The sequence below is a fragment of the Mixophyes fleayi genome, chromosome 5 (assembly GCF_038048845.1).
Source record: "Mixophyes fleayi isolate aMixFle1 chromosome 5, aMixFle1.hap1, whole genome shotgun sequence".
Taxonomy (NCBI): domain Eukaryota; kingdom Metazoa; phylum Chordata; class Amphibia; order Anura; family Limnodynastidae; genus Mixophyes; species Mixophyes fleayi.
Window position 1 is genome coordinate 125,029,172 of NC_134406.1, and position 72,089 is coordinate 125,101,260.

The 72,089-nt window shown below is 43.1% G+C and overlaps 1 long non-coding RNA gene across 4 annotated transcripts; it reads left to right on the forward strand.

The window, feature by feature from the left end:
- The first annotated feature begins 2,963 nt into the window (after positions 1 to 2,963).
- On the forward strand, positions 2,964 to 56,233 carry LOC142158638 (uncharacterized). Of its 4 annotated transcripts, none has more exons than XR_012692827.1 (6): positions 2,964 to 3,897; positions 5,163 to 5,289; positions 6,197 to 6,274; positions 22,311 to 22,461; positions 41,367 to 41,438; positions 54,212 to 56,233. It is a non-coding gene; the product is annotated as an uncharacterized LOC142158638 (long non-coding RNA). The 4 variants fall into 4 exon arrangements; XR_012692825.1 differs by having other exon boundaries at positions 22,326 to 22,461; XR_012692826.1 differs by having other exon boundaries at positions 5,163 to 5,280; positions 22,326 to 22,461.
- Positions 56,234 to 72,089: the final 15,856 nt, after the last annotated feature.

Here is a 72,089-nt window from a genome sequence, read left to right on the forward strand (position 1 = left end):
TTTATTAAATATTATCGCTTTCTCCTAGATAGATACATAGATCTAATCTTAGGTTTCAATTTTAATTATAAAATACTACATATGTAGCATTACTCCACCATTGACCAAATACAAACACGTCTATAACACCATACCTAAGCAGCCACTCTTTGCCTACAAAGAGGTGGTGGTTTTGATAAAACTTGTCTCTACACCATATAACCCACCAGCTATCAGCCCCAGTGAAGTACTGCATTTGGGAGGATACAACAGAGCAGGTCAATGCTGTGGCTCTTATTCGGAGATCTGTGACTGAAGTAAAAACAATGGTAAATGAGCGCAAATCTTTTTCAATTATGTCGTGCTCTGAATACATTAGCAAAATTGCCACTTACTTTCAATTTTGTCAAACACACAAATGTTGTGCAAAGCACGGTCATAACAAACCCAAAACTTTTATAAAATATTATAATCTATATTTTTGCAGTATTGCAACCTTTCTTATGTTTAAAAAATTGTTTATGGGTGTGTAACAGTTTGTAATTATTGTTTGACCTTTAGCCCCCAAAAATGTACATTTATATCTTTATGTATGTCTGCCAGTATACATTGCAGCTGTCAGGATCTGCCTGCAGCCTCTGCATTGCATGCTGCTTTGCATTGGCAGCTCCTGCCTTCAGGACTATAGAACTCTATATTTGTGTTCATCAGAGGTGCTGCTATTGTGCCTTTTCTCCTTTGTTATTGCTAGGGGTTAATCTGTGTCACTTATTATCTCCTGCACCTGGGTGTTCCCTATTTATACCTGCCTCTCTGTCTCTCATGTGCTGGTCATTGTTGTTATATTGCCTTTGGTTTGTCTCCTGGTTCTCCTGTGCTCTTGGACCCCACATCACTACTCCGGATCCCTCCTCATCTAACCATTCCTCTTGCATCTGCAGTATCCCTTGCAACCAGTATACAGTCATCTCAGATAGTCCTGTACAGTTTCAGCATTATTTGGTTCGTACTATTTATCTGCAGGTCAATAAACACCTATATTCTTTATCACATCCTGGCCTCCATAGCTGTTACTTACTTTGAAGCGTGACAGACTTTAATAGAAGGCTTAAGGTTAAATTATGAGACCACTGCAGAAATGCCAGGGAGACAGGTGGCGGTCCCATGGAGTCCTTAGACCTCAGCCCTCTGGAGTGTTGGCCTGCATTTATGAACAACTGGCCACTCTAAGTAAATTTTATCTCATAATACATTCACTAACTATTCAAATGACTATAATGTTGTGATTAAATAAATCTTAACACCCCCACCAACCATGTATATACTCCATAGTTGCCTACTCTCCCGGAACGTCCGGGAGACTCACGAGAGCATCTCCCTGATGCTGGCCGGCTGTGTAAACTAAACAGAGGGGGCGTGGCTTAGTGATGTCACAGATGCGGCATCGTGGCCCTGCCCTGTTTTTATTGGCCCAGAGTAGTGATGTCCGTTTTGGGGATGGGGCTAATGACGCAATTCTTCGAGCCCCGCTTCCACACACCCACCTGCACCCCGGACCTCCCGGGAAACATCTTGCCCATGTTGGCAAGTATGATATACTCTCTTGTTTTCTAAATTAATCTCCACTAGCCTGTTTCCAAATGAGCTTGACAATTTTTCAACACAAATCCCACCATGTGCACTATATGTATTCATTCATCACTGCATCTATTATGTGATTTTACTCTGGCCAGAGTTGTTTAGCTATATGCTATCTATGTTATTATTATACATCTTTTATCCTTATTTATATTTGGATCTATAACTACATTTAGTGGTGGTTTGTCAGGGATTTGCAAAAAAATCTGAATAATAAAGCGAATAATGTTAGTTTAAAAGAAAAAAAAAATTTAATTGCAAAACAAAACCGCAAAGCCTCACAGTATGCAAGTAATTATATACATTTTTTAAAAAAATTATTGCAATGAAATTTTGTGAAAATACTTTCAAAGGGTCAGAAAGACAATTTCAAATATCCGCACATGCTAACATATGCAATGCTTTACAGAATAAAGTGAAATAATTTTGTTTTGCTGCAGCTGAGATGTACATGTGAAAATTGCACCTACCCTATTCTAGTACACAGATAGCATTTACCGGTAATTGTTTTTTTCTGGAAATTAAATGGCACAATGGCATCCCTCTGTCATGATCTTATATAGTGTTGTTTAAAGAAAGGAGTGTTATTAGGTGTGCAGTTGAATCTTCAATCATCCCATTAGATTGTTAGGGGCGTATTCAATTGTTCCTCCGGCCGCTGGAAAAACAAGCGCGTTAAAACTATTACCATTTATACGGTAATATTGTGCGCAAAAAACATTAATATGGTAGTTTACTCGCTGAATTTCATCTCGCAGCTCAATATTCAGAGTATTCAGAGTACGGGAAAATGTTATTATTCTACATAAATTCTAGGAGGTAAACAAGTTACAGATTTGTAGTCTTAAACACCATAACACTCCTGGAAAACACAGGCCTAGATCAGGGAGGGGGGGGGAGATGGGGGCAGAACAGGCGAGATAGTATACACGAATACGGCCTTCAGGTGGCTCTTCTAGAGTGGGATATGTTTATAGCTCCTTTTGCAGTATGTTTATAGCTGTTTTCCTTGTTTATAGCTCTAGTGCCGTGTATACTGGGGCGAATATATGGGTATGCAGAGTAGTAACTCTTGGGGGTGGGCCGGGCAGTGGGATTACGGTGCCCGGTTCCAAATAGCTTGGGAAAAAAAGCTATGCAGTAAATCTGCTAATTGGTATTTAAGCTTGCTTTCTTTAAAATAATGTAGTGTGTGGCTGGAGGGTGAGGGGGTGGAGCAAGCTTTGGTTAAATATATTTTAATATAAATAAAATATTAAATATATTAAATATAAAGAGACATATCCCTGACGAAGTCCGCCCGGACGAAACGCGTTGGTTTGAACTACCATACACAGAAGTGCTTGCCTCCCGTCGAAGCTCCACCAAGCATCAAGACCCCAGGAGAAAGCAACTCCAAGCAGAAACCTCACAAGCGGAGAACCAACTCCTGCAGTGGAACGCACAGGCGCCTGTGCGTTCCAGAAGAAAACCGGAAGTGAGACGTCTGGAGCGCTCCTGCGTTCCAAGAACACAGGAAGGAAGCCGCTGGGCCGCAACCACCCCGACCCCCCGTCCAGCGCCACGATCCGGCATCCAGAGAAGCAGCCAACCCGCTCACCCAAGGTAAACTGTAAACCTAACTGCTCTTTTTAGAGCTTTGCAGCAAAACGCTATTGCATTTAACCCATCCTCATAGCACCCACAACATCACTCTTTATTGTTACCTTTAAACTCCCCACATATCTCTCCCCATATCTACCTATACTAAACTACACACACCGCATCTCCCTTTCAGAAGGGAACACTATTAAATTTATATTTAACCAAAGCTTGCTCCACCCCCTCACCCTCCAGCCACAGACTACATTATTTTAAAGAAAGCAAGCTTAAATACCAATTAGCAGATTTACTGCATAGCTTTTTTTCCCAAGCTATTTGGAACCGGGCACTGTAATCCCACTGCCCGGCCCACCCCCAAGAGTTACTACTCTGCATACCCATATATTCGCCCCAGTATACACGGCACTAGAGCTATAAACAAGGAAAACAGCTATAAACATACTGCAAAAGGAGCTATAAACATATCCCACTCTAGAAGAGCCACCTGAAGGCCGTATTCGTGTATACTATCTCGCCTGTTCTGCCCCCATCCCCCCCCCCTCTCTATCCATCTCCCCACAGGTCGCGCCACGGAAAAAACAAAGAAACAACCAACAAAAACCGGAACTGGAACACCCGGAACATCCGTCAAGGCAGCACCAACCCTCATAACAACGAAACAAAGCGCAGACGCCCCAGGTAAGCCCTTTCATAAGGGTCCCTACCACCCACTCCACAGGCCTAGATCAGACTCACGGCACAGTCTTAATAATAAACCTTACAAAATTGCATATGAGACTTTTTTCTTGCAGCCCAGACAATCTTAGACTTTCATCATTTGGCCCAATTGGGGTTTTGAGTTTGACATGCTTGGCCTAGATGATCATATTTCTATGGACAGTAGAATAAACTGTATGCACTAAACAGTTGTTATTCTTTTTTTAATGCAGTATTTTGCACATGAAAAGCACTTTCCTGTTCCCAAGACATATTGAAGTAATAATCCTAAATCTATATGTAACTCACTTAATCACAGTCACATAAGTTTAATGTTTTGTTTTAAGGAAGGATATATCTATTTCTATGTAATGTTTATATTTATTTTATCAATAACATTCGTTCACAAAATTTGCATAGTAACTCTTATTTAGCTGTATGTTAACAATTTTTTATTTATTAAGGAATTGAAAATAATATTGTCTGTTGGGCCGACTTAAAATGGAATACCATGAATATATTCCATTTAAATAAATTTTTCACTATTATTTTGTCATTAAAGAAATTAAAATGGAAAATTATATTGCACAAGTGACAGATGGGAATTTATGTAAGGATGTATGTCTTTTTTATATCATCAATGTCTTCTCACCTTAGCAAAGTTATTATAACCACACCAACTGACCTTTTACGGTTCACCTATAACAGTAGAAATTCCTCAGAGAAATTCTGTAAAATTTGGTCATTTAGGATTAAATCTAGATATGCCGTGTACCCCAAGAAGATAGGCACTAGATGCATGTTGCACTAACTGTGGCCTATTGAAACATTTTTGTAAGATGAAAATATACTTAATTATTGATTACATGACATCATGCCCATGTACACATTACTTTAATACCATCTATAATCTTTTTTACTTTTTTTTAGTTTGTCCTCATTTCTTGTGTATTATTTTCTATTGTTATGTGAAAATTTTAATAACAAGGCTCAATGCAAGGAAAACCTGCTTGGTTCAGCTGGAAAAAAACATTTGAAAAAAGTATCTATTATACATGAGAGTAACCTTGTTTTGCTCAGTAATGATAAAATATGTTTTAAAAGAAGTATAATGCTTCTTTAAGGTACAAACAACAAATATTATATATATATATATATATATATATATATTATATATACATACATACACTCACTGTTTGAAGTCATCCCTATAGCAGCTCTAACCATATTGTACTTTGCTTTTCAAGTGATCACAGTGATGAAGATGACCTACCCCCAGCACTGGCTGCTGTAGCTGCTGAATCTGCTGCTGAACAGAGAGCTGCTCTTCTGCTGGTTTCCAATGGAAATTCTCAGGCTTCCTCAGTTGAGAAGGTTTTTTGATGCTTCTGGGCTACATTTGTTGGTTTTCTATCTGACAGACATCATAAGCGTACATATTCAACAGCATCATTCATTCTGCATGACCATCTGTCATTGGGGTGGCTTAAAGTAAAGATTGAGAAGAGTCTCTTAGACCTCTCCATGTTCACTGGTTATTGTGAGATCTGAGATAATGAATGTTGAAAAAAATCTTTAAATAACAAATACTTTGTCATCAATTAACATGATTTACTTTATGCCATTTTTAGAAATTAATTGGGAAAAAATTGACAATTGCAAACTGTAAGTGATATGGCTACTTATGCTTCTACATTAGTATTTTACAAAGCATTTAGGTAATACAAAGGGTCATCTTATACCATATACATGTACAGGTAATTGCTTTTTGTTTTGGACTAAATAAAGAAATTAGACAAGGCACATTATATAATTGGGAATTTGTCATGTTTGGGGTAGGAAAAATAGATTTATAATCTTGCAGAATTAATCCAGTGAAACATTTACATGTTCACATGCTGGATAGAAATGGCAACACATTTGCCGTTTCATGTAGAATAACATGTAGAATAAAATATAAAATTTAATATTACATAAATATTGCATTAATTAATATAAACAAAATCTAAATAATAACTCATTCATATTATAAAATACCTTTATTTAAACTATATATTAAAGATTAAATTACACATATAGATCAGCACTTTTAAACAGTGCAACAAAGGACTATATTTTGAGCAGCATTATATGTCATTATTACCTAAAAAAAATCTGAATTTTAATCCATTTGTGTACTATCTTCAGTATACATGCTTATGTATGAATCAGTCTATACTTTTGTTCATGTATCGAATATATAAAGAACACAATCGGCAATTCATCAAAATATTTTTTGCAGAGTCTCAGTAAAGCAAACAGCAAATTCACATTAGAACCAGGTGATCTTCTGATTGATTTTACAGAAGCCACACCAATGGTAAGTTTTTCTTTTAAACATATGCTTGCATGTATTCTGTTTTTCAGAATGTGGTATTGAAATGTTGATCTAGAGATGTAGCAAGCATTGACATGACAACCACTGCATCACAATGTTACCAAATCTCTCCATTCCAGAGTTACACTTTTGCATTGTGATACTATAATTTAACTGTCTAAATCAACATTACTGTTTTGCATGTAGTATCAGCAGTGGCCATCTAGGGGACCTTTAAAACTCTTTAAAAGTCCTTAATTCATAAAATCCAATTTTCTGTTTGAAAAAAATATATGAAACTGATATTGTGCCCCACCCCAAATTAAATAATCAACATCCTCCTCCCTGCATGATGCGCAGTTTTGTTTAAGATTGACACCTGATGGATACCGACAACTACTGTTACCCTCATATAACTGTTGCCTTAATGTGTATGATAGGCTACTGGATTTCCTTAGTTAAGCATATAATGAATGTGTATACAAAACTGCTACTATGGCTATATTCTCAGCTAGGAACAGCAAAAATAATAATTTTGTGTGATCCATTCAGTTGATCCCACAGCACTAGTTCTCCTAACCAAAATGGCCTACTGGTCAGCTTATGCATTCCCTAGGAACTACTGACATCCAGGGCCGGACTGAGACTAAAAATCAGCCCTGGCATTTAAAGTACACAGGCCCACTTCTGTTCCACATAATAATAATAATTAATAAATAATTACAGTGCTTTTTGCATAGATCATTGTATCATAATCAGAGAATCTATGAAAACATGCTGTTGTCAAACAGAAGTATGCTTGAGAAACAGCCTGCTTACGCCTCCTGTGGCTATGCAGTTTACATGGAACTACAAGTCCCAGTATGCCCCACAATAGGCTGGCAGGTATACTGAGACGTCTAGTTCCACAGCAGCTGTAGGAACTAGACTGCTGTTTGTTACTATAGTCCTCTGTGGATCAACTGTTACTATAGTCCTCTGTGGATCAACTGTTTGCTGTCTATGGTATCTGCCCTGCGCTGCCCTTCTCCTGGTATCACTGCCGTGTCCTGTGAGATACAAATGTATTACGCGCAACCTGACTCTCTATTTGCAGCATAGTATATAGCATTTGGCGCCCCAGTATCAAACAATGGTATGCACAGGGCCGGCGAGAGAAATTTGGGGAGTTACAGTGAACTTTTGGGGCCCCTCTCCATAGATTAGTAGGAAAGAAACTGTGTGCCGCCGAAATAGGCGTGACCACATTGTGTTGTGGGTGTGGCCAACATGGGGCATTGATGCATACATTATAATAAATCATTACATTTATCATGACCTCCCAACCACATCACGCCCCCACCAGGCACATTATGACACCCCTAGCTCACTGTACTTATCTATGTGTCTGGTGCTACTGACAGGGTGGAAACTTCCTGTAGAGTGAGCAGGGAAACTCTTAGTCTAATGAGATTACCAAATCTTGTGAGACTTAGAGTTCTTTGGCTTGCTCTGATGGCTCTGTTTTGTCCAGGGACTGGGAGCAACTATCAGCTTCCTTCTGCTAACCAGAGCTAATTTAAGGCTTAGGAGGCCAGGGTATTTAAAACAGGGGCCCCTATTATTATAACATGGTTATCATTTTAGACAAATTTTAGACAAATATACAGACAATTCTGTGTGCACTGCTGTTAGGTGAACACAGCTCTGCCTTTACAAGCAGTATAATGTGAAGCAGGACATACCTCCCAACTGTCCTTGCAGTCAAATCTTTTCTCACTAAGCGAGACAGTCACCCAAATTTGGGGTTACCCCACCAGATTCAGGACAGTTGGCAGACTGTCCTGCTTACTCCTACCGGTCTTGTCACTTTCACCACCTGTGGCTGCAGGTGTCTTTAGTTGCTGCTTGTCTGGATCCTGGAATGTTGAGGCCACTATTTGGAAAAAAATGGGTACATGAAATTTAGAAAACTCCAACCAGCCCTGGTGATTAATCAATACAACCCACGTTTTATAATTAGGCCTCCCTCCAGCCCCAACAATAAAATACTAGTATTCACATTTAATAAATAGATCTATCTCCCTCCAACCAGCCCTGACATTAAATAGCATACACATTTAATAAATAAACCTATTTCCCTCCCTCCAAACAGCCCCAGCAATAAATTAAATAGCATTTACGTTTAATAGATATACCTATTTCCCACGACCATCACTGCTTTTAAATAATTCATATTCACATTTAATAAATAGATGTTATATTTTTCCCATACAGCCCCACTTTCAATTACTAGCTCCCAAACCATCCCAGCATTAAATTAAAGGTCCAATCACCCCATTTTAAATTGATAGGCCCCACTATTAAATTAAATTGACCCACAGCACCCACAAATAAAATAGCTCCAATTAAATAATTAGCCCCCACCTAAACTCCACCATTAAATTAATAGCCTACCTCCCACATTATATTAACACTCTCCCCCTTCCCACACGCCTGACTGCATGCCCCCAATTGATATTAAGCCACCATAGTGCCCCCAAATCATATTCTGCTATACAGTAGTGCCCCATGTTCAAATTATGCCATACAGTAGAGCCCCAGATTCATATTATGCCACAATAGTGCCCCCAAATCATATAATGCCACAATAGTGTCCCCAAATCATTTTATGCCACAATAGTGTCCCCAAATCATATTATGCCGCAGAGTTAACATATTAACACCACTAAATTATATTTGTACTTACCTTCTCATCTTCTTTTCTCTTCTTTTTTCTGTCATCTGCCTGACTCCTGTCGACTCCTCTACTCTGACAATGTCAGAGTAGAGGAGCTGTCAGGAGTCAGATTTGAAAGTGCGGTGCTGCGAGTGGCACATGTAGTCAGAAGGCTGGTTCCAGAGGGAGGAGCCAGCCACCAGGAAGTCTGTCAGTGTCAGCCACTAATAGGCTAGGGCCGGCCCCATCTAACCATTGACCCTTCTGGAATTTGTAAGAAGTGCCAGATGGCCAGCCTGGCCCTGCTAACGTCAATAAGGTACAAGCACAATATGTCTGCATCCACTGTGTGTACCTACAATTCACCTGAATTGAAGTGTCCACTGTAAATACTTTGTATATTTTCTTCTCTTCATGCATTTTATTTAACAGACCTATATGTATCATTCAGTCATAAAAACATGAAATGGAGCTAATAAGGAGGTGCAGTAGTGTAGTTACTCATTTAAAGTTGCAATATCACCTAACCTGTAGAGCATTGAAGTTCACCATTTTGAAATAACTAAGGAGAAGGAATAAACCACAGAGCCCCCGTAAAAATAGATGCATGCATGAGCCTCTAGTGCTCATAGGATGGGAATAGGTTTATTAGTCATAGGTGATAATACACCTTTAAGACTCTTAAAAAAGATGATTTATTTTAAATACCTCAATATGCTATATGATGCACTTGTTTGTACTTCTTCCATCTGCATCTGCAATCCTTATATTCACAAAACATGAGCAATCTTAGCAAACAATCCAGTCAGAAACATCCATGTTAGGTTTGCCTTTAAAGGTAGCTAACATAAATGTCTTGCCATTAAGTACCTGTCACACACCTTCATGGACTTGGCTTGCAGACTAGTTTCCAGTTACTGATGTTTACACTGCCAAACTAATACTTGCAGACTGCATAGAAAAAGCACTCTTATGTGCTTGGACATAGCATCATTATCTTCGCCTACCACGTCTCAGCTGCTATATCAACCCAGTATACTGAGCACCATGTAGACAGGTTATTCTGTGCCTCTCATATTGATGAGAGACTTCTGATGAGTGTACTTCTGTTGCTGATGTCTTCCTGGCTTGCGTTTGACCAGGAGTATCAGTGTTCTCCTGTATTCACTTATTAGAAGCATATGTCCTTAAAACTGTGTATGTTGAGCACAGTTCCCTTGCATCCAGTGAACAATAAAATGTGGACCTGTGTACTAACCAAAGTTCTTGGCTGTTTTCTGACTATATGGTGTACCAGACTATTGTCTTTGACCTTGACAAAAACTATCTCTGTTTCCTTGGTATTACATGGCACTACATTCAGCATACTACAGTATAATTTCTTGAGAGGTGATGGTGATTTGGTGCCACTTGTCCAAGACAATTTCTGTGTGGACTATAATTACAACTACCAACCAACTCCACTTGACCAGTTTCAGGATATTCCTGAGTTGGTGCATTTCACTAATCATTGACTTTAACACTTGTGAAGCCACCAGCCAATGGGATGCATTACTTTGAATTCCAACTGCACAGCATGCTTGCAACAATCATTACACAATAATCTGGTCACACATCATGGATGCTTCACCGGCATAACCAACTTTGGTACAAGCTATTCAAACCTTATAAGCGCAATTTACTATTATACATGTTTGTTTGATGAATTACAAACCACTATATCCATGGCTCACCCCATGTCCCCATGGAAAATATACCTATTCTTAATTGTATGGAATCAATATCCAGGGTGAAGGTACCCGAAAAATTTTGGGGATACCCTACAGTTTCAGGCTTTTTTGGCCCAACGTTGTTCTTTCAGATGTGCACTTGTACCTATAGTACCAATTTTTTTAAGTTGAATTTGATCCTGACTTTACAGATGCATTCATCTGGGTCACTCCATTTCTGTAAAACAGGATCCTATGCTAAACTATGTCACTCTTTATGCACACTTTTAGTAACATTTTGAAGATCCAAAATATGCTACCACTGCAGTGTTAATTCTTTTCAACCTGTGCCAAGGATAGCGTTCTGTTCTTGAGCAGCCTTTTGAATTTCACCAATGGATGGAAGATACAAAGATCATCAACATTTATTTATATAGCGCCAGCAGATTTCATAGCGCTTTACAATTGAGAACAAACAGTAATAAAACAATACTGGGTAATACATACATACAGAGAGGTAAGAGGGCCCTGCTCGCAAGCTTACAATCTACGGGAAAATGGTTTGATACACAAGGGAAAGTGCTACATCATATTGAATATTTGTCCAGCTAGAATGCACAGGTTACAAAGTATTTAGTGGGCTGTATGCTCAGTCAAACAACTAAGCTGGTCAGAGGGTTGTTGTCTTGTATTAGCTGTGTAGAGGGTGATAATAGGATAACCTAGGGAGATTAGGAGGGTGGTAGAGGAATATTATAAGCTTCTCTGAAGAGGTGGGTTTTCAGTGAACGCTTGAAAGTTTGAAGACTAGAGGAAAGTCTTGTGGTGCGAAGGAGTGAATTCCATAAAGTGGGTGCACCCCAAAAAAAGTCCTGTAAGCGAGAATGGGAAGAAGTGATGAGAGTGGAAGAGAGACGCAGATCTTGTGCAGAACGGAGGTGTCGAGTTGGGAGATATATTGAGACAAGGGAAGAGATTATGTCTGTGCAATTTTATTGATGACCTTGTATGTTAGTAGAAGAATTTTATATTGAATTTGTTGAAAAACAGGCAACCAATGTAGAGACTTACAGAATGACTCAGCAGACGTAAAACGATTTGCAAGGAAAATCAATCTAGCTGCTGCAAGCAAAATGGATTGTAGGGGCTTGTGTCTGATTTTGGGAACACCAGCGGGAGATGATGAGTGCATGAATTAAACTTTTTGCAGTGTCTTGTGTGAGATATGTACGTATTCTTGAAATGTTTTTTAGATGTATGCAGCATGATGTAAATATAGAGTTGATGTGGGGGAAAAAGGATAATTGCGAATCAAGGATTACACCTAGACAGAGAGCTTGCGGAGTGGGAGTTATGGTCATATTGTCAACAGAAATAGAAATATCAGAAAGAAAGCTTCTATTGCTAGGTGGGAATATTATTAATACTGTTTTCGAAAGATTGAGTTTGAGTTGGCAAGAGGACATCCAAGTTGAAATGGCAGAAAGGCAGTCAGTAATGTGAGACAACACAGATGGTGAGCAATCAGGAGAGGATAGATAAATTTGTATATCATCCTCATAGAGATGATACTGAAATCCAAAGGAGCTTATTATCAGCATCATCATCATTTATTTATATAGCGCCAACATATTCAGTAGCGCTTTACAATTGGGGGCAAACATAGTAGACTAATAAACAAACTGGGTAAAACAGACAAAGAGGTGAGAAGGCCCTGCTCGCAAGGTTACAATCTATGGGACAATGGGAGTTTGACACACGAGGTTAAGTCTATATTTTACATTTCGGCCCAGCCAGACTGCAAAGGTAAAAATGACTCATAAGCTAAATGATCCTGTCACACAACAATGTTGGTCAAGGGGTAGTTGTCTTGTGTGAAATTGTGTAACGGGTGGTAATAGGGTAATGTAGTGAGGTTAAGAGGGTGGTTGAGGAATATTATAAGCTTGTTTGAAGAGGTGGTTTTTCAGAGAACGTTTGAAAGTTTGTAGACCAGAGGAGAGTCTTATTGTGTGAGGGAGCTAATTCCATAGAGGAATTCTGTTTTTTAGATGTATGTAGCATGATTTAGATACAGAGTCAATGTGGGGAACAAAGGATAGGTGTGAGTCAAGGATTACACCTAGACAGCGAGTTTGTGGGGTGGGATTTATGGTCATGTTATTGACAGAGATAGAAATGTCAGGTATGCTCTTGTTGGTGGGTGGGAATATTATTAACTCTGTTTTAGAAAGATTAAGTTTGAGTTGGCGAGAGGACATCCAAGATGAAATGGCAGAAAGACAGTCAGTTACAGCGGACAACACAGATGTCGAGAGATCAGGAGAGGATAGATAAATTTGGGTATCATCCACATAGAGATGATACTGAAATCCAAAGGAACTTATTAGATTTCCAAGAGAAGTGGTATAGACAGAGTACAGCATAGGACCTACCACTGAGCATTGCGGTACTCCAACTGATATAGGAAGCGGAGCAGAGGTGGCCCCAGAGAAATTTACAGTGAAATAGCGATTAGAACGGTAGGATGAGAACCAGGATAGAACAGTGTCTTGAAGACCTAGGGATTGCAGCATTTGTATGAGAAGAGATTGGTCAACGGTGTCAAATGCAGCTGAGAGATCCAGGAGAGTTAGGAGAGAGTAATGGTGTTTAGTTTTAGCAGTGATCAGATCATTGACAACCTTAGTTAATGCAGTCTCTGTGGAGTGTTGAGAACGAAAGCCAGACTGAAGAGGATCCAACAGGTGGTTTGGGAAAAGGAAGCATGTGAGGTGAGCGTAGGCAAGTCTCTCTAGAAGCTTGGAGGGGCACAGGAGCTGAAAGATGGCACAGTAATTTCAGAGAGAGTTTGGGCCAGATTCATGTTTTTTTAGAATAGGAGTAATCACTGCGGGTTTGTATAGTGATGGAAAGATGCCAGTAGAGAGCGAGAGATTACAGATTTTAGTTAGAGGTGAAATGAGCACAGGAGACAGGAATCTACCAATTTGCGAGGGAATGGGATCAAGAGGACAGGAGGTAGAGTAGGAAGAGAGTAGAAATTTCCTCTTCCTTTGTGGGGTCAAATGAAGAGAGGGTGTCAGAGGGTAGTTGGAAGGAATTGAGCTGATTGCTTGTCAAGGAAGAGGATACCATTTCTAGACTGATCTTACCAATCTTGTCCTTGAAGTAGGAAGCAAGATCCTGGGCACTGATAGTAGACGGAGGGTTTGGGGTGGGTGGATTGGGAAGAGATTTAAATGTGTAAAAAAGGTGTATGGGGTTAGAAGCCTGAGCATAGATAAGAGATTGGAAGTATGTTTTGCAGTGTCAAGAGCATTTCGATAGGAGCGGTAGATAGAAGCATATGTGAAGAAGTCATTAGAGGTGTGAGAATTACGCCAGTGGCGTTCTGCTTTACAGAAAAGTTTTTGAAGATTTCACGTTGCTGTAGTGTGCCACGGCTGACATCGAAGTCGGCGTGTAGTATGTAGTGTCGCTAGAGCAAGTTGATCAATGGCTGTTGCTAAGGTTTGGTGAAAATGAGGTACTGCCATCTCAGGGGAGGAGAATGTAAAGATAGGGGAGAGAAGGTGTTGGAGAGAGGTGGAAAATTGTTGAAGATCAATAGAATTATGATTTCTAAAGATAATGCCATGAAAAGAGACCAAGAAAAGCAATTTGTTAAACATTGTGATCAAAGAGTAAAAGCAAAAAAGTTAGGGGATTTTAAAGAATTACCTATTTGCAGTGTTCCGTATTCCATATATATACAGCCTAGTCCAGAATTGTTGCTGAAGAAAGCTGATTCACTTCCACCACACCGGGAATACGATTGCGCAATTGAATTGGTACCCGGTTCTAAGTTGCGCAAAGGGCGTTTATATTCTCTATCCCTTCCTGAAACACAGGCCATGTAATTATACGTAAAAGAAAACCTGGAGAAAGGGTTCATCCGCCCTTCTAAGTCTCCGGTAGGCGCAGGTTGTTTTTTCGTTGCTAAAAAAGATGGCAGCCTGAGGCCTTGCATCGATTTCCGTGGACTAAATAGCATCACGATTAAGAACATGTATCCGTTACCCTTGATCTCTGTTCTGTTCGATCAATTAAAAACAGCTACTGTATTCTCTAAGATTGACCTCCGAGGGGCCTATAATCTTATCCGAATCAAGAAAGGGGATGAGTGGAAGACTGCCTTTAATACCCACTCGGGACATTACGAATATCTCGTAATGCCATTCGGTTTGTGCAACGCTCCGGCAGTCTTTCAGGACCTGATTAACGATGTATTACGTGAGTTCTTGGGAAAAAAGTTGTTGTTTACTTGGATGACATCTTAATCTATTCCGAATCCTTATCCCAGCATCGTCAACACGTCCGCCAGGTTTTATTTAGATTACGAGAGCATCATCTGTACGCAAAACGGGAGAAATGCGAATTTGAGGTGTCCACAGTGGCATTCCTGGGTTATATCATCAGGATTCGCTATGGATCCCGCCAAGGTGCAGGCAATTCAAGATTGGGTTCTACCTACTAACTTGAAGGCGATCCAAAGATTCCTTGGCTTCGCCAATTATTACCGAAGGTTTATTGGCTCAATCTCCTCGTTAGTGGCTCCTATCACTGCCCTCACTCGAAAAGGAAATAACCCAGCGGAGTGGTCCGCAGAAGCACTGGCAAGTTTCTCAGCTCTCAAAGCTGCCTTCATTTCCGCTCCAGTCCTTAGACACCCTGATCCAGGACTTCCGTTTATTGTGGAGGTGGACGCTTCGGATGTCGGTGCTGGTGCCATTCTCTCTCAGAAAGACCCACGGAGTAAAAAGTTGCATCCTTGTGCATTTTGCTCGAGAGAGTTTTTGCCTGCGGAATGTAATTATGACATTGGAAACCGTGAATTATTGGCCATTAAGTTGGCATTGGAGGAATTGCGACATTGGTTGGAGGGAGCTGCACATACCATTACCATCTTCACAGACCATAAAAACCTCCAATATATTCAGACCGCAAAAACTCTGAATCCCAGGCAGGCTCGCTGGGCCCTATTCTTCACCAGATTTAGGTTCATCAGCACATTTCATCCAGGTTCCAAAAATTCTAAAGCCGATTCATTGTCCCGAAGTTTTTTGGCCCATCATCCTCAGTCACCTGACCCGTTGCATATTGTTCCTTCAACCACGATTCATCTCGGACTCACCCAGGATTTAGGAGCCACTATCCGTCATTTCCAGAGAATCGCTCCGGTGCAGACACCTGCCAACAAATTTTTTGTTCCGGTGCACCATAGGAAATCGGTTCTCATAGAAGGTCACAATAACCGCTCTGCTGGTCATCTAGGAATTCGTAGGACTATCGAAATTCTTTCTCGCTGGCTTTGGTGGCCTACCTTATCAGATGACGTCTACGTCTCTAGACTTATGTCCGTGCCTGTCCTGAATGTGCCAGAAATAAATCTGCTAGAAATCGTCCTTCTGGTCTACTGTTACCCTTACCTGCTCCAACCAGGCCTTGGACTCATCTTTCGATGGATTTTATTGTTGACCTGCCAGTATCTACAGGTCATAACACCATTTGGGTAGTGGTGGACCGATTCAGTAAGATGGCACATTTTATTTCCTTACCCAAATTACCGGATGCCAGGACCTTGGCCACCTTGTTTCTCACACATATCTTTCGTCTCCATGGGCTTCCCGAAGACATTTTATCGGACCGAGGATCCCAGTTTATTGCACACTTTTGGAGATCTTTTTGTAAATCTGTTGGGATCACTATCAGTCTGTCCTCGGCATATCACCCCGAGTCGAATGGTCAGACAAAAAGAACCAATCAGGCCTTGTAACAGTTCTAAATTGTCTAAATTCCATGATAACTGGTCCTCTCTCTTACCCTGGGCGGAATTTGCGTATAATAATTCTTGCCATTCCACTATACACACATCCCCGTTCTTCTGCAACTTCGGGTTCCATCCGAAATCCAACTCGTTCTCTACTGCTGTTTCCTGTGGGGATTCCGGAACACCTGCTTTTACTGCCAGGATGAGGGGTGTCTGGAAAAAGGTGCACTCTGCATTAGGTCTAGCCTCCCAAAAATCCAAGGTTTTCGCGGACCGCCATCGTGCGCCATGTTCATTGAAAGTGGGGGATCGGGTTTGGTTGTCCACACGCAACATCAGGTTACGGCAACCTTGCAGGAAGCTGGGGCCCCGATACATTGGACCATTTTCAATCGAGAGAAAGATAAATCCAGTGGCGTTCAGGCTGAGACTACCACCTTCCTTAAAAATACCTTCAACATTCCATTGTTCTCTTCTAAAGAAAGCTGCGGCTCCCAGCAAATTCAGTCAGCCTTCCTCTAACAGGCCCCGGCCTTTGATTGTGAACGGAGACCAGGAATACATCGTCGAAAGGATCCTCGATTCTAGGATGGTTCAAGGCCAAGTCCAATTCCTAGTCCACTGGAAGGGTTACGGCCCAGAAGAGAGATGTTGGATGCCACAAAGGCGTCTCCATGCTGAAAGGCTCATTAAAGAGTTTTTTAATAAGTTTCCCACGAAACCTGGATGTCGGGGTTCCTTGACCCCTCCTCAAGGGGGGGGTACTGTTAGCACCTATTTCCTGCAGGCGTCCCGGTCGTCGCTATGGCAACCGGGACGTCACTTCCTGCTTTGACCCAACCGTTGCCAGGGCAACGGTCGGACGCTATTTACAGGGTCGCTGCGTCCCGGCAGCTGGGAACAGCCGGGCGCATGCGCAGAAGCGCCCACAAGCCTGTGGGCTGATTAATATGGCAGGATTGAGCCTGCCCATGTGATGTTAGAGCTAGGCTCTGATTGGCCACTACTGGTATTTAAGGCAGTGAGGTTTGCAACCTCACTGCCGGTTATAGCGTTCTGTCCTCCGTTCTGATGCCTGCTTGTGCTATCCGTTTTGGTTCCTGCTACCTTGGATTTGACTACCCGTGTTTTAACCCCTGCTTGTTATTGGACCTATGACCCTTCTCTTCTGACCTTGACCTTTTGCCTGGAATTCGGATTTTGCTTCTCTGCCTGTGAGTTTGACCCTTCGCTTGCCCTTGGATATTGCATCTGTGCCTGTGACCTTTTGACCTAGGACTCTTTTTATACTTCAATCCACCAATCACTCCACTCTTGGGAACTCCTTTAAGTCAGTATACGTTACTCGACCCTCGGTCGGCCCGCAGCCCAGTCTGTCCCCACCACTAGGGGCTCCAGCGAACACCTGGCCTTCTGAGTAGTTCCCGAGTTTCACTGTACTGACTTGGGAGTTCCTAACAGGGACTATACAAGACAACAGTAACATCATCGGTTTAGACAACGACCTTCAGAGGACTCTCCAGACCCAACAGTACCCCTTCTATCGAGCCGCCTTCAATCCTTCGAACAAAAGGATCTATTGCAAACACATACAGGGGAGGGCTTAGGGGACAACCCAGCCTCACCCCAGAGTTGACCACAAAAGACGGACCCACCCAACCATTCATGAGAGGGAAGCTTATAAATGGTATGAAGCCAATTCACCACCCGGACAGGAAGACCATATCTCAGAAGTAGAGCCCAAAGGGACTCATGGTTTACCCTATCAAAGGCCTTTGACTGGTGGCCTTTGATAGGGTAGATCATAAAATCAAGACAAAATGGAGCAAACTGGAATAATTGTTTCATGCAAACTCTTCAAACACCATATACAAATCCATATTATAGCAGTGCTATTGTTGAAAGCTTGTGTAAACAAAGGTACTTTTTCCACTTCTCCACATGACACCGCTCAATGGCCTCCTGAACTCACAGGACAGCACTGAAAGTACTTCGGCCATTCACAGTGCACTGGTGAGAGAGAGAAAGCAACTGGCCGGAAACCTGCATCAGTCTATTAAAGAGCACCTTTGCCAAAATCTTTCTATCGGTATTAAGAAGAGCGATGGGATGCCAATTCTCAATACGCGACTGATCCTAACCCTTAAACAGAAAAATAAGGGCAGAAACCCTCATGGAGGGAGGTAATAAACCCAGGCTTTCATTGAAGAACTCCACGAGGCGCGGGGCCAGGATGTCACCGAAGATCTTAAAAAAACTCAGATGTTAAACCATCTGGGCCCGTGGACTTCTTGATAGACAAACCATCTATCGCCAACCTGACCTCGTCCACCGATACCTCACTACCCAAGGACACAAGCAAGCTGCTTAGATCCTCAAGGCCAGGAGTTTCCCTTACGAGCTGGTCCATCTTTTCTCTGTCTAGTGACTTCTCCAACAAGAGATCAGAGTAGAAGTACCGCACAATACCAAGGATGCCCTCCTTATCCTCCCTGAGCACACCCCCACCATCGTGCAATCCCCTCACCTCCTTATTATCTACCGAGTTTTTACAGCTCTGAAAAGGGTCGGGCGAGTGGTATTTCCCATAGTCCCTCTGCAGAATCAAGGAAGCATACCATTCATATTGTATTTCTCTCAACTGAGCCTTCACGCAGGAGATCTCCCCAACGTCTCCCTGGCCAGATATCAGGAACCCAAGTTTCTTTCTCAGCGCCAGGTGGGTACTTTCTTTTGACAAGTTATTTCTAGCTACCAGGCCACGGAAAAAGTCCTGAGTCCTCTTTTTAAGCACCTCCCACCACTCAGACCTACTCCAACCAGCCTCCAAAAGTGTTTCCTGGGATTCAAAGAAGTCCCTAAAGGACTGTCTTACCACCTCCTCATTTAGGAGCTTAGATTTCAGGCACCAGAGACCCCTACCTTTCAGAAGAGTTTCTGAGGCACACAGAGAGGTAAATGTGATTGGAGAACTCTACTGGCTTTAGCTCTGGAGCCAAGGTTTTCGAGCTCTCCTTAATGAAAAACCTATATCCTAGACCTACAGCTACCTCTGAAGTAGGTGAATCCCGTGAGGTCCGGAAAATGGCGAACATGCACATCCACCAGACCAGCCTGTCTAACCATACTAGCTAAAAAAAAAAAGGAGTAATAGCCCAGAGAAGTCCTTGAACCTCCCCTGTCTTTGGGCCTAATGACAGTATTAAAGTCACCACCAAAGACTATCTGCCGGGCTGAATAAAGGTATGGCTTTATCGCACTGAAAAGACACTTCCTCTCCCGCTTTGTTTGGGGACCGTAGACATTAATCAATCTCAGGTCATGCCCTCTCAGGTTGACATCTAAGACCATACATCTACCTACTTCTATTTCTATAACTCGTTGGACAGTTATCATGCGGTAAAAAGCACTGCCATCCCACCGTACAGCTCGGCAGCAAGAGACCAGTAGGAGGGCCCACGCCTCCACTCTCTTTTGGCTTTATGTAGATCCGCTAGATGACCTAATCTGGTCTCCTGCAAAAATAAAAAGTCAGCCTCAACCGTGCTGAAAAAAAATCAAAGGCCATGTAACAAGCGTGTTCGGACAGCATAGACGCCACATTAATGGTGGCGAATCTTATGGCCTGGAAAGCCATTCTTCAGAGTTAGAAAGTAGGAACCAGCTCACTTTTTCTTCACCTGTTTCCCCGATTCCTCATCGGTAAAGCACCAGGATCAAGGATTGGGGTAGGAACTGAACTGCTCACCCCAGATGCATCTACTGAAGACATTGGCCCAGAGGTAACCAGGGAGGAGGGAGCAGGAGAGGGAGGAGGAGGGGCTAAATCCTCAACAGAGGGAGCCACCAAATAAGCTGTAGGTGTTTTAAGAAAATCTTCCCACGAGGGTCTGAGGACTTGGCCTTAGACTTGTCCTTCGGTTTGCGATACACTACCGCCTCACTCAGAGGCACACTCAAGTACCCTGATAACATTATACAAAGAGTCACAGGTATTTATTATTATTATTATCATTTATTTGTTGGGCACCACAGGGTTTTCGCAGCGCCTTACATAATAGGAACAGTAGACCATACAGGGTAAAACATCACAGAACAATAAACACTAAATACCAATGCTTCGGAAACTCCGGGCAGACATATGGAGTGAGGGCGGAACAGAAGAGTCGGTATGAAGACAGGAGGGGAGAGGGGCCCTGCTCATGCGAGCTTACATCCTAAGGGAGGGTTGACAAAACAGGCACGAAGGGAGGCAGTGATGCAAGGGAGAAAAAGGGACCAGGGGAGAGGAGGGAGAACAAGCAGAGTGGATGAGGGGTTAAGTGGATAGTTGGTAGGCTTTCAGGAACAGGTGTGTTCTGTGAAGGAGCACAGATTGGGAGCGAGACGGATAGAGCGAGGGAGGTCATTCCAGTGCAGGGGGGCAGCTCGGGAGAAGTCTTGGACTCGTGAGTGGGAAGAGGTAATAAGAGTGGAGGAGAGGCGACGGTCGTTTGCCGAGCGCAGGGAGTGAGCGGGAGTATGAATGGTAAGTAGGTTAGAGGATGTAGGGAGCAGTAGACTAGGAGAGAGCTTTGTAAGTGGTAGTAAGGAGTTTAAAGAGGATTCTGTAAGGGAAAGGGAGCCAGTGTAAGGCCTGGTAGAGAGGGGAGGCAGAGTAGGAGCGACGTGAGAGAAAGATAAGTCTGGCAGCTGCATTGAGTACAGATCGGAGCGGGGCGAGATGGGAGAGAGGGAGGCCAGTGAGGAGGAGGTTTCAGTAGTCCAGGCGGGAGATGATGAGTGCATGGATGATGGTTTTGGTGGCGTCTAGTGAGAGGAAGGGTCGGATGCGGGCGATGTTGCGCAGTTGGAAGCGACAGGCTTGAGCAAGGGATTGGATGTGGGGGGCAAAAGAGAGAGAGGAGTCAAGAGTGACACCCAGGCAACAGAGTTGGGTGACAGATGAGATGTCCTAGGTGTTGTTAACAACGATAGAGAGGTTGTGGTGAGAGGGGAGTCTGGAAGGAGGAAAGACTATGAGTTCCGTTTTGGAGATGTTAATTTTGAGAAAGCGTGAGGACATCCAGGAGGAGATGGCAGAGAGGCAGTCAGATACATGAGAGAGAAGGGTGGACGAGAGATCAGGAGAGGAGATGTAGAGTTGAATGTCGTCAGCATAAAGGCGTCAGCATAAATGTCGTCAGCATAAAGCATTTACAGGTGCTTGTATCGGTAGATTCGCCGGCAAGCACTCAGAAGCCTCCACATTCTCCTGTAACTGCATCTCAAGGACAACCTCATTCTCCCCCCTGTTATTATTCACAAGATGGTCCCCCAGGTTCACATGGGGATCAGGCAAAACAATATCCACTGCTGGGTTAACTGCATTTTCAGCCAAGCTGTCCAGGGGAAGAGGAGGAGGAGAGTCCCCAGGCTTCAGGGCCTAGCCCAGGGTCTCTGGTTCTCACGACGACACACAGATATGTCCTGTCTCTGCAGCAGCTAAATCCAGAATGAGGCTGGAAATATTTTTTTATTTAAATCTTACAACCTTGTATAAACAATCTGAACCAAGTGCGGCACCCAAAGCTTAAAACATAAATATATATTAGGGGGAAATGCCCCTTAAAAGTCCAGCTTAATGTCTATAATAAATAATCAATAAAACATAACATAAAAACAGAAAGGGTGCCTACACCAAATGAACAGCAGCTTATCAAATAAAGATTGCAGGGTAGCCTTTTCATCTTTTAGGGTGCTTGTCAGCTCCTCAAATTCCAGACTTATAACTGCCCGGTACCTGTTGTACGCTCTATTTCTTCTCTTTTTCTTTAATAGGATTTGCTTTTACAGTTTAGCCACGGAAGACTCTAGCTGCTGGATCCGAAGCTTGAAGGACGGCTCATCTGACTCACTACCATCCGATTCAGGCAGACCAACATCCGCTGGGTTCACTTCACAGACAGATAGGGCCCCAGACATTTCCTGAGTAAGTATGGCTACTTGCGCAGCACTGAACCCCGAACACACAGTCTTGTATCACCGCTGCCTCCTGACACTTGCTGCACAGACATCTCCACACTGCCAGTTTGCAGTTGCATTTTCACTGGACCTGGCTCGCATGCAGATACTCTCACATACATGGTACCTGGTTGTTCCATCACCAGACCCAAATTGTGAGCAGACATTCCATCCCCAGCCTCCAGTTGTCTCATCACTGGAGCTGGTTTGCAGGCAGACACTTCCATTCCCAGGGTTTCACCAGGATTCTCCTTCTGCACCTCCATATCCTCTGGAGGTTCAACATCATCATCAATTATTTTTATAGCGCCACTAATTCCGTAGCACTGTACAGAGAACTCATTCACATCAGTCCCTGCCCCATTGGAGCTTACAGTCTAAATTCCTTAATATAGAAGTATAGAGGTTCTGGGTAATCCTGTAACTGCATCTCAAGGACAACCTCATTCTCCCCCCTGTTATTATTCACAAGATGGTCCCCCAGGTTCACATGGGGATCAGGCAAAACAATATCCACTGCTGGGTTAACTGCATTTCCCCAGGCTTCAGGGCCTAGCCCAGGGTCTCTGGTTCTCACGACGACACACAGATATGTCCTGTCTTTGCAGCAGCTAAATCCAGAATGAGGCTGGAAATATTTTTTTATTTAAATCTTACAACCTTGTATAAACAATCTGAACCAAGTGCGGCACCCAAAGCTTAAAACATAAATATATATTAGGGGGAAATGCCCCTTAAAAGTCCAGCTTAATGTCTATAATAAATAATCAATAAAACATAACATAAAAACACAAAGGGTGCCTACACCAAATGAACAACAGATATCAAATCATAACAACATATCAAACCTATACAACCTTTATACCAAACATTTCCAACTCAAGCAAAGAAGAAGTAACCAAGACATATGCAAAGCCATATTTGAAAAATTACATTTGATTCAGAAAGCCTTAGACAGAGAAAGCCACCGGACTGTGACCCCATTACGGAGGCCTCAGACCCCACCAGAGTCTGAACCAGTTTGCATTGTTCATCCGGTGCGTCTCCATATCCCTTAACTTCCTCACTTCGTGGAGAATGTCACCCACCACCACTTCACAGGGAAAGACCTTTTGTCTGATGGAAACTTGACACCTAGCATTCCAAGTGAAGTATCTAATAAGACTAACTAAACTAACTAAAAAAAAGGGTGCCAAAATCAAAATCCCGCCACCTATCCTTGAAAGCACCATAGACCCATTCAAGGTAACTGAGCCCCGAAATTCAAGGGATGCCCAAAGTCCTGGAGACTCTCCTGTCTATGTTAAAGGGGCACTCAAGCAAGAAGTGGTCCATGGTCTCCTCCTTCCCCTGACACTCCTCCCGTGGACAACCATGATCCTCGGCACTTCTATACTTCAGGTTCCCTCTCACATAGAGTCTCCCATGGAAAGAGAGCCAGGCAATGTCCCAAAGCTTCAGAGGAACTCTCCCTGAACTAATCAAGGAAAAGACCCTCTGAACACACATCAGCTAGGCAGTCCCTCAGTGACAGCTGAACCCAGAAGTGAGAGTGCAGGATTCTCCTCTCCAACTCCCTTCTAGAGGAGTTCCTGACTTCCTCCGCCTCCAGGCCCCAACGCCTTGTCACTTTCAATCTCAGAGACACATCGGTCGGGAGATACCCATGACGGACCCGGAAGGTCCTCACCCTGACACCTTCCATCCAAACAAGGTGGCAGGGATGCACCCAGACCCTAAAGACACCTACCCATTTAGGAGGAGTCTCAAGAAAGAAATTACTAAGGTGCAACTTTAAAAAAGTTGTTAGAAAGAACAGCACTGGGTTAATCATACCCAGGCCACCATCCCTCATCGATCTGTAGGTCACAGCTCGCCTGATCAGGTTCAGCCTATACCCCCAAAGTAAAAGGAAGAAAAATGCATAAACCCTAGACTATAAAGACTGTGGCAAAAGGCACACATAGCTAATATACAGAAACTCCGGGATCAGGTAGGTCTTCACAAGGTCTACTCTTTACCTAAGAGAAAGCTTCCACCTCCTCCAGCTCTCCACTTTCCAAGAAGCTTCCTCCAGTTTTATCTCCCAGTGTTGCTTGACATAATCACCAGGTCCGAATTGAATTCCTAAAATTTTGATCTTGCTATTGGCCCGGGGAAGGTTGTCTGGAAGGTCGAACTGACAACCTTCCTCCCCCATCCAAAAAACGTCACTCTTTTCCTGGTTTACTTTCGAGCCATTGGCCTCGGAGTACCTGCAGACCAGAGTTGCTATCTCTATTGCTTCCGCAGGACTCGACAAGACGACAGTGACATCATCCGCGTAGGCCACCACCTTCAATGGATACTCCGGACCCAATAGCACCCCTCCTATTGAGCCGCCTTCAATCCTTCGAATGAAAGGATCTATTGCAAACACATACAAGAGGGGGCTCAGGTGGCAACCCTGCCTTACTCCAGAGTTGACCACAAAGGATGGACCTACCCAACCATTCACAAGAGGGAAGCTCTCGGCCTGTTTGTAAATAGTACGAAGCCAATTCACCACCCACACTGGAACACCATACCTCAGAAGTATAGCCCACAGGTACTCGTGATCCACCCTGTTAAAGGCCTTCAACTGATCCAGAGCTAAAAGATACTTTCAGCCCTACACTACTCAATGGCCTCCCAGACCCCCAGGACAGCACTGAAGGTACTTCGGCCATTCATAGTGCAATCTGTGAGGGGGAAAGCATTTGACCGGAGATCTGCATCAGTCTATTAAAAAGCACCTTTGCCAAAATTTTTCTGTCAGTATAAAGAAGGGCTATGGGGCGCGAGTTCTCAATACGAGACTGATCCTTCCCTTTGGACAGCAAAATAAGTGCGGAAACCCTCATGGAGGAAGGTAATAACCCTCTCGCCAGGCTCTCATTAAAAACCTCCACGAGGAGCGGAGCCAGAATGTCCACAAAGATCTTAAAAATCTCAGAGGTTAAGCCATCCGGGCCTGGACATTTCTTCCACCGTTATCTCGCTGCCCAAAGACTCAAGCGAACTGCTGAGATCCTCAAGACCAGGTGTCTCCCTCAGGAAATGGTCCATCCTCTCTCTGTCTAGTGATTTCTCAGACAAGAGATCAGAGTAGAAAGACTGCACAACACCAAGGATGCCCTCCTTATCCTCCATGAGAACACCCTCCGCATCATACAGACCCCTCACCTCTTTCATATCTACCGACTTCCTACAGTTCAAGTAAGGGTCGGGTGTGTGGTACTTCCCGTAATCCCTCTCCAGAACCAAGGAAGAAGACCGGTCATATTGCACCTCTCTCATCTGAGCCTTCACTCAGGAGATTTCCCCACCATCTCCCTTTCCAAAGATCAGGAATCCATGTTTCCTTCTCAATGCCGAATAGGTATTTTCTCTTATCAAGTTATTTCTAGCTACCAGGTCACGGAAGAAACCCTGGATCCTCTTTTTAAATATCTCCCACCACTGTGACCTACTCCAACCTGCCTCCAAAAGTGTCTCTTGGGATTCAAAGAAGTCCCTAAAAGACTGTCTTATCACCTCTACCTCTAGGAGCTTAGAGTCCAGGCGCCAAAGGCCCCTCCCTTTCTGAAGAGTCCCTGAAGCATTCAAGGATACACTAAGGTAAACGTGATCAGAGAACTCTACCAGCTTTAGCTCTGGAGCCAAAGTTTTTGAGCTCTCCTTAACGAAAAACCTATTTATCCTAGACCTCCAGCTACTTCTATAATAAGTGAAACCCGTGAGGTCTGGAGAATGTCGAATATGCACATCCACCAGACCCACCTGCCTCGTCATACTAACTAGAAAAATGGAGTCATAGCCCAGAGAAGTCCTTGAACCTTCCCTGTCTTTGGTGGTGACTTCAACACTATTTATTAGGACCAAAGACTATCTGCCGGGCCATAAAAAGTTATGGCTTTATCTCCCTGAAAATACACTTCCTTTCCCATTTGGTTTGTGGACCATATATGTTGATCAATCTTAGGTCGTTTCCTCTCAGATTGACATCCAAAATCATACGTCTACCTACTAAGAGTTCTATAACTCGTTGGACAGTTATCATATCGGTAAAAAGGACCACTACCCCACCATACAGCTCGGCCACAAGAGACCACTCTCTCTTAGTCTTATGCAGGTCAGCTAAACGACCAATTCTGGTCTCTTGCAAAAATGAAAAATAAGCCTCAACCGTGCTGAAAAAATCAAGGGCCATGTAGCGAGCACGTTCGGACAATACGGATGCCACATTAATGGTGGCAAACTTTATAGGTTGGGAAGCCATCCTTCTGAGTTATAGAAAGTAGCACCCTACTTACTACTTCTTTACTTGTTTGATGGAATCCTCGTCTGAGGAACCCCTCTTTTCACACTTACCCAAGGTGGAATGTTATCATTTTCTAATAGCACAACATCCTCCGCTTCCCCTTCACCCACCACCTCAGTCCACAGGAGCCATACCAGCCCCTGGTACCACACTATAACCCACTACCAACTTGCTTTTTACAGAAACCAGGTTAGTACCAAACATAGATGCAGACATTTGAGAAGTTCCAGGATCCAGGAGAGGGGGAACCAAGGGAATAGGAGGGGCCAATGGGACTTCCACTGTAGGAACTAACAGACTAGGGTCAACCTTGGAAGGAATGGGACCCTGGTAATTAATGGATTCAAGGGCAGGTGAACAAAGAGAAAGGGAATAGGGACCAGTATTACCTTCAAGGCTAATACTAGCTTTGGGGTCTGTCAATGCTTTAAGCAGATCTCTCCCTGGTTTACTAACCACAGAATCCACCACTCTGTTCTTTCTCTTATCCTTTGGTTTTATATACAAGACTTTTGGATCACAAGGGACTAAGGACTTTTGCTTCTTTTTACATTTGTTTATCTTGGGTTATAGGACTAAGCTACCATCTTCTTCCCTAATGACCTCTCCTTCTGATTCTTCATCATTGGAGAATACTAAGAACCTGATAGCCAGTACCAGCTCCTCCCTAGCTCTTTTTATTCCTCCTCTTTTTTTGTAAAACAAACTGCTCCCCTCCTACACCTTAGGTTGCTCATTTAACAATGGACCTGGATCAGGCACAGAAAGAACAGGATCAGGTGCTTCAGATCTATCTATCACCATCTCAACCTGCTCCGCAACCCTAACCAGTTTACTGTCCGGGACTTCATTATGGAAAGCCCGGGGACACTGGCTAAAAGGGTGGCCTTCCAAACCACACAGATTACACCTAATGATGATACACGACCTCCCTGCATGCCCCAGGCCCCCACAATGGCCACACTTAGTCACTGGACAGTTCATGCTAAGGTGACGAAAGTCCCCACAGCGGTGGCACATTAGGATGTGCCACCGCTGTGGGGACTTTCGTCACCTTAGCATGAACTGTCCAGTGACTAAGTGTGGCCATTGTGGGGGCCTGGGGCATGCAGGGAGGTCGTGTATCATCATTAGGTGTAATCTGTATCGTGTATCATCATTAGGTGTAATCTGTGTGGCACGCCTGTAAACATTGAATGCGATCTCGGCCGATAAAGGCAGAGGATGGAAAATGCGCATTGCCAGCCTCCGTGCTCTTTAGTTTCACTGTGGCAGACCACCCACCACCCCAGACATGACGGCTCGGGTCTGGAACTTTTACCAAAGATGTTATAATATCTGCATACCTCTTTAACCAAAAATTCAAATCTGCAACAGGTATGGATTAATTTCTCACTAATATAGTGATTTTAACCCTTTCTTGTCTGGTAATCGGTACTGCCCTAAAATTACACTAGGGATCAGAATCTTTACAATTCAGCCACTTAAGCCAAAAAGCTTGTAACCCATGGTATGTTTGAAAGCTAACATCATATTCTGGAGACCCCGTGGGGTGTATACAAGCAAAAAGATCTTCCGCTTTGAACCCAAAACTATCAAATAAAGAATCCAGAAACTCAGGTCTCGCTGGTGGAGGTGAATCTTTACACATAAACCTTAACTGCACCACATTTTTTCTTTTAAAAGGTTGGCCAGAACCCACACCTGGTTGGGGACCACCTACCCTAACTCCTGCCTGACCTGTCACAACACTAGCATAAGTAGATAGGTGTAGAAATTGGAGGTACAACATTCTTATCCTTATTCTGCTCTGCTGATCTCACCACAGGTAATTTAATACCAGAACCTTCAGCAGCATTACTCTGCCGAATTAATTGTTTATTTTTGTCATCCATACCTTTAAATGAAAACATATTTGGCATGCTCTTGGCTGCGGTTTCTATAGCAACTATAGCCGCACGGGACCTCTCCAAGACTTTAATGGGACCGAAAACAGAATCTACAATAACTGCTTGTGCTTCTGACAAAGTGGTTTTAGCTAAAAAACATTCTTTACCTGGGGCTGACTACGGAGACATTACTTTTGATCAGGGTTGTCCAACCCACGGCCCATGGGCCGCATGCGGCCCAGCACGCCTGTAAATGTGGCCCAGAAGGAGTTTTGGTTGTGGCAAGGAGGCAGCGCTCTTAATGGAAAAAAAAAATCCTGCAAAAATAAAGAAAAGAAACTACTTACCTTGCGATCTCGCGGTCACGTCAGCTGGTACTCCGGCTCCCTCCCTTGTCTCCTCCTCTGTGCAGCGCTCGCAGTGAATGTTGGGTGTGATGTCATCACGCTCAACATCCATTGCGGAGCGCAGCACAGAGGAGACACCCGCGCGAGAAGAACAATCAGCAGCACAGAATTAGAGAAAAGAAGCGAAGAGGACAGGAGAACAAGCCGATTAAAAGGTAAGTTAAGGCGGATTTTTTTTATTATTTCAAGGGACGCTGACAAGTGAATAAAAGTCACCTGGTCCTGGAGCATCATGGACCTTATCTCCCTGCTACATACTTCTACTTGTATTAATAATGGGGCATTATATATTATTCTCTTTGGCCCATTATAAGTTGTTATCCCTTAACGAACATAGTGGTGTAATTATCAAAACAGGTCACAATTTGGGGTCACAGTGGTGTATATGTCAGGTACCGCAGGCCTGGTCATTGCACCCTGATACACAATGCCTGGCTTAAATGATATTGCATCGAAACAATACAAAAAGTGATTATAGTATAATAACTAGAGAGGATTTTTTGAACAGGGCGATGATATATATCTCTCTCTATATATATATATATATATATATATCACTTTTTTCTCATATATGTATATGTTAACTGTTTTCTATGGTTTTTTGGATGATCAGCTATCGTTAGTGTATCTTATGTGCGGCCCAAACCAACTCGTCGTCTGCCAATGTGGCCCAGGAAAGCTAAAAGGTTGGACATCTAAAGTTTAGATTTTGACACATTACTGCCAATCGGAAGTGACGTATCAGAGGAACCGGAAGTAGCCGCTCCGTCCCTAGACACACTCCCCACAGCTTACGGAACACTGCTTTTGCCAGATACACATTGCATCCCCATTACCATTGGTTCCTCCATCAACAATGCACCACACGCCCCCGCACCATCCGCCACCTCAGGTTCATCGCGCACCGGATGTCCCACCGTTGGGACAGAGGTCTGGGCAGAGGGAGCTGATCCAGCTGCATCTTTAGCCGCTGAACCTGCAACCCCCCCTCCTCACTACCCGCCGCCTGCTCACCTGTCATTGGTGCGTCTCTCTCCAGAACTCTGATAGAATCATACAATGGATTTATATTAGAGTCCTTATCACAATTGGCATGTTTAGTGGTAAAGACACCAATGTTTCAAGCTGTGAAGTAGTCACACACGCATTTAAAGTTTTCTCTAATGCACTTATGTTGTCAAATTTGCTTGCTAGAGACAGCTCCATTTCCTCTATTTCTTTTGTGTATAGCACTCTATCTGTGCTATATGCGCAGTTCCTTTTCGTTTTTTTCAGACTGATCTGACGACGTAACTTAGACACCTCCTGTTCCAGTTGATAAATCTCCTCTTTCAAAAAGTGCAGGATTTGCACCACTGGATTCAGAAACAGATAATTCCATGTCCATGGCCCCTTTTAACCACTAATAAGCCACAGCTGACAGTTCAGAGGCTGTTTCTGCTGAATCATTTATTTGGCTTAATATTACTGCTTCTCCTGTCCCTTTATCATCCACACTGCAGCTCACCGGGTCGGCAACAGCTTGCTTATTTCCAGATGAAGTTACAATACAATGACCTTTGTCATCTTCCTCAATTTGCTTTATGCTGGGGATATGTGTCACTTTTGCAAAAACCTCTGCAGGGTTCTTGGGATCCTTATCTTGATTTTTAATAGCCAGATCTGTACCAAGGGAGTACCCTCCTTTTGCCTGTTGGTCACCACTGGAACAGTTTGGGTCACCTGTTGAAATGCAGACTGGACTTTGTCCTATGATTTTTGGGCCTGAAATAGGCCCTGAAGCCTGGGACCTCTCCTGCATCTCTTCCCCAGAGAATTGTTCTTGAATACTCAGGCCTAAGCTAGGCCTTAGAAACTGAGGCTTTTCCTTCACCCCTTCCCCATTGGCTTGTCCTCTAGCTCTTGGGCATGGAACAGGCCTTGGGGTCTGGGTATTTCCTCCATCTCTTTGCAGAGTTGACCTCTGGTTCTTGGGCCTGGGCTAGGCTCGCCTCCACTTTCTCCCCACATACTTGCTTCCTGGTTTCTGAGCCCGGATTAGGCCCTGGAGCCTGGGGACTCACCTCCTCCTCTTCCCCAGGATTATGCATCATTCCTATGCTTCACCCCAGGTATCACTCTGGAACTCATAGCACAGTCTCACACCTCCACAAAGCTGCTGAATCCAGAATGAGGCTGGATCAACCCTAGCACAAGCATTTCCTTGTATATACATTCCTTGGCCTCTGGTGAGTCCCGATAAGCGGGTTGCCTAAGTGGCCTATGCTCACCAGTGTCCACATGGTGCATAACCAAGGAAGTCCGATCGGCGCTTCCTACTGAACTGAGTCACAAAGGGCCACAGCATTACCTCAAGCTGCTCCCTCTTGCGGGCACTCAACTGCTCATCCCAGCCCACTTCCTCTACACCACCTTCACCTTTGGCATCCGTGAGACGGTCAGGTACTTGGTCACTTCCTGTTTCCTTAGTCGGTAAGCAGCAAACCGCTGCTATCAACTCCACACACTCGTGGTATGCCTTCAACTTATTTATGTAGTAGGTCCACTGTCGCATATCGTCGCTATCAAATGACACCACGTAAGTGATGTCACTCAGGCATTTTGAGACTGTGTATGGTCCAGCCCAGGCAGCCTGGAGCTTGTTCTGGCGCATGGGCATCAGAAGAAGGACCTTCTGTCCTACCTCGAACACTCAGGCACGCACGCCCTGATGATGCCAAGCCTTCTGTTTTGCCTGCCCTTCCGCTAGGTTAGCATGGGCGAGCCCCATGAGATTCTCTAAACCATATCTGAGCTTCAACACATACTCCACCACAGACATATCCTGGGTGGGTAGCTCCCCTTCCCAAGAATCCCACAAGTCTTGGCACTTCCCGATAAGCAAACAGGAGGTGCGGCAGGTAGCATTCCTAGTCCCCCTCACTCTGTAGTTACAAATGCCCGTAGCATGTGCTTCAGAGTGCCATTGAACCACTCGTACAGTCCATTAGTCAGGGGATGGTAGGGGACAGTATGGAGTTGCCGCACTCCACACTTTGCCCAGAGACACTGGACCAGTTCCCTTATGAACTGTGTCCCTTGATTGGTTAGGATCTCACTAGGGAACTCTACTCTGCTAAATACTCCTGGCAGCATCTCCGCTACCTTTTCCGCAGATATGAAGGACAGAGCTACAGCCTCTGGATACCGGGCAGCGTAGTCCACCACGGTGAGCATGTACCTCTTCCCAGATCTACTGGGTACAGGCAGGGGACCTACTATGTCCACAGCCACTAGCTGAAAAGGTTCCCCAACTACTGGCAAGGACCTGAGGGGGGCACGAGCACTGAGGCGCCCAAGACGCTGACACACATCACAAGACTTATAGTAGGCCCAGATGTCATCTGACATTTCCGGTCAGAAAAAATTATTTGTCAGGTGCTTCAGTGTTCAGTCTCTCCCTGGTGTCCTGCCATAGAGATTTTGTGGACAACTGTCATCAGTCACATGCGAAACTCCCGTGGTACCACCAGTTTACTGTCCTATCCTCATCTACCTTCCTAGCTACACTGTACAACAACCCTTTATGCCAGGTCACACTCCCCACCTCTGTCGCTGGAAGGCTGTCGCCAGCCTGGCACCTCATGCCTTCCAGTGAGGATCAGAGAGCTGGACTGCCCTGAACTCTTCCCTGCGGCCCTCACTATAGTCTAAGACAGGATACGCTGCACTAGGGTCTATTTTGAGGTTACTAGGATCAGTCAAAGTGGTGTCAGTCAAAGAGGGGTCCCTGTGGTTAGCTATATTCACCGCTGGAGCTGGCATACTGCTAGGGACAGGAGCATCACCGAGCACCCCACAAGATCAGGCTGGCAAGAGACAACATCCTCTGCGTTGCTAGAGGATGCAGTCTTTCCAGAGGCAAAGGGCTGGCTATTTCACGAAGAAATAGCAGATGTGGTATTTTCCTCTGGGCTGGCTGAAGCTGTGGTTGCTGGTGATAGCTGTTGTCTAGCAGCTGTGGTCATTTCCTCTGGGCTGGGTTGTGCAGGTGTAGATCCTGAAGACTGTAGTTTGGCATCTTGGCTCCGGGTAATAGAATTGAGAAATTCCATTACCCACAATTCCACTCCCAACATCGTTGCCCAAGATCAGATCAGTTGGGAGGCCAACATCTCGCAACTCTCGGCCATCTCCCCAGTCCAGATACACCCTTGCTACAGGCACTTCCTTCTCCAGTCCATCTGCCACAGTAACTTTTGGCAGTGCGACCCTGCAATACTGCAGCAGGATCAATAAGATGGAAGCTCACTACAGTTATGGATGCCTCTGAGTCTCTCAGTCCTTCTCCCTGCGAGGGTCCCCCTTGGACCGGCTGCAGGTTCCTCCACATGTTTTTGGGTGGTCTTTTGGACACACAGGTGACTCTTCCCTCCAAGTCACCTTCAGAAACGCCACACTCCATTGGGCTGGCAGGGGTGGAAACAGTCTCTAATGGCTCACCTTCACCTGTTATTCAAGTCAGCCAGGACCAATGACTCGGATTAGGGGCACGAGTCTGGGGTGTGTTACGAGACGTGGCAGCTCTGGGCACCGCCGCGACTCGCTCCCGTCTGCTGCCGGACGTCCCGGCCGTCGTCATGACGACCGGGATGTCATTTCCGCTTTACCCCGACCGTTGCCAAGGCAGCGGTCGGACGCTCCCCTTGTGTAGCGCCGCGTCCCGGCATCCAGGGCAGCCAGGCTAAGAAGGAACATCTGGCCACTTAACTCCTGTGCCTCTGGCACTTCCTATTGGCCAGTACTTGTATTTAAAGCAGGGAGGGGAAATCCGTCCCTGCCGGTTATAGTTCCTGCTTCTGCTGACTAGCCTGCTTGTGTTCCTGGTTGCTGTACCTTTTTTGGATTGATTCTTCGTTGCTGACCTTTTGCCTGATTCCTGACTCCGTTTGTTTGCCTGTGCCCTTTTGACCTCTTTGCCTGGACTTCTACACTGCTGATTTGCCCGTGACCTCTGACTCCGGTTCGTGTCCTGGATATTCTGTTTGCTGCCGGCCTCGACCCTTGCCTGACCTCACTCTGCTATTACTCCCATCTGCTATCGCTGTGTTTTCCCCAGTCCGCGCACAATTCACGACCCTCAGCTGTCTGCGGCCAAGTCTGTCCCCACCACTAGGGGCTCCAGCGAAAAACCAGACTTCTGAGCAGACTCCGGGTTTTGTGTTGCTGGCTGTGGGGGTTCCTAACATTATAACCGGCCTAAAAAAGAAAGGTTATATTGGAGTGAGTTGCACCATTTGGTCCTATGGAACCAAGCCCGGCACAAGTGCTGGCAGGACAAATCCAGACCTTGTCCCAGATGGTCCAGGAGCTGTCCCAGCGGCAGGCGGCTCAGGAACAAGCATCTAGAGCTTCACAAGTCACTCAATCTGTTGTGGTGGAACCCAAGATGCATTTACCTGACCGCTTTTCGGGAGATCGCAGGCTCTTCCGTAACTTCCGTGACAGCTGCAAGCTCTATTTTAAATTGAGACCACTCTCGTCTGGATCTCCACAGCAGAGGGTGGGGATAATTATCTCTCTCCTACAAGGGGATCTGCAATCCTGGGCATTCAGCCTAGATTCCAACAGCCCGCAGTTACAGTCGGTGGACGTCTTCTTTGAAGCACTCGGGTTGATTTATGATGATTCGATCCTTATCACAAGGGCAACGTTCCGCGGAGGAATATTGTTCCAATTTCAGATGTTGGTCTTCAGACTGTGCATGGAATGACCCAACTCTTCGTTGTCAATTCCGTCTGGGCCTCTCTGAGCAAATAAAGGACTCCCTGGTCCAGTACCCTACTGCAGGGTCCCTCGAGGAACTTATGCAGCTAGCTATCCGGATCGACAGGAGATACAGAGAAAGAAAGACTGAAAAGGAAAGTTCTTCCACCTTTTCTCCTATGCTTCCGCAAGCTGCTCCTCTTGACCAAGTCGAACCTATGCAACTGGGGGCATATCGACTATCATCGGAGGAACGCAATCCGTAGGCGTACTTTGGGTCTCTGCCTGTACTGTGGAGAGAAGGGCCATCTGCTCCACTCCTGCCCCGTAAAACCGGGAAAAGACCGGGCCAAGTGAGCATGGAGAGTGTCCACTTAGGCCTACAAGTAATCTCTCCAAAAAATGAGTTGCTTGTACCTGCTCAGCTCACTTTTAATGGACGAGATATTTCCGTCCCAGCCTTTCTGGACAGTGGAGCTGCCGGAAACTTTCTGGACTTGGCCCTCGCCCGGTCCTTGGGTTTCGTAGCCGTTCCATTGGAATCCATCATCACTGTTTTCGGATTAGATCATCGTTCACCTCCTCTACAGTTAAAGTTGGGTGCCCTTCACTCCGAGACTATCTCTCTGTATCTGATTAACTGTCCTTCAGTTCCTTTAATTCTGGGCTACCCCTGGCTAGTTCTTCAAAATCCTTGTATCGATTGGACCAAGGGGGAGATCATCAAGTGGGGTCCTCAATGTTCTTCTTCATGCTTGTCTCTACCACTCAGAATTACTCAGATCTGTCCTGAACAGTTGCCTCTTCACTACCATGAGTTTTCTGACGTCTTCTCTAAAAAAGAAGCAGATGTTCTTCCTCCACATCGGGAGTACGATTGTGCTATTGACCTTGTCCCTGGTTCTAGGTTGCCCAAGGGAAGATTATATGCCTTATCTATTCCAGAGACCCAATCCATGGAATCAAACGTGAAGGAGAACCTGCAAAAAGGCTTCATACGGCCTTCCAAGTCTCCTGCCGGAGCAGGCTTCTTCTTTGTGGCAAAAAAAGATGGTGGGCTTAGGCCTTGTATTGATTACAGAGGGTTAAATAAAATTACCATTAAAAATACTTATCCCTTGCCACTTATCTCAGCCATCTTCGATCAACTAAAGGGAGCCAAGATTTACACGAAAATTGACCTACGAGGGGAGGGGCCTACAATTTGATACGTATCCGAAGTGGCGACGAGTGGAAGGCCGCCTTTGATACTCAAACGGGTCATTACGAATACCTCGTTATGCCCTTCGGCCTCAGCAATGCTCCAGCTGTTTTCCAAGACTTGATCAACGATGTCCTTCGTGAATTCTTGGGTTCCTTCGTAGTGGTCTACCTGGACGACATCCTGATTTATTCCCGTTCATTAGAACAACACCGGGAACATGTTCGACAAGTACTTCTGAAGCTCCGTCATCATCATCTATATGCCAAATTAGAAAAATGTGACTTCGAAGTCTCCAGAGTCACTTTTCTGGGGTATGTTATCTCTCCTGAAGGCTTTGCTATGGACCCCAGAAAAGTACAGGCTATTCTTGATTGGGTACAACCCTCTAATTTGAAGGCCATCCAAAGGTTCCTGGGATTCGCCAACTATTATAGGAAATTTATCAGTTCATTTTCTATCCTCATCGCCCCCATCACAGCTCTGACCCGCAAGGGTGCTGATCCTAAGGTCTGGTCGCCTAGTGCAGTTTCCGCCTTCGAAGCCTTGAAACGTGCTTTCATGTCTGCCCCAGTTCTAAGACATCCGAATCCAGACCTCCCATTTATTGTTGAGGTCGATGCTTCGGATGTTGGAGTTGGAGCCGTATTATCTCAGAAAGATCCTAAAGACCACCGCCTTCATCCATGTGCTTATCTGTCTCGAAAATTCTCTTCTGCTAAAGAACATTACGACGTGGGCAATCGTGAGTTACTGGCCGTCAAATGGGCATTGGAAGAATGGCGCCACTGGCTGGAAGGAGCAAGACATACTATTACCATCTATACGGACCACAAAAACCTATCCTACATTGAGTCCGCTAAAAGATTGAATTCCAGGCAAGCACGGTGGTCCCTCTTCTTCTCCCGTTTCCAATTTATTATTACTTTTCGGCCTGGTTCAAAGAACCTAAGAGCGGATGCCCTGTCACGTAACTTTATTTCCTCTCAAAGTCCAGTTTCTGAGCCCTGCTCCATTATTCCTGCCTCTTCTATTTTGATTGCCTTTACGCAGGAACTGGGTAAAACCCTTCAGCAGTGTCAACTGAAACACCAGTGGGCAAACTTTTTGTGCCTGTACACCTCAGGAAGTCGGTCCTCTCACAGTGTCATAACAACAAAACTTCTGGACATCCCGGTATTTCCAAGACCATCGAAATTGTCTCTCGTACTGTCTGGTGGCCATCATTGTCTAAAGATGTAAGAGAGTATGTATCGTCCTGTAACTTGTGCTCCAAGAACAAAGTTTCCCGGAGTTCCCCGTCAGGGCCATTACTGCCATTGCCTGTTCCAGTCAGACCTTGGACCCATGTGTCCATGGACTTCATCGTTGATCTACCCCTATCCTCTGGGTGTAACACCATCTGTGTAACCATGGACCGGTTCAGCAAATTGGCCCATTTTATTCCGTTGACCAAGTTACCTTCTGCCCGTTCTTTGGCCACTTTATTCGTCAAATATATATTTCGTTACCATGATATCGTGTCAGACCAGGGTGTCAGACCAGGCTCACAGTTCATCGCAGTCTTCTGGAGGTCCATTTGCTCTCTCCTAGGCATCAACCTCAGTTTGTCGTCTGCCTACCACCCGGAGTCAAACGGACAGACCGAGAGGGTGAATCAATCCCTGGAGCAATACATTCGACTGTATATTTCCAAACACCATGACAATTGGACTGACCTCCTTCCCTGGGCCGAATTTGCGTATAACAACGCATACCACACGTCTTCCCGGTGTTCTCCTTTTTATTGCAACTTGGGATACCATCCTAGGGCCAACTCCTTATCCTCTCTTTCCACTGATAGACCACCTGGAACCGGAGCTATGGCCACCCGCCTTAGGAAGATTTGGAAGTCTGTACATCAGTCCTTACTTCGAGCTTCCTTTAGGTCAAAAGTTTTTTCGGACTTACACCGTTCTGCTTGTTCATTCAAAGTTGGGGACTCTGTGTGGCTCTCCACTCGGAATATAAGACTCCGTCAGCCGTGTAAGAAATTAGGACCTAAATTTATTGGTCCATTTACCATTTTAAAGCAAGTCAACCCAGTGGCCTTCAAACTGAAGCTTCCGTAATCTTTAAAGATCCCCAGTAAGTTTCACTGCTCTTTATTGAAACCTGCCCGATCTTCCAGAAGATTCAAACCTCAAACAGTTTCGGTGGATGGACATCAAGAGTTTGTAGTGGAGAAAATCCTGGATTCCAAGAATGTCCAGGGTCAGGTTCACTACTTAGTCCACTGGAAGGGGTATGGTCCTAAAGAACGGTCGTGGGTACCACAGAGAAACCTACACTCAGACAGGTTACTCACTGAGTTCTTTAAGAGATTTCCCGGAAAACCAGGTTGTCGGGGTTCCTTGATCCCTCCTCAAGGGGGGGGTACTGTTACGAGCCGCGGCGGCTCTGGGCACCGCCGCGACTCGCTCCCGTCTGCTGCCGGACGTCCCGGCCGTCGTCATGAGGCAACGGTCGGGACGCTCCCATTGTGTAGCGCCGCGTCCCGGCATCCAGGGCAGCCGGGCGCGTGCGCAAACTAAGAAGGAACAGCTGGCCACTTAACTCCTGTGCCTCTGGCACTTCCTATTGGCCAGTACTTGTATTTAAAGCAGGGAGGGGCAATCCTTCCCTGCCGGTTATAGTTCCTAGTTCTGCTGACTAGCCTGCTTGTGTTCCTGGTTGCTGTACCTTTTTTGGATTGATTCTTCGTTGCTGACCTTTTGCCTGATTCCTGACTCCGTTTGATTGCCTGTGCCCTTTTGACCTCTTTGCCTGAACTTCTACACTGCTGATTTGCCCGTGACCTCTGACTCCGGTTCGTGTCCTGGATATTCTGTTTGCTGCCGGCCTCGACCCTTGCCTGACCTCACTCTGCTATTACTCCCATCTGCTATCGCTGTGTTCTCCACAGTCTGCGCACAATTCACGACCCTCAGCTGTCTGCGGCCAAGTCTGTCCCCACCACTAGGGGCTCCAGCGAAAACCAGACTTCTGAGCAGACTCCGGGTTTTGTGTTGCTGGCTGTGGGGGTTCCTAACAGGGTGCTGGGGCTGTGCTACAGTCCATCCTGAAGTGACCGGTTTTCTTGCAGCTGTAGCACTTTCTCTCTAGCCTGGGCTCTGATGGTCTCTGATAACTCCCAGGGACAGGGCGGGGCGGCGGCTGGTGAGTGGTACCCGAAGGGTTAGGTACCTGCTTTTGGGGGTGAGTAGAAGAGGGGTGTCCCTCTGATTGTACAGTCCTTTGGGGTTGCCTGTTAACCTGGCGATTCTGCCAGTGTGGCTTTACAGTCACATACTGATCCGCCAACTGGGCCACTTTTTCAAAGGGTTGCTGGGCTACGGTCCAATACCCACTCATTTACCCCTGGTGTGCACCGGTGGAAAACTGCTCTCTGTAAATTAAGTCTACTAATTCTTCCCAGGACTTGGCGTCAGATTAATTAATCCATTTTACTGCCAACTGCCACAACTGTTTGGCAAATTCTTTGTGGCTGATATGGGTGCTTTTATCCAAGTCCCGAAACTTCTGCACCCTGTCTGTTGTTGCTGGGAACCGGCTGTGCTTACTGTGCCACCATTCCCTTTCTTTATCACAAATGCACCCTCTAATCACAGTAGGAGGGGCTTAAGCAGCTACCACCACAGGACTTCTTACCGGAATCCAGGACGGGTTCCTTCTGGGTGACTGTCACTACTAGTTTACCCCTTTGCTGTTGCACCTGGGCTGATCTCTTCCTATAGATCAGGGTTGCTGTCGATGGATCCCCCCTGGCCAGAGCAGCTGGGTAGCAGGCAGAGCGGTGGTACCGGAAAGCTAGGTCCAAACATCAGTACAGCCGGGAACGGATAAGAGTTGGGTCTAATCTGTAGGTAACAGGAATTTCGGCATGGAAGAAGCTGTCAAGCAGGTCTTTGAAGCAAGTGATGTTTAAGCTCCAGTAGTCCTAACAAGGACAGTTCACACTGGTTTAAGGTACCAGTGATCAGGTCAGTTGGAACAAAAATTATACATTTCAGTACAAACCAGTGCTGTTTTATACAGTTTTGGACACAGCCTCGCACGGGGCAAGCCAGCCCCCTGAAGTTTGAGTTATTTTTAGTATCAGGATGCAATGTGTTTCCCCAAACATGAATTTTAATGCAATGTATACTTAACAAAATTTGCAGTAATCTGTGATATCCTAAATCACATTGATCAGAGATTTCCTTTCATTTTAACCAGGATACAGGTAACGGCTTCCTGCCGGGCCTTCAGACCAGAGCAGGCATTTGACACTTCACATTAAAAGACTTAGTTAGCATTTTCTGCTATCAGCAAAACAGACTCCCTCCCCACATATGCCTAATGTGAGATTTCCACTAACAAAGTTACAAATCCCAAACAAGACATTTCTTATACCAAAATACACACAATATCAAAAATAAGTACATTTGCCATCATATAAAAAAGCGCCCTGCGCTATTTCTTTTAAATAAATTTATACCATAACTTATTATAGGTGATCCAGCCACACTTACAAATTGGTAGGTCCTTGTCTCTTGTGCTCATTCCACCTTTAACTAAAATCTGTAATCTCTCTCTCTCTCTACTGGTATCTTTTCATCACTATTCAGGCACACAGGGGTTACTCGTATTCTGAAGAAACAAAATTCTGACCCAAACTCTCTCTCAAATTACCGCCCTTTCTCTCAGCTCCCATGCCCCTCCAATCTTTCTTGAGAGAATTGCATACACTCGCCTCACACACTTCCTTTCTGCAAACAATCTATTGGAACCCCTTTAATCAGGCTTTCGCTCTCAACAGAGAGACTACACTGACCAAAGTTGTCAATGATCTTATCACAGCTAAAACTAAAGGTCATTACTCTCTTCTAATTCTCCTGGATCTCTCTGCTGCATTCAACACTGTTGACCACTCTCTCTTTATACAGATGCTACAATCCCTAGGTCTTTAAGACACTGTCCTATCCTGGTTCTCATCCTACCTATTTAATCAATCTTCCAGTGTTAATTTCTCTGGAACAACCTCCACTCCGCTTCCTTTATCAGTTGGAGTACCACAAGGCTCAGTCCTAGGTCCTCTGCTGTTTCCTATCTACACCACTTCTCTTGGAACACTAATAAGCTCATATGTGGGGTAAGACGTATGTGTGTGTTTTCTGCACTAAATGGGTTTTCTCACAAAGTGTATGAAAATGCAGTTAGACAACACAGGAACTAACCATAATCCTTCTCTTCTCTTTTCATCTCCAGGTATTTCCAGCCTTGCTCTGCTATTCTGAACATTAATCTGTGTATCTCATCCCTGCAACTGTGTGTTTAAAAGTATGTTATAAGAATTTGTTATCTGTTCAAACTTAGGTTGGCCCAATCGTTTATTGATGCCTAATTTATGATAGGTATGTGGCCTCCTCTAGCCTATTTGAAAAATGTTTCTTTTCCTTTGAGTATTTGACCAATTATCACAGCTGTAGTGTATTCCTAAAATAGCTTGACTACATATTAGCTTCAGTCTTTGGGGTGACGTGTGTGTGTTTTCTGCACTAAGTGAGTTGCACAGTTAGACAACACAGTTGGACAAACATTGGACAACATTTGATTACTTACAGGAATAAGCATATTATAAGAATCTGCCACAGCCTATTTCTGCAATAGGCTGGTCAAGCAGGTCCTAGAGCACCCGGGACTCCAACGGACAATCTCCCCTGTTTTCCAATCAATAAGGGGGTTATGACTGCGAAGCCAGGGATACCCCAATATCAAAGGAGCAGAGGGACAAGAGATAAGATAGGAGAGCTCCTCCGTATGGAGGACTCCTACAGACAACCGAACCATTGGAGTCCTGGCGAGAATCCTTCCCCCAGGCCCTTGCCATCCAAACCACATGTGGTGATGCTTGATCCTAACCTGATATGTGGAATATCAAGTGTCTGAGCCAAATGTATATCCAGAAAATTACCAGCCGCACCACTGTCAAGAAAAGCTTTCAGGTCCATGGATCTCTCACGGAAAGTTAGACGTCCAGGGACTAATAAAGAATTGTCTGAAGAGGTAATCTGAAGACCCAAGCGCACCTCTTCACCTGCACTTAGGCTTTGGAGTTTCCCAGCTTGCTGGGACATGAACAAACTAAATGGCCTGGTTGACCACAATACATACACAAGCCTAGTGAGCGTCTTCTGGAGCGTTCCTCCGGAGGCAAACGATAAGCGCCCAACTGCATGGGTTCAGAGGAATCAGGCAAAGTATTATCAAGTTTAGCAAAAACGTCCATAGGAGCAGAGGACTCCCGTTCGGCCTTCCTCTCTCTGATCCGCCGATCAATTTTTATAACGAGTTGCATCAAATTCTCCAACGTGTCGGATATCGGATACTGGACCAAAGAATCCTTTATCTGCTCAGTGAGTCCTAAGCGAAATTGACTTCGCAATGCTGGATCGTTCCAGGCGCTATCAGTGGACCATCGTCGAAATTCCGCACAATACTCTTCCGCTGAGCGACGTCCTTGCCTCAGCGTACGAAGATGAGCCTCAGCTGAGGCTACCCTGTCCGGGTCATCGTACAATAACCCCAGAGCTTGAAAGAAGGCATCCACAGACTGTAAGGCTGGACTTGTGGAAGGCAAGGAGAAGGCCCAAGACTGCGGGTCACCCTGGAGTAATGAGATGATGATCCCTACCCTCTGCTGTTCGGAACCAGAGGAACGTGGTTTCAGACGGAAGTACAATTTGCAGCTCTCTTTGAAATTACGGAAGGCTGGCCTGCTTCCAGAGAATCGGTCAGGCAAATTCATCTTAGGCTCCGGTGTGTCACCAGCGGGAACTTGCTGGAGCTGCCGGTCTCTGGAAAACCCTTCTTGGACTGCCAGACGCTGGGATAAAGTCTGCACCACTTGGGAAACCGTCTGTATCTGGTTGGCCATAATCTGGGCTGGGGACAGATTCGATTCTTCTCCGTCCATGGCCTTATGATACCAATCTTCCTTGGCTGGTTATAATGTTAGGAACTCCCAAGTCAGTACAGTGAAACTCGGGAACTACTCAAAAGGCCAGGTGTTCGCTGGAGCCCCTAGTGGTGGGGACAGACTGGGCTGCGGGCCGACCGAGGGTCGAGTAACGTATACTGACTTAAAGGAGTTCCCAGGAGTGGAGTGATTGGTGGACTGTAGTATAAGAAGAGTCCTAGGTCAAAAGGTCACAGGCACAGATGCAATATCCAAGGGCAAGAGAAGGGTCAAACTCACAGGCAGAGAAGCAAAATCCGAATTCCAGGCAAAAGGTCAAGGTCAGAAGAGAAGGGTCACAGGTCCAATAACAAGCAGGGGTCAAAACACGGGTAGTCAAATCCAAGGTAGCAGGAACCAAAACGGATAGCACAAGCAGGCATCAGAACTGAGGACAGAACGCTATAACCGGCAGTGAGGTTGCAAACCTCACTGCCTTAAATACCAGTAGTGGCCAATCAGAGCCGAGCTCTGACATCACATGGGCAGGCTCAATCCTGCCATATTAATCAGCCCACAGGCTTGTGGGCGCTTCTGCGCATGCGCCCGGCTGTAAATAGCGTCCGACCGTTGCCCTGGCAATGGTCGGGTCAAAGCAGGAAGTGACGTCCCGGTTGCCATAGCGACGGCCGGGAAGCCTGCAGGAAATAGGTGAGAGTCGCGGCGGTGCCCGCGGCCGCCGCAACTGCTAACAGTCCCGCAGAAGCAATAGAGGTAGCAACTCTGGTCTGCGGGTACCCCGAGGCCAGTGGCTCATTGGCAAATCAGGAAAAGAGTGAAGTTTTCTGGATGGGGGAGGAAGATTGTCAATTCAGCCTTTCAGACAGTCTTCCCTGGGCCAGTTACAAGATCAAGATCTTGATTCAGTTCAGCAAAACTGGGAGCTCAGGCTGGAGGAAGCTTCCCGGAAGGTAGAGAGCTGGAAGAGGTGGAAACACTCTCTGAGGGAAAGGGTGGACCTTGTTATTCCTGTATGTCAGCTATGTGTGCCTATTTCCGCAGTCTTTATGGTCTAGGGTTTATGCAGTTTTCTTCCATTTACTTTGGGGGAATAGGCTGAACCTTGTCAAGCGGGCAGTACACCATAGATTTTTATTAAAAACAAAAAAAATAAAAAATACTCACCATGGACGAAATCCTCAGTTTTCTGATGCTTTACCTACACACACTCATTTACGCAAAGTCCCAACAAATATTTGTACCTTCGAAGAAATGGCCGGCTTGCCCACTGTCCCACAAATATTTGAACCTTACAAATGTCCATGCTTGGCCAGTGTTCAAGAAATGTTTGTAAATGGCAAAAAAATTACCTGCTTCTAAAATCTTTAAATCTGCTGTCCAGAGGGGGGGGGGGGGGGGGGGGGGGCATTGTTGCTTGCAGTGCTGGGACCCTTCTTGATTGCAGTGTAGGGGCCCAATCTCCTCTGCAGTGCTGGGGCCCTTCTTGATTGCAATAATTTTGTTTTATTTTTTTATATACTAAAATGACTAACTTAACCACTGCTCATTTCAAACTCGCTAGGACCAATAATAGAGCGCGAGGGGGTGGATGCTATGTTAACAATTGAATTGAGCGTTTTTTTAAAAAAAAAACGAGCGCTCGAACAGGAAAAAACGAGCGCTGGGTTTTTGTTTTTTTTCGAGCACGGGATTTTCACCCGTCTCGCTAACAATTGAATATGCCCCTGAGAGTAGTAAGGAGGAATTTAACAATAGTCAAGGGGGTGGAAAGGGGAGAAAGGGAAGCATAGCCGATAAGGAGAGGTACTTTTTAAAGCAAAAATAAATAAATTCCTGTGGGAAATAAATGTAAAAGAATTAAGTCTAAATCAATGTGGCTAAATAAAAAGGTAAGGGAAGAAATGCAATGGAAGAAGCGTGCATTTAAATTGTTTAAGTCTGAAGGGTAAGAGAAGTCCTTCGGTAGGTACAAGGAATGTAATAAAACATGCAAAAAGGAAATTAGATTGGCTAAATTAGAAAATGAAAGGCAAATTGCAAAAGAAAGTAAGACAACCCCCAAAAAGTTTTTTAAGTATATAAATGGCAAAAGGATTAAAAAAGATAATATAGGACCCCTAAGAAGTGAGATGGGTGAATTGATAAATGATACTAAGAAAAAAGCAGAGGTATTAAACACGTTCTTTTCTTCAGTATTTACTAGAGAGGAACAAATGGTAGGAGTAATACATAAAAATGGAAATGAAACCATACCATTAATTAATACTTGGTTGTCAGAGGAAGAAGTCCAAAGGCGACTGAAGAATATTAAGATAAATAAAGCTCCAGGTCCAGATGGCATACACCCCCTTGTCCTTATGGAGTTAAACTCGGAAATAGCTAGACTGCTATTCTTGATTTTCAGAGATTCAATCTCATCAGGCTCAGTACCAAGGATATGGCGAATAGCAGATGTGGTGCCGTTGTTTAAAAAGGGGACAAGATCACAACCAGGGAATTATAGACCTGCAAACCTGACATCAATAGTGGAATACTGGAAGGTATTTTAATGGATAGTATTCAGGATTACTTTGTGCGCAATAAAATTATTAGTGGGAATCAACATGGATTTGTGAGGGATAGGTCATGTCAAACTAATCTAATTAGTTTCTACGAGGAAGTTAGTGGGAACTTAGACCAGGGCAGGACAGTAGAGGTGGTCTACTTAGATTTTGCAAAGGCCTTTGATACAGTGCCACACAAGAGGTTGGTTTACAAAATAAGGGAACTGGGTCTAGGAATCAACATTTGTACTTGGATTGAAAACTGGTTAGAGAATAGGGGACAGAGAGTTGTGATAAATGGAAAAATTTTTAATTGGTCAAAAGTCTTAAGTGGAGTACCTCAAAGTTCCGTGCTGGGGCCACTCCTTTTTAATATATTTATTAATGACCTTGGTGATGGTTTAGAGCAGGGGTGTCCAACCTTTTAGCTTCCCTGGGCCACATTGGCAGACGACGAGTTGGTTTGGGCTGCACATAAGATACACTAACAATAACGATAGCTGATCATCCAAAAAACCATAGAAAACATAGTTAACATATATATATATATATATATATATATCACTTTTTTTTTTCAAATCCCCCTATACTTACCTTTCAATCGCCCTGTTCAAAAAATCCTCTCTAGTTGTTATACTATAATCACTTTTTGTATTGTTTCGATGCAATATCATTTAAGCCAGGCATTGTGTATCAGGGTACAATGACCAGGCCTGCGGTACCTGACATATACACCACTGTGACCCCAAATTGTGACCTGTTTTGATAATTACACCACTATGTCAGTTAAGGGATAACAACTTATAATGGGCCAAAGAGAATAATATATAATGCCCCATTAGTATTACAAGTAGAAGTATGTAGCAGGGAGATAAGGTTCATGATGCTCCAGGACCAGGTAACTTTTATTCACTTGTCAGCGTCCCTTGAAATAATAAAAAAAATCCCCCTTAACTTACCTTTTAATCGGCTTGTTCTCCTGTCCTCTTGTCTTCTTTTCTCCATTTCTGTGCGCGCGGGTGTCTCCTCTGTGCTGCGCTCCGCAATGGATGTTGGGCGTGATGACATCACGCCCAATATTCACTGCGAGCGCCACACGGAGGAGGAGACAAGGGAGGGAGCTGGAGTACCAGCTGACGTGACCGCGTGCCCGATAGGTAAGTAGTTTCTTTTCTTTTCTTTTTTTTTCCAGGATTTTTTTTTCCCATTAAGAGCGCTGCCCCCTTGCCACAACCAAAACTCCTTCTGGGCCACATTTACAGGCGTGCTGGGCCGCATGCGGCCCTCGGGCTGTGGGTTGGACAACCCTGCTTTAGAGAGTAAAGTTTCTATTTTTGAAGATGACACTAAACTCTGTAAGGTAACAAAATCAGAGCAAGATGTAGCTTCTCTACAGAGGGACTTAAATAAACTGGAGGATTGGGCGGCCAAATGGAATATGAGGTTTAACATAGATAAATGTAAGGTTATGCATTTAGGGATTAAAAACAAGAACGCAATCTATAAATTAAATGGAAAAGAAAAAACATATACCAAACAACTCTGGCGCAATGAGATTGGAGTCTTCAAAGAAATAAATGAGAACGAGAGGTAATGTGTTTGCACCTGAAGCTGTAAGACCAGTGGGGTCTCAAATAGCCAATAACAACAAAAACCAAAAAACAGCGCTGATTGCAGAGGACACTAAACTCTTGTAGTTGTATAAATATAAAAGCAAATTTATTAAAACACATATAAAATGTGTAAACAAAATGTATATTTACATCCTTACAAAGTATGAACCAGCTGGTATTAATAGATATATATCCAACACAATATATTGGACAAATAATGGACAATCATGAACAATGAATGAAATCGATGAGTATTGGATGACAGTACCAAATTCAATCATGTCAAAATTCCTATCTCAAAAGGTAGTAATACCTGAGGGCGCTATAAATCAATCAGTATAGAAACACACCAATAAAAACGGAAAAAAATGTTTATAGCAACTTTTGCAGATATTGGTTGGTCAGCAGACAAACATAGCCAGGTTCACACGGACACAGTTCTTACCCTAGATATCCCTATGCTCCCGCTGTTGCCGTCCTTCCCGCCAGGGCCGGACTGGCCATCTGGCACTTCTGACAAATGCCAGAAGGGCCGATGGCTGGATGGGCCGGTCCGACTCCTCCCGTCTTCTTGGTGGCTGGTTCCTCCCCAGGAACCAGCCACCTCTGCTGTGCACTCCTCAGGTTCCTCCCCCATTATGCTGTGCACTGTTACACTGGTGAGTTTCTTGTTTTTTTGGGGGTTTTTTTTTACTGAAGAGGGGGGGGTGCCGCAATTTTTGGGGGGGGGATCGTGGGGGTGCCGCGATTTTCGGGGGGGAAGGGTCGCGTGGGTGCCCTCATTCTTGCGTGGGGGGCAACAGTGTGGAAGTGTCATGGGGTGCTGGGAGAGGGGGTGAGACAGCCAGGGGGTGCTGGGAGAGGGGGTGAGATAACCAGGGGGTGCTGGGAGAGGGGGTGAGAGCCAGGGGGTGCTGGGAGAGGGGGTGAGAGAGCCAAAAGGGGAAGGGAGCACTGGGAGAGGGGGTGAGAGAGCCAGGGTGGTAGGGGGTGCAGGAAGAGGAGTGAGAGAGCCAGGGGGTAAAGGGTGCAGGAAGACGTGTGAGAGACCCAGGGGAGTAGGTGGTACAGGAAGATATGTGAGAGGCAGCGGAGAAAGGAGAGAGGGACAAAGGAGAAGATGGTGCAGGGGCATAGGTAAAAGAAAGTGTAAAGGGAGAGACATCTTAAGAATTCGAATGTCAGGGATGCAGCTATCATAAAACACAATTAATAATGAAGAATGGAAATGCACAGAGGGGACAAGTGTTAAAAAAAAAAAAAATCAGGCCTTCATACTCCATTCACTTATATTTTCTATACCCCCACTCCTAAATTTCTGCTTCGACCACTGCCCTCTATTCCTGCTCCCGACTGCCTGTGTGAGCTGACAGCTGCTGATTCCTCCTCGCCCAGCGCGCCCAGTAGGAGTACAGAACACAGGATGCCATAATCAGGTAAGTTCATATATTTTCTCGTGTGCAATATGTTTTTAACCATCCTTTCTTGAACTGGGGACACTACAGCGTATCCAATAATGTTTAACACTATGTATTGCTCATTATTGCGCTGTAATGTTTTTTGCATATTTATCTGTACAGAGATTTTTAATTAAGAGGAAAAAACATTGCTTGTCATAAATTTTATCTGTAATTGTGTCAATATATCTATTTTTGTTTGCACTGTAAATTATGTATTAAACTGCTCTTGGGACTCACACTCAGTATCTGATATGCTGTACCAATTTTTATTTGTGAATGAGTTTTTTTCTGAGCTTTACTAATGATTTGGGGGCACTACTATGGCATAATATGATTTGGAGGCACCGTTGTGACATAATATGATTTGTGGGCACTACTGTATGGTATATGTTTTGGGGGCACTACTATGCCATAATATGATTTGTGGGCACTTCTGCATGACCAAATATGAATTGAGGGTAATAATATGTGGCATAATATGACCTTGGGGCACTACGATGTGGCATAATATGAACTGGGCACACTACGGTGTGGCATCATATGAACTTCTGCCAAAGGCAAGTCTTTCATTGTTGAATATGATGGGAGCCCAAAGAAGTTGCTGTATCAGGGCCCAAAATTCCTCTTGTCAGCCCTGCCTGTGAGTTAAGGGGCTAGACGTCTCCAGGTAAATAATCTAAATGTTTCCTATCTAATCAAACTGATGGATCACATCCAATTATTTCTCACCCACCTCCTCTATCCCCCTTAATTTATATACTGTGTTATTTAAAATGAATAGAAAAGACGCACATCCAATTACTGTAGTAAAACAAAAATATTTTTCTCTGACATTTTGCTGTAGATGGAAATACTTTTAATGCGGCCGTGTGGGTTCAACTGATCATTCAATAGTTATGTTTTTTTTAGATATATGTTCGTTTTATTTCATGTGGAATGATTCATGAAAATTCTGCCATTAATATTTAATTGAGGGAAAAGGGTACCTGTTACCTATATGTGTGTGTAAGTACTCTGTTCGTTGTTGCTATTTTGTGGGAGATTTGAAAAAAGCAAAACATTGTTTCCTACAGTGGCGTCTGTATAATTGGTGGTATTGCTGTAGTATGGGGTGGTGTGCTGGTGGCAATGTTGTAGTGTGTTTGATGCTTAGTATTGCTAATAAGTAGGAGAGGGTATTGCTATAATGTGAGGGGTGACGCTGGATGCTTTAATGTGGGGGGTGATGCTGGACGCTGTAATGTGGGGGGTGATGCTGGACGCTGTAATGTGGGGGGGTGATGTTGGTTGATGTAATGTGGGGGGTGATGCTGGATGCTGTAAAGTGGGGGGTGATGTCGGTTGATGTAATGTGGGGGGTGATTGATGTAGTATAAATGTGTGTGGGGGGGTTATTTATTGCTGTAATTTGGGTACTAATAATGTATTGTCATGGTATTTATTGATGTAATTGGGATGCTAATAATGTAATGTTGAGGGTCATTAGGAGAAATAAATACCCCCCCCCCACACACACACTCATACTACATCATGTTGTACTGCGCCAGCATCAGTGTGCAACAATATAGTGCATGGAGCCCACAACACGTGGCTTTAAATGCCAGGGCTGATTTTTAGTCCCAGTCCGGCCCTGCTTCCCGCTGTTCTTTTTACAAAACTCTGCTTGGTGAAATTATCTCCGTCCAAAGAGAAGCCGAGTAGTGGTGGCGCCTTCTCCATGTATATGCGGAAGTGCTGCAGCGTCTTCCCTACAGGGTCCTGAGAGGGTCAAGCATTTCGTTAAGCATGTGAACTTTTTCAAGGATACTTCCCTGTGTGCCATTGTGTTTATATATACATGTTTCTCTCTGCTGATTCGATAGTTGTTTTAAAGGAGAACTACTCCTAAATTTACCAACAAATAAAAACCATTTATTGTTTAATAAAATTCCATATGGCTGGAATAAAAATCCATAAAAAATCTTAAAAAGATTAAAATAATAAAATATATAATGGTTAATATTTCTCTTTATATTTCTGCATCAGTAAACAAGATATGTTGTCATCAGAATCTGTATATATTAATGTAAATTTCATTCCAAAAAATCTTCAGCTGTTTATTATAATAGACTAGATACTAAGAAAAGATCCTAAGTAAAAATCTATGTTAAGTCCATTTGGTTCTAATGTTTTTACTAAATAGATCCATTTTGCCTCCATACGTGATATTTTCTCAATATAGTTTCCTCCTCTCCAAGATCTTTTAATCCAAGGAATTTGAGACTTTTGGGGTCACAATTTTGGACATTCTTGAAATGATTTGAAACGCTATGCGGTGCCATTCCTTTCCTGATGTTAACAATATGCTCCGCAATTCTAATTTTCAGTTTTCGTTTGGTCCACAACCACATTCCAATAGGTAGCCACTCCTTCAGTATTGCAATTTACATCATTCCTAATTCTGAATTCATTCCCATTTGCATTTGACTTAAATTTCTTAATAGGCTTAGTTCCAGATGTTGTGCTATTTTTACATCCTTTATAGTTGAAACAGAAATTAAATCCAGCTGAACTTTTTGTGGATTAACTTATTTCAGGAGTAGCTTCTAGTGAGTAAATTCTTAATATTTGCAGCTTTCTTATAGATGATCCTCGGTTTTTTTGGGAGAAGCTGTTTAATTTCCTCATCTAAGCTTAAAACTTTGAAACTACTTCTTTCGTAAAATTCCTAGTTTTAAGTTGTCCATCTTCAATATACACTGTCAGGTCCAAATAATTAATCTTCGTAGTGCTCGTTTCAGCCACAAATTTTAAAATATATGCATTCCTATTAAGATAAGTTAGAAACATTTGTAATTCATCATGTCTTCCTTCCCAAATGAAAACATCATCTATACAGCACTTCCAACATGCTAACATGCTAATTTCTCTCCAAAAGGGTTATCATTCCATATGCACTCATCTTCCCACTTCGCTACAAATAAGTTTGCGTAGCTAGGGGCAAAGTAAGTTCCCATAGTTGTTCCTTTAGTTTGGAGATAGAAATCTTTCCCATACCGGAAATAATTGTGTTGGAGAATGAATTCCATCATGCTCATGATGAAATTTATCTGTTCATACTCCAAATTGGTTAATGTACATAAATAGTGATATGAATGAGCACAACCATCATGTCGAATGCAGGTGTACAGAGATCTAAGATGAATACATTTTTCCATTCAAAAGTCTCTAAAAACCTTCAGGAAGGTGTGAGCGGGATTTCAACACACTGTGGACTGATACTGTGGAGGAATCTCTTTTCATGCGAATATCCTGAATTTATCTGGTATGAGTATACACATTACCATTTTGGGATATTCTTGATGTTATGTTTTATATGCACATGTCTCTGGTTGGAGATTATGTTTTTTTATTAAATGGTGTTTTATGATAATGCACCAGATTGTTTTTATTTCTTTCTATTTGACATATTATGCCACCACTTTGTGGAAGAAATTGAAAGCGGTACATATGAAGGATTATTTGAGATGCCTTATTAAAGCCAACATCTTGTAAGCATATACCTTTGGGGGAGATGGTGTAAAAAGTCACAAGGAATTGCGGTGGTATGCCTCTGTTTCCTCACAAAATTGAAGAATAATCTCTTTTTCTGGGAACTTTGTGGACTTTTATATGTTCATTTTAGACATATTGCACTATTATTTCCCCATTTGTTTTATATTCCCATGAGTCTGATTCCCAGACTATAGAGACTCCAATTGAGGAGAGAGAGAAGGATCGTTGATCCATTTTGACATTATTGAATTTGGTACAGTCATCCAATACTCATAGACTTGAGTCATCTAAGTATCATCGAATTCATTCATTATTCATGATTGTTCATTATTTGTCCAATATATTGTGTTGGATATATAGCTATTAATACCAGCTGGTTCATACTTTGTAAGGATGTAAATATACATTTTGTTTACACTTTTATATGTGTTTTAATAAATTTGCTTTTATATTTATACAACCTACGTTTGCATTTTAGAGAGTTTAGTGTCCTCTGCAATCAGCGCTGTTTTTTGTTTTTTGTTATAAATTAAATGGAATTAATTTAGGAGAATCTATAATGGAAAAGGATTTGGGAGTGCTCGTAGACAGTAGACTTAGCAATAGTGCTCAATGTCAAGCAGCAGCTGCAAGGGCAAATAAAGTATTGGCATGCATAAAAAGGGGCATAGATGTGAAGGGAAGACAGTGTAATTTTGCCACTGTATAAATTGTTGGTAAGACCTCATCTTGAATATGCAGTACAGTTCCGGGCACCACTCTATATAAATGATAATTTGGAACTAGAAAGGGTTCAGAGAAGGGCGACACAATTGATAAATGGTATGGAGTCATTAAGTTATGAGGAAAGGTTAGCCAGTTTAGGCATGTTACTTTAGAAAAGCGGCATCTAAGGGGAGATATGATTACTATGCACAAATACATTAAGGGTCAATACAGAGAAATTTCATGGGATCTTTTTACCCCAAGGACTATACACAGGACACGCCGTCACCCCTAAGGTTAGAGGAGAGAAAGTTTAACAACCAACAAAGGAAGGGGTTCTTTACAGTAAGGGCAGTTAAGATATGGAATTCATTGTCAGGAAAGGTTGTGATGGCAGATTCAATAGATATGTTTAAGAAAGGGTGAGACAAATTTTTAGCGGAAAAGTGTATCCAGGGATATGACCGTTAATTAAAATGAATGATAGTAGTGGATATATGGTAAAAATAGGACTGCAATATTGAGTCTGGGGGGATTTTCATAATTGAAACAGATTGACGGTTGCTTACTCTGGATCAATTTCAAATATAAGTGCAGGATCGCAGGAGATCCAAAATAGGTTGAACTTGATGGACCGGTGTCTTTTTCAACCTCATCAACTATGTTACTATGTTACATCTTTGCTACACATTCATCCAAACATCATTATTTGATGTCACACATGATGAGGTTTTTGCACAGCCCTAATGAATTTTCTGTACAATTATGCATTGCGCATGCATTAATTTACTGTGCATGGGGCAAGATAAGGCAGCTTCAGAGGAAATAGAGTGATACGATGAGCCGGCAGCCACACACCATTCGTAATATTAGATGCAAGATTGAAAAAAGGTATCCAAGTTATACTTCAATGTGATGATTACTAATCCCGTTATAGTAAAAGTTGTATCTGAAAACATGTGATTTGTTAGTGTGTAATGATAGTAGCTTAAAAAATAAAATAAGCAACATATAACTGGGCAATATAAATATTTATTCCCATGTTTCAGCTGCATATCATTTCTGAATATATTTTAACTTGTTTATTAATATTTATATCATTTCATTCATAAATAAATAATAAAATAATATATAAAATATACTGTAAATATAAATCAAATGCTCCGAGGACAGTGGCAGGTGGGGAGTTTGACTGGGGCGGTACACCTGTCAAACCGTAACGCAGGTGTCCTAAGGCGAGCTCAGGGAGGACAAAAACCTCCCGTGGAGCAGAAAACAGGAAAATACTCATATATTATGTAATATGAACGGTTGACAGTCCAGGTGGAGGGAGCAGGTGACCAAAGAGGAAATGGCAGCCCAGGAGACAAGACAGTTAACCAGAGAAGGTGGCCCAGAAGAAGCAGGAGGCTCTACAAGCTGGTGCATAAATAGTCTATATTATAGATTTAATAAATATTCTATGCTATATTATATTAGTAATATATATATTGATTGTTTGGGCTCTGCCTTTATCTTGTATGTGGCTGCAGTACCTCAATACCACCAGAGGTACTGCTGTTTTGCCCTTGAACATTCCACCTCACCTGCAGGAGTTAATCTCCTTCACTGATTAGTGCCTGCACCTGTTCCACTGTTTTATATACCTGCCTCAGTCAGTGTTTGTGGCAATTCCTTGTTTGTCCCTAGTTGCTGCTGTTTTTTCTGCTATCCTTGTGAATAACCTGCTCCAGTTTGTTACTTCGGTTTCACCTCTGCCTGTGATCTGACCATCCCTGATTGCTGCCAGGATTGACCCTTTGCCTGCGACCCTGACTATGCATATTGTTTCCTTGATTGACCCTTTTGCCTGATACTTGATTCTGCCCTTCATCTGTGATTCCACTTCCCAGCCTAAGGTACATGGTGTCCGCTATCTGCTCAATGGGACTTACCTGTGCTCACTGTGTTCTACTATCCAGAGGTGCATCTTGATCTGATCTCTTCTTGTTCTGTTTTGCTCTCCAGCGCCATCTCTACATAGGCCGCTACTAGCATTACACCCAACCTTGAATCTGTGCTGCTATAGACTGTACCATTAATCTCTACCTGCATCTGTGGCTCAAATCTGGTTGACTTGCTAGCTTGTACTGCAGTTAACCCTTCATATGCTGGAACTGTTGTTGCTTGAAGTGAGTTGCTGTTTACAGATTCCCTGCACCTATTGGCTTCCTTGTATATTTGCTTAATAAGAATACTTTATTTTATTCAAACACTTCTGTCTCACACTGAGTTGATACTAAGTTTCATACCATTGATAATATGTACGTCAATCTTTGTGTGTATTTCTGCAACGTCAGACATTTCTATGCATTTAAAATTTTAAAACTCAAAGCAAGAATTAATTTGTCTCTCCCTTATTGCTGCATTTGCTATCAAGTGTAAATTACCCAAAAACTGTTTACTGAACCACTTAAAAAAATTGCATTGTTCTTGATACTGTCCTGTACATTTCAAATAAATGTGACTAAAATAATTACAGCTTTTGTGCAAAAGCAATGTTATCCTTAAGACCTTCACCACATATTTGAAATGGAACATAGTCATCTTATGACTGTATAATAAATATATTAGTTAGAAATAACATATGATACAAACAACAAAACAATATTGACAACTTACAAATCATACATTCTAAAACACACTGTTGAAATAGTGCTTGAAAAAGTCTAGTTTTACTTTATGCCATGTTATATTAAGAAATTAAATACACCATTATTTACACAAAAAAACTGTATTTGGCAGCCTCTCATATACAGGTGAAAGTGAGTTGAAATCCGTTGAAGAGATCAGGTGGTGCAGGCAACATTTGAGAGAATATGCAACTTCCATTTTTAGTTTATGTTTTTTAAATAATTTTTGCTTTAAATGTGCATTATCTGTTATTTATTCTTTATAAAATGTACAGATTGTACATAAATATAGTAATACATTACAGTATAAGGCTAGGAAGTACACACCAAAGATTTACTTATGTAGTACTAATTACAAAAATATATGTTGATTGACGTTTAGAGCTGCTAAAATATAATAATCTGTTTTCTATACAAAATACAATATTTTCTGTAGAGAGATATGCAGCATCCTTCCACCATCTCATTTATTTTGGTTACTGTAAGAGAGTTATATTCTAGGGGTCAAAAGCTACTGTGGTATCTGTTTTTCAATTGCTTAATTGAATGAATTTACAAGACAATAGATAATAAGGACATGGAGGAAGGGTTCCAACAAATATTGCAAGGAACAGTATTTAAGGTTTGAAATGTACATCCCACTCTATGATTTATTTTTTTTTCTAAATCAATTAATACATGAACTAATGTAAATTGTACAACCTTAATTTCATAGTGTGAATCAATACAATGATTTTACTGTGTGTTTATAATATGTAGTTAATTAATAAAATGCTCTAGAATTATTGTTTGACATTCGAATATATTTCATTTAAATTAATGTCAAACTATAAACCTTTTTGGCAGCATTCTGGAGGACTCAGTATGCCACGCTACACGGGGGATGGCGCTATCACACTGTAAAATACGCACGCACGCACACACTCGCACTACAACATTTGGTTATTTATATATTTCAGATTTATTAAAGGTTCCAGTCCACATTTATTTATTAGTAAAATGTATTAGATTGTATATTTATTCATATATAATACTGTAGTAAAGGTTTTTATGGTTCAGGTGTTTTAAAAGATAAAGAGTTTGGCCTCATATTAAAGCTTATTTCACCAGCATTAACCCGGTGTGGACGGAATAGCGATCGCAAGATACAAGCAATATGAGATTAAAGCTAAAAAAAATATTTTTGTGTGGGTCAGTTTGAACTGGTCATTCAGAGTCAAATCATGGGAACAATAGGGTGGGGGATGTAAGGATCAAATTAACTGACCTATAACTTGCAAGGAACTGGAATGCCATTAACCCCTGGACCAATGAAGACCTTACTAAGTGTTAGCTGGACAAGTATATACAAGCACGCTGGTTTTTGTTCTCTCTTTCTTTGAAGCTGGAAATGTGACCGCATGGCTGCATTCATTGAACCTAAGGAAGATGTAATATATTTGGTGTTTTCATACTTTCCTGCTTTAATGTAACATCTTTAATAGGAATCATGTATCGGCTATATTGTACTGAACTGCTAAACAAATTGCTTTTGCTAAAAAAATTGCTTGTGCTTCGGTACCACACAAATCGCTTAGACATAGCTTATTGGAAAACGATAAAATTACTTTAATAATTTGGGGGCTCGAAAAGGCACTACATTGCTCAAAGATTCATAAAACTACCAGGTTTTGGTTTACCAACAAAGGGTGGGATGAGAACGTATGCCTTTATATCATCTAGTGTTGCTAAATCGATTATCCGCTTTGTGCAATCCATGGGGTGCTAGTGAGAATCTAGGGACAAGAAAGAAAAAAAAACCTCTTTTCTTTTTCATATCATTTTGCGATTTAAATGTATTGCATTGCTTAGCGTATGTGTACTTCCGGTATTATTGCCACATGTTTAAACAATCATGTTATAGTCTGTTATATATGTATAGTATAATCACTTGTTAAAGCCTCTGAAACATTATTACCATTGTTTGGGAAATCTATTTTCTGTGCAGAAAACAAAAGGTTGTATGTGAATGGTATGCATAAAGATAAGAGAAGAGTTTGTATACTGTTAAAAAGAGACAGATAAGGGAAGAATTTGTATACTGTTGAAAAAAAAGACAAAGAGGTGATTTACTATTGAAAAGACAGGGATATCGGTTGCAGCCTGACGAGGTGGACTGGACGGTCAAGGTTGTGTTTGAAATGAGAACACTATTTAAGTAGTTTGCAGCATTTTGAGTAGCATGCAGTGTTATTTTAAGTAGTATGTGGTATTTTGAGTAGCATACGGTGCAGTTTTTCAGTAGTATACGGTATTGAGTAGTATACGGTGTATTGAAGAAGTATATGATTTGAATAAGTAGTATACAAGCTATACGGTGAAAACAGATTTTGCTGGAGAGTCAAGGGTATCGAGGAGCTGATAGCCCTTTAGTCCGCATTGATATTTCTGTGTTAGGGGTCCTCGTTTAGTACAAGAGGAAGCGAGTGGACGCGGCTTGTAGCAAATACGTCCACAGGCCTGTAAATATCTCTAGCGGTAGATTGAGTGTTGAAAGTAGTGGCAGAATATTGTGATATTCCTGGGACCCTATATTGTGGCAGGATAGTGTTATATTCCTGGGACCCTATATTGTTCAACATGGGTGCTAAGGAGACGCTAGAGATGGCCGATGTACTGCCTAAGGAAGGCCTTATTGGTTCGGTAAGATTTCTCATGTGTAAGAAATATGGTGCATACGCAACGACATATTGCGACAAGTGGGTCAAGATGACCAAGGATTGTGAGAGACCTTTTCCAAAGATCGGTAGTTTCAATTCAGAGGTGTTGAATAATGTTACAGATAAAGTACAGTTGATTAAATCAACAAAAATGAGAATTGAACATGATGATTGTTTGAAATTGTGGCAACTAGAGGGGAACATGTGGCAAGGCAGCGCATGCACAGCGAAAGTAGGCATGGCGAAAAGTGCGTGCATAGCGGAAGTAAGAGTTGCCAAGCGAAGAGAAGCGAGCGCAAAGCAGGATGGTATAAAACCGAATACAATTAAAAAAATAAAAAACTTATAAAAATAGTAAATTTATTATTTAGGTTTAAAAGCTGAGTAACTTAAATGTATATTTTTATTTTTATGTGTATGGTGGGTGTGATTTGAATTTAGGAAAATAACCCTGCAATAGAGGGAAAAAAAAAAGACCAGGTTTTTCAAACAGTCTGAAAATACTTTTTTTTTTATTCCATGCATAAAGTACAGTCAGGGAAAAGAAGTGTAACAAAATAAATTTGTTGTGTCTAAGCAAATGGCTTAGATTCAGGAATCCTAGAAAAAAAAAAATCAGGTTTCACATTTAGGTGAGAGATATCCAGTGTCTCCAGACAAATGGTCTTAGTTAATTGACCCTGACTGTAATGAGGCTATATAGCCTTAGAACAATACACAAAAGACTGGAGATAGCGTTGCTAAGGAGTTATTCTGCAGTGACTGAAGAGACAGAGAGTTTTGTTTTTTGGTTTGTTTGTTTGTTTTATGTTGTGTTGAGTTTAGGTTCCTGTCACAGGTCGATGATAAGGATTGAAAGCAAAAAGAAATATCATGTTTGTTTTTTTGATATTTGAAACTGACTTTATTTTGTTTTTCTTTTTGTAGATAAGGACAAAGAAAGAAGTATATATACTTAGTTATTATGGGGATTACGGAAAAAGTACAAAGCTTTCCCTTGAAAGACAAATTAACAATAATTAATTTGGTTGAGATTCATTATTTAAAATGAAGTGTGCACATACTTCGCTCTAATTTTGTTTTATGTATTTCAGGAGGACACACATGAGAGATATAAAGCATGTATCACAATGGGTAAAACTTTGCACTTCTCCATTATAGTCATGAGATACTGAGTTCCATATGAGCTAACGACGGACGACAATGGATTGCACGGTTGATGTAAGACACCCAAGTTAAGTATGGGGAGGGGTCATAGTTTGGAGAATAGCTAAGGGGATTAGTGGAATAAATACAGCCATTTTCCCATAGTGTCCAATCCAGCTGTCATGTTTGCTGTAAAATCTCCCTTTCTGCATGTCTATTTGTTTTCAAACCCTTGTATTCAAATCTTTGTATTCTTATTATTCGTTGCTCTCCTATTTTCTCTTTCTTTACATCTATGCTAGTATCTCTCTCTCTTCTCTTGTACAGAGATACAAAAAGACGTAGACACGGTCTCCTTAAATGGGGCTAAGGCATTTTTTTTACATAAGACTAGGGGCTAAATTTACTAAGCTGCGGGTTTGAAAAAGTGAGGATGTTGCCTATAGCAACCAATCAAATTTTAGCTTTCATTTATTTAGTACCTTCTACAAAACGATAGCTAGAATCTGATTGGTTGCTATAAGCAACATCTCCACTTTTTCAAACCCGCAGCTTAGTAAATCTACCCCTAGGGGTGTGCACCGGACACTTTTAGTGTTTTGGGTTTTGGGTTCTGATTAGCTTGAGGTTTTGGGTTCTGATTTGTTTTGCCAAAACACCCCACTCAAGGTTTTGGTTCTGATTTAGGGTTTTGGGTTCTGATTTTTTTTAAAAAAAGCATAAAAAGTGCTAAAAACCAGTTTTTGTTTTTTTTTTCACTCCTACGCTATTATTAACCTCAATAACATTCAATAACAATCATTTCCACTAATTTCCAGGCTATTCAGAACACCTCACACCTCACAATATTGTTTTTAGGCCAAAAGGTTGCACCGAGGTAGCTGGATGTCTAAGCTAAGCGACACAAGTGGGCGGCACAAACACGTGACCCATCTAGTAGTGGCACTGCAGTGACAGACAGGATGGCAGTTTGAAAAACTAGGCCCCAAAGAGGACATAATGCCAAAAAAAGAGGTGCAAGATGGAATTGTCCTTGGGCCCTCCCACCCACCCTTATGTTGTTGAAATAGGACATGCGCACTTTAACAAACCAATCATTTCAGCGACAGGGCCTACCAAACAACTGTGGCTAAAATGATTGGTTTGTTTGGGCCCCCACACAAAAAAGCTATTCATCTCTCCCTGTACAAACTAAACCGGCTCTACTGAGGCAAGATGTTGTCTTCATCCTCTGATTCCTCGCCCCCTTCAGTGTGTACTTCCTCATCCTCACACATTATCAATTCGTCCCCACTGGACTCCACAATCACAGGTCCATTTGTAGTCTCTGGAGGCCAGTGCTGGTCTTGATTGAAGAATAGATAATTCATTTTTATGAACATCATCTTCTCAACGTTTTGCGGAAGCAACCTCCTTCGCTGCTCACTGACCACGTTCCTCGCTGCACTAAAAACTCTTTCGGAGGGGGACAACTCAGGTAAAATAGAGCCAGTTTGTACAAGGGCTTCCAAACTGCCTTTTTTTCCTGCCAGTAAGAATAAGGACTGTCTGACATGTCTACTTGGATGGTGTCAGCAAAGTTATCCTCCACCATTTTTTCAATGGTGACAGCATCCAATGCAGCGACTGTAGACATGTCTGCAATGGTTGGCAGGTCCTTCAGTCCGGACCAGATGTTCTCAGCATCCCCGCCAGCGGGTCGTTTATGAAATCTCAGCTGTTTCCTCGCAGCCACAGGTGTGGAAGAAAATGAAGGAGGAGCTGTTGGCATGTCACGGTCCTCTTCAGAGGACAATCTCCTGACCAGCAGGTCTTTGCACCGCTGTAGACTTGTGTCCGCCGGAAACAGAGACACAACATACGCTTTAAACCGAGGATCGAGCACAGTGGCCAGGAATGTATTCCTCTGACTTTAAAAGAGTGACCACCCTCGGATCCTGGCAAAGCGTACGAAGGGCTTCATCCACAAGAGCTACATGCTTTGTGGAATCGCAATGCTTTAACAGCTCCTCCCTCACTTTCTCCAGCTGCTTCTGCAACAGCCTGATCAGGGGAATGACCTGACTCAAGCTGGCAGTGTCGGAACTGACTTCTCGTGTGGCAAGTTCAACTGGCTGGAGAACCTTGCACAACACGGAAATCAGTCTCCACTGCGCTTGACTCAGGCGCATCCCCACTCCTTTGCCTATGTCGTAGGTGGCTGTGTAGGCTTGAATGGCCTTTTGCTGCTCCTCCATCCTCTGCAGCATATAGAGGGTGGAGTTCCAGCGCTTCACAACCTCTTGTTTGAGGTGATGGCAGGGCAGGTTCAGCCTTTTTTGATGTTGTTCGAGTCTGCGGTAGGCAGTGGCAGAATGCCGAAAGTGTCCAGCAATTTTGCGGGCCACCGCAAGCATATCCTGCACACCCCTGTCATTCTTCAGGTAATGCTGCACCACCAAATTTATTGTGTGGTCAAAACATGGGACGTGCTGGAAATTGCCCATATGTAATGCCCGCACAATGTTACTGGCGTTGTCTGACACCACAAATTCCCAGGAGAGTGTAAGTGGGGTAAGCCACAGCGAGATTATTTCCCTCAGTTTCTCTAAGAGGTTGTCAGCGTTGTGCCTCTTATTAAAACCGGTGATACACAACGTTTCCTGCCTTGGAACGAGCAGGGGTTTTGGAGATGCTGCTACTGATGCAGCTGCTGCTGTTGCTGCGGAAGGTGATGCTGTCACAGTCATATAGTCCTTTGTTTGCCCTGAACCACTTGTCCACATGTCCGTGGTTAAGTGGACAGTGGGTACAACCGCATTTTTCAGAGCACTGAGGACACTTTTTCGTACTTCTCTGTACATCCCGGGTATCGCCTGCCTAGTGAAGTGGAATCTCGACGGGATTTGGTACCAGGGACACAATACCTCCATCAACTGTCTAAATCCCACTCCACTGATGGCGGACACCGGACGCACGTCTAACACCAACATAGCTGTTACGGCCGCAGTTATCCGCTTTGCCATAGGATGACTACTGTCGTACTTCGTGCTCATGGCAAACGACTGTTGTACGGTCAACTGTTTAGTGAAAGACATAGCGTTCTTACGACTTCCCCTCTGGGAAGATGACCGACTACCAGCAGCAACAGCAGCAGCGGCAGTAGTAGGCGTACCGCTGCAGGATCCTCCAGAAGAATCCCGGTTTGAAGAGGACTCAGTCATGCCGGTGACATGGCCTGCAGGACTATCTCTGATGGAGATCATGGAGGAAATTGACGAGGAGGGTGTTGCTGGTGTGGATACAACAGGACCAAGGGACTTAGGTGTCCCTGGACTGCTGACGGTCCTAGCCACAGGTCCTGAACTAAACACTGAATTATGAAGGTTCTTCAGCTGACGTATAAGGGAGGATGTCCCTAGGTGGCCAAGATCTTTACCCCTGCTTATTCGAGCTTTACATAAGGTACATATGGCCATACATTTTGTCCGGATTGGGATAGAAATAACTCCAGACCGAAGAGGTAGATTTTTTGGTCTTCTGCCCAGGCATGATGATGGGCTTTTTCATCCCATGGACAACAACTGTTTCCCCCCCTGGTGCCTCATTTAAGATAACCACATCAGCATCCTCCTCGTCAAGTTCCTCCTTAGCGCCAGCTACATCAATATCCTCCCGGTGTACAACATTCACACATTCATTAGCCAAATCTGTAACTGGACTGTGGGTGATCCTTCCAGCATATGCAGAGGGCATGCTGCAAATGGTGGAAGGAGCCACCTCTTCCCATACAGTGATGGGAAGGTCAGGCTTCGCAACCACCAACACCCTTGGACTCGCCTTGGGGATTTGTGATGCCATCTCTTTAGAAGGCAGAGTTGTTTGCTGTATTGTTGATGACAGCTTAAGTCTCTTAAATTTTTTAGAGGGGGGAGGAGGAGGAGGGCTTAGATCCTCGGGTGAAGCTGCACCACTAGTCATAAACACGGGCCAGGGCCTAAGCCGTTCCTTGCCACTCCATGTCGTAAATGGCATATTGGCAAGTTTACGTTTCTCCTCAGATGATTTTAATTTCCTTTTTTTGCTAATTTTATTGAACTTTGGCTTTTTTGGATTTTACATGCCCTCTACTAGGAGATTGGGCATTGGCCTTGGCAGACGACGTTGATGGCATTTCATCGTCTATGTCATGACTAGTGGCAGCAGCTTCAGCATTAAGAGGAAGTGGTTCTTGATTTTTTCCCTACTTTATCCTCCAAATTTTGGTACTCCATTATAGTTTAATCTCTGGTACTAATATTTCTGGACTGCAGGAACAGTGAACGTATTTATATATTGCAGTACTTATATTTCTGGACTGCAGGAACAGTGAACGTATTTAAATATTGCAGTACTAATATTTCTGGACTGCAGGAACAGTGAACGTATTTAAATATTGCAGTACTAATATTTCTGGACTGCAGGAACAGTGAACGTATTTATATATTGCAGTACTAATATTTCTGGACTGCAGGAACAGGGAACGTATTTATATATTGCAGTACTAATATTTCTGGACTGCAGGAACAGTGAACGTATTTATATATTGTAGTACTAATATTTCTGGACTGCAGGAACAGTGAACGTATTTAAATATTGCAGTACTAATATTTCTGGACTGCAGGAACAGTGAACGTATTTATATAATGCAGTACTAATATTTCTGGACTGCAGGAACAGTGAACGTATTTATATATTGCAGTACTAATATTTCTGGACTGCAGGAACAGTGAACGTATTTATATATTGCAGTAGAAATTTTTTTATACTTTTTTTTTTGTTTTATATTTTTTTTCATTTTTGGATAATTTTAAAAGAACAATGGACTTAGCAGAACAGAGCACAGGACACAGCACCCCTGGACTCAGCAGGACAGAGCACAGGACAAAGTAACCACTGGATTCAGCAGGACAGAGTGACAGGACACAGATGGCACCACTAAAAAATCCAACCTCCCTCTTCCCTGATCTGAGCCCGACTGAAGATGGCGGCGGTAAGCGGGGAATTTATACTATCCGAGTCTCGTGAGAATCCGACGGCGGGATTTGGAGCTCAGCCTCGCTTTCACTGATTCTCCCCGCCGGAAATACCCGAACAGTGCTCGGATCGCCGTCGGATCCGCACTGTTCGGGTGGGCTCAGATTGCGATAATCCGAGCCCGCTCATCACTGCATAAGACGGACTCGGGGATATACACACTAGATTGACATAAGTCAGTTATGTGTATGCTAGTTTTTAAGCAGAAAGTTTTTCTTGTGGAAATATGATTCACGTTATATATATATATATATATATATATATATATATATAATTATATGCATATCTGTTTTGTTTCTGTTTTGTTTTTCGTGCCTCCTGTACAATAATGTACAATAATGTGCCTTTATATGTATGCACAAAGGGTGGGGGACAGGAGATTGCTGGAGGTTAGACATACAGATATGCATCTCTGTGTAGAACATTGGAGTAGGATTTTTGCCACAAGATACGATATAATGTGAAACCCTAGAAAATGTAGAATTTTCGTGTTTTATATTTTTTCACTGTTAGACAGACATGTACTGGATACTGTTATATCTTGAAGAAAGTGTTATAGAAATAGACCCCTTTGCCCTTCTCACTTAGTCAAGTAGGTGAATGTGGGGTACTGAAAATGGCATGCGAGTTGGCAGAGGGAAAATCGATTCATATACATTGGCCTTCAGCATTTTTCTAGTCTAGGGGGCGACGTTGAGGTGACTGAGAAATCCTTTATAGCAATACCAGTACATGAGTAGGACACTACATAGAGGACTTTATACAGTGACACAGTTACCAACTGAAGTTGCTGCTAGCAAAATCCACCCTTATACACACTGGCTGTCACACCAGAGTGAACATAGCTGTCCAATAGATAGCAGGGTTTTATGTGACAGCTGACAAATCTGTTTTATTTTCTTTTTCGTTGTATTGTTTTAAAATGTGAACACACACACCACACATTAGTTAATATATGAAGATTTCTGTTACCTGAAGAAAAAACTGTCTGGAAGGTGAAGAGATGTGGTTAGGAGTTTGGCGGACCCTGGAGAGATGGACAAGGTAGACCAGTGTATCTTTCAGACCTAGCGGAGGCAGCACATGGTCTGGCTCAGCTGAGTATAGAAGGTATGGGGTGTACCAGACGTTTCTTCTCAAGACAGTAGGATGGCAACGTCCTATCTTGATTAAGAGAATGTCAGGAAGATGATACCAATAGAGCCATCCCATATCCCTCCTGCAGATGGGTTTTTCTCCAGGGTAAAACAAATCTACGTCATCCAATTACCACCTTGCAGGATTCTCAAGTATACACTGGTGTACCGATGAAATATGTCTGGGTAAAGGTGTATTGAAATGTGTCTAATGTATTACTGTGTCATACTCAAAGCTTTTGCTATTCAATGTGATAGCCCTAGAGTTATAATAGGTGAAAGGAGTATTCATGTAATTGATAATAAATGTATAATGTATGAGTAGTGGTAACAAATCACATACTTTTGATTAGCCACAAACCAGTGTGAACATAAAGTAACGGTACTAGTTAGAACGAATTGAATAGAATGAGGCTTGAAACTTGATTGAAGGGGCTGATAGCTTTCCCCACTATAAAGATCCCTCCTGGGCTGCCTCTTAACCTGTCGACTTTTGAAAAGTTTTTGACTTCTCTTGTGAGGAGTTTGTAACTGAGAGACTAATTTAGACCTTGAGAGGGAAGGTAAACAGTGACACAGCAACCGAGAATGTTCAAAACACTGTTTCCTGAAAAGTTACACTAACTGTCAGGATGTTGGACCAGGAGAGTAAGTTGTGGAACAGTAATTTCCTAGGCTCAGGTTATTTGACAGACAGGTACCAGGTGTAGGCTACCAGCATCACGACTTCAAGGGTAGCAGAGACACACTGATGCCCATTTCACCCACTGCAGAGGGGCCAACACTCAGAGAAGGGTCCAAGGGCACTCATGAATCTGTTCTGGTAGGCCTCAAATGCAGTTAGTAGTGCCTGAGCCAAAGGCTAAGACAGTTGTCCAGCATGAAGTTTTTCCTGTTTTGTGTTTCACTCATTTCATTCTCTTCTCAGGACGGTCAATTCTTTTAATTATTGACAGGTGACAGAGGCTGTAGGTCAAATGAACTGACCTATAACTTGCAAGGAACTGCAATGCCATTAACCCCCGGAGCAATGAAGACCTTACTAAATGTTAGCTGGACAAGTATATACAAGCACACTGGTTTTTGTTCTTTCTCTTTGAAGCTGGAAATGTGACCGCATGGCTGCATTCATTGAACCTGAGTGAACCCTATAAGGAATACATTACATCTGTAATGTATTCGGTGTTTTCATACTTTCCTGCTTTAATGTAACATCTTTAATAGGTATCATGTATCGACTATATTGTACTGTATTGTACTTATTTATTGAACTGCTAAATAAATTGCTTTTGCTAAATAAATAAAGTGCTTCGGAAACACAATACAATCGCTTGGGCAATGCTTATTTGAAAACGATAAAATTACTTTAATACTAAGCTTCATCAGGAACATAAGTACAAAGACACTGACAGGCACACAACGATCTGGTAACCCAGTGCACTGAATGTGGGGTCTTGCTTGCCAGCAATGATGACACCACACGAGTGCATGATATAGCTTTCAGTATACACAGGAACTGTCTGCAAGTATTAGTCTGGCAGCGTAATGCTGCCAAATGCTGGCATCTGAAAACAGTGCCCCCAGCCCCCATGCACCCCAGCCTGCAAGCAAAGTCCATGAAGGTGTGTAACAGGTATCTAAAGGCAAGACATTTATAATGGCTCATTTAAATGGCAGACCTAACATGGTGATTTTGTGATGAGATTGCTGCTGGTTTTCAGGATGCTAGCATGAAAAGTCTGAAGCAATCAAGGAGTATGAACATTCTCAGCAGCTTCATGAAGTTTACAATAAATTCAATATCTGTAAACCTTGATTTTTCATGAAGATGGTGACACTGTCAATTTATACTTTGATACATTTATTACAGGATAGATCTGGTGCATAGAAAAAGGCAAAAAGAGTCAAACTATTGAAGAAGATGGTGTAGCTATGACCTTATAAGGTCTAATGAATTTGTCAGCTAGCTTGGTTGAAGGACTACCTATATTGCTAATACACTCGATTCCCCATAATGATCTCAAATATATTTAGCGGCTCTGTGAAGTTTGTCTGCCTGCCCTTTGTATCTTGATTGAATTTCACAAAAATTATTAATTAAAAATTTCAATTCGGTACAAAAGGATACACTCTGTGACTCTTTAAAATCTATTTTTATTTTATTTTTCCCCGTTGCTGACTACATATTTCCGATTAACTACGCACCTAATACTGCTTACATAGTCTTACTAGCGGAACTCTTAACTATTGTGAGAAATACAATTCCAGTGCTTTGAGTACTTACCAGACAATACCATCTAACTGTTTGGGGATCTAATAGCTGTCATTTGTACTAGTAGAGTGTACGTGTATATTTGTGAAGGGGTTTGCTTGTTTTTGGTTTTGTTTTTTATGCTGTGATCTCTGCAGCCAGTCACAGCTGGAGCCAGTCTACAGGAGACTCTTGTGCTCCCTACTCTCATGGTTATGATGACAAAGCCCTAGTTTGTCTCCTACATACCTAACATGTAATTGTTTTATTACTTAAGGGAGAAACTGATATATCTTTGATTTTTCTTTCCCTCTCTCCCTCCTTTCCATATCACATTTTGTCTGCCGACTGACAACCGCTATTGTCTAACAAATTCTCTCTCTCTCACTGTAGCCCAAGAGGGCATGGATACATTTTTACATAGGCAATCTGGAACCAGAGCTTCTGTAAAGTCTGATACAGGCAAAATGGGAAAGCAGAAACCAAATGCTAGTAACAAGGGAGAATACAAATTACAAATTCTGGTCACAAAAGGGCTCACTTTCCCCTTATTTCCTTATCCCCTCCCACAACAATCCTAGCGCCCCTAGCCACTCTGGTCCAAGTCAGATGTTTAAGATAACCAAAGAAATGTACCTAATTATTATGGCTCTAATTGACTCAAAATTGAAATCTCTTCAATCTTCCATAGATTCTGTTCTACAAAAAAATTGTGACAACTATGCTAGACTCTCCACACTGGAGCAACGTACCAGTGATGCAGAGGGCTCTATACTCACTGAGCAAAATACCACAGAGGCTCATGTCACTCTTGTCCAACAACTTTCTGATAAGATTAAGCACCTGGAAAACCGGAACTGTAAGAATAACCATTGGTTCATTAGCATTCCTGAACAAATTTGTGTTGTTACTACCATCTCATTTTTTATTCCAAGACTTAGTTTTGGCCCTTCATTTACAAGGAAACCTAGAACTACCCCAAATTGATAAAGCACACCATATTGGACCTGAGAGAGACAATACCTCAAATAGACCATATGGTATATACCCAGTGATAGCTAGGTTTCTCAATTTCAGGACAATAGAAAAAAAATCTCAGCTGCCTGTAGAAAGGAGTACTCCATCCATGCGACACAGAAAAGGAAGGAATTCCAACCAATTTGTAAATACTTGATTGATAAGGGCAAACGTTTTGCTTTGATGTATGCATCCTGCTAAACTTCACATTATCGAGAATGGTTTCACTTATATTTTTGAAAATCCTCAGGCAGCTAAACTCCACCTAAAAGGCCTCCTCTTCCAAATCGTGGTCTCCTTTACCTCACTCTTGGTCTCCCGCACTGCTCTTATTTCCTCCAAGGTTAATATAACTCTGGTATACTGAGGTTAGAAAGAAATTCACACATTTGCTTAACCAATCTGTTTAATTTCCCCATGTTCTCCCTGATTATGAAATGCACACAATTTTTATCTTGTTCTTATGATGTTATTGTTCGCATTACTATTTCAAGGGTTACCTGGTATCCATCCCAGGACACTTCCTCAACGAAGATTTGAATTTGGAAACTTTAGAAAATGTTCAGCATACATACTCATTCTTGATTTTTATCTTTTGTACACATATTATCTTACAGTTACAGCAACTACAAAAGCATGCAGCTGGGAGCCACCCTCCTATATTTTCACAGAGGTTCCCACTCGTGAGCTGGGATTTGCAGGACTTTGTAATTATGAGTTATAATCTTGCCACAGACCATCCGCTGATAGGGGTAGGTTACTCATGCCATCCACTACTTCCATTCTCCTCCCTACCACTCCTCCCCTGCAAATCACTGTCTCTTCCTGGAATGTTGAGGGGTCTGAATACACCAGTCAAAAGAAAAAAGTACTATAACACCTTAAATGTTCGAATGTGATATAGCACTCCTACAGGAGACTCATTGGAGAGATGGGTATTATTTTACCCTTAGGGCAAACTGGATTGGGGACTAGATTGCAGCCCCCATAAATATAAATCACGTGGAGTCCCCAAAGTGTTATCCCAGCATTTACAGTAGGACACTATATTTTGCTTGACCTACTTATCTTTGGTATTCGTTATACTATATATTCCTCCTTTCATCTTACAGCACAGCCCTTTCAATTGCCAAACAAACATTTTTCAAATCTTTAATATCCATCCAGTCTTCTAGCCCATGTCGTCTCTTCAACTCTCTTCTCTGCCCACCTGCACCTCCTCCTTTCTCTCTCACTACCCATGAATTTGTCACCTATTTCAAAGACAAAATTGACACCATTCAACAAGATATTTCCTCATGCCAAATTCCACTCACTCTACCCACCTTTACCGACACTCCCCAATTCACCCTTAATTCATTCTCTACACTAACTTAAGACAAAGTCTCTGTACTCATCTTATTATCGCACCCTACAACCTGTCCACTCGATCCTATTCCCTCCCAACTTCTCCGCTCCCTCTCCTCCACTGCTTGTCCACCTCTAACTCACCTCTTCAACCTCACTCTCTCCACTGGCACATTTTCATCCTACTTTAAACATGCGCTCATCTCCCCTATTCTAAATAAACCATCACTCGATCCAGCCTCTCTCTCCAACTACCGCCCCATTTCTCTCCTTTCCATTGCCACCAAACTACTTAAGCGATTAGTGTACAAACGTCTGTCTCACTTCCTCTCCTCTCATTCCATTCTCGACTCCCTGCAATCAGACTTCCGCTTCCAACATTCCACTGAAACTGCTCTCACAAAAGTGACCAATGATCTACTTACTGCTAAATCTAAGGGTAATTTCTCCATACTCATTCTCCTGGAACTCTCTGCTGCTTTTGACACTGTTGATCACCGTCTTCTCTTATACACCCATCACTCCATTGGCCTTCATGACACCGTTGTTTCCTGGTTCACTTCCTACCTATCGAACCACTCCTTTAGTGTATCTACCTCTGGCACATCCTCCCCTCCACTCCCACAATCTGTTGGGGTCCCACAAGGCTCTGTTCTTGGCCCTTTACTCTTTTCATTGTACACCTGTTTTCTTGGGGCACTAATTTGCTCATTCAGCCTCCAATACCACCTCTACGCTGATGACACCCAAATCTATATCTCTTCCCCTGACCTCTCTCCTTTGTACTATCTTGTGTAACCAACTGTCTTTCTGCTATCTCCACATAGATGTCCCAGTGCTAATTAAAGCTCAACCTGTCCAAAACAGAGCTTATTATCTGCCCTCCTACCAGACTCACCACCTGCCTTTCAATCTCCCTCACTGTCAATAACATCACATTTTCCTCCCAAGCCTGCTGCCTTGGTGTCACACTTGACGCCACCCTCTGCTTTATTCCTCACATCCAGACTCTCTCCCAGTCCTGTCTACTCCAACTTAAAAACATTTTCAGAATACGTCCTTATTCTTACTCAACAAGCTACCAAAACTCTTATCATCTCTCTCATCATCTCCCGTCTTGACTATTGCAACCTCCTGCTATCTGGCATTCCTGACACCCATATATCCACACTTTAATCCATCCTAAATGCTGCTGCAAGACTGATCTTCCTCTCTCACTATTCCTCAGCTGCTGCACCACTTTGCAAATCCCTACACTGGATCAAATTAAAATTACTCACCATTACCTCCAAAACCCAACAACAACACTACCCCTGCATACATCTCAAATTTCATATCAAAATACTCTCCCTCCTGCCTTCTTAGACCTACCTCTGACCTGGCCCTTTTCTCGTCTTTGGTAACCACCTCTCACTAGCGCCTACAAGACTTCTCCCGTGCTGCTCCCCACTTATGGAATTCCCTATTATGCTCAATCAGACTTTTCCACAGTCTTCAAATTTTTAGATGCTCTTTGAAAACCCATCTCTTTTTTTTTATAGGTGACCTTATCCTCGATAACACTATTTACACTAATGCATCCGCAGAACTATCACATTCTCCACTCTGAGACACATTCAACTCCTCTTGTTTCAGCTATGCCCTCTTCCACTTAGAAAGTAAGCTGTCTAATGAGCAGGGTTCTTAATACACTTAGTTTTCATGTCTGCATTTATTTGGTCTACCTTGTCCCTGTTTTATGTTTGTACTGTTTTCCCTATTGTATGGCGCTGCCGGTACATAAGCTTTGGGAGAAGCATCATTTTGAACTCTGAGATTCTACCTAGCCAGGAGA